The 72,089-nt window shown below is 37.7% G+C and overlaps 2 protein-coding genes across 12 annotated transcripts; one reads left to right on the top strand and one right to left on the bottom strand.

The window, feature by feature from the left end:
* Positions 1–1,881: 1,881 nt before the first annotated feature.
* On the bottom strand, positions 1,882–25,401 carry TGDS (TDP-glucose 4,6-dehydratase). 6 transcript variants are annotated; one of them, XM_086330201.1, is made up of 12 exons: positions 25,036–25,401; positions 19,936–20,002; positions 19,099–19,167; positions 17,849–17,939; positions 13,085–13,227; positions 11,871–11,969; positions 10,453–10,512; positions 9,176–9,219; positions 8,040–8,205; positions 5,726–5,784; positions 5,086–5,183; positions 1,882–3,516 (listed from the first exon to the last, which is right to left on the bottom strand). In XM_086330201.1, the coding sequence occupies exons 2-12, from the start codon at positions 19,990–19,992 to the stop codon at positions 3,431–3,433; spliced, it is 972 nt and encodes a 323-aa protein (XP_086186327.1). In that variant the 5' UTR covers positions 19,993–20,002; positions 25,036–25,401; the 3' UTR covers positions 1,882–3,430. The 6 variants fall into 6 exon arrangements, with proteins under 6 accessions (XP_086186327.1, XP_086186325.1, XP_086186329.1 ...); XM_086330199.1 differs by lacking the exon at positions 25,036–25,401 and adding an exon at positions 22,074–22,336; XM_086330203.1 differs by lacking the exons at positions 19,099–19,167; positions 25,036–25,401 and adding exons at positions 18,844–18,872; positions 22,074–22,300.
* A 98-nt stretch (positions 25,402–25,499) lies between these two features.
* Positions 25,500–53,209, top strand: GPR180 (G protein-coupled receptor 180). 6 transcript variants are annotated; one of them, XM_086330195.1, is made up of 9 exons: positions 25,500–25,793; positions 27,908–28,066; positions 34,688–34,888; positions 40,606–40,786; positions 40,929–40,978; positions 43,725–43,882; positions 47,500–47,691; positions 49,835–49,912; positions 50,925–53,209. In XM_086330195.1, exons 1-9 carry the CDS (start codon positions 25,649–25,651, stop codon positions 51,081–51,083), a joined length of 1,323 nt encoding a protein of 440 aa, XP_086186321.1. In that variant the 5' UTR covers positions 25,500–25,648; the 3' UTR covers positions 51,084–53,209. The 6 variants fall into 6 exon arrangements, 3 of the variants coding, with proteins under 3 accessions (XP_086186321.1, XP_086186323.1, XP_086186324.1); XR_015138354.1 differs by having other exon boundaries at positions 25,507–25,793; positions 43,013–43,882; XM_086330197.1 differs by having other exon boundaries at positions 25,507–25,793; positions 47,500–47,753.
* Positions 53,210–72,089: the final 18,880 nt, after the last annotated feature.

The raw sequence follows: 72,089 nt of genomic DNA on the forward strand, positions 1-72,089 counted from the left end.
CTCCCAGCAATCTTGATTCCAGCTTGTGCCTTATCCAGCCCAGCATTTCTCATGATGTATTCCTCATATAAGTTAAATAAGCAGGGTGACAATATACAGCCTTGACGTACTCCTTTTCCTATTTAGAACCAGTCTGTTGTTCCATGTCCAGTTCTAACTGTTGCTTCCTGACCTGCATACAAATTTCTTAAGAGGCAGGTCAGGTGGTCTGGTATTTCCATTTCTTTCAGAATTTTCCACAGTGTACTGTGATCCACACAGTCAAAGGCTTTGGCATAGTCAATAAAGCAGAAATAGATGTTTTTCTGGAACTCTCTTGCTTTTTCCATGATCCAGCGGATGTTGGCCATTTGATCTCTGGTTCCTCTGCCTTTTCTAAAACCAACTTGAACATTTGGAAGTTCATGGTTCACAGTGAAGCCTGGCTTGGAGAATTTTGAGCATTACTTTACTAGCGTGTGAGATAAGTGCAATTGTGCGGTAGTCTGAGCATTCTTTGGCATTGCCTTTCTTTGGGCTTGGAATGAAAACTGACCTTTTCCAGTTCTGTGGCCACTGCTGAGTGTTCCAAATTTGCTGGCATATTGAGTGCAGCACTTTCACAGCATCATCTTTTAGGATTTGAAATAGCTCAACTGGAATCCCATCACCTCCACTAGCTTTGCTCATAGTGGTGCTTCCTAAGGCCCACTTGATTTCACATTCCAGGATGTCTGGCTGTAGGTGACTGGAGATCAGAAGCTCAGAAGAGATCTTGGGTAGGGATAAGGAACTGGAAAAAAAAAAAAGATAGTAATTAAAGCAGTGAGAGTAGATGCTATTTCCCAGATTTTTAAAAGTATTTCTCAGTTTACTGGCTACATTCATGGCATCTGGGACCTTAGTTCCTCACCCAGGGATTAAACCTGTGCCCCCTTCATTATTGGAAGTGCAGTCTTGACCAGTTGACCACCAGGGAAGCCCCTTTCAGCAAGATTTTCGAGGCTGATGACCCAAAGGAGAATTCCTGCCATGGAGGCAAAATGAAAGTCAGCAGTAAGTTGAATACACAGCAAGGGGAAAAGGGAGGCAGATTTTAAAGGGCTCTTGGAGACAAAAAGTTTTCATGTTGATTCTTTTCTAAAGTTGTTCTTTTTTGTTTGTTTTTAAATATTTTACCTATTTAGGTTGCTGCTGGCTCTTCGTTGCAGTGCACAGGCTTCTATTGTGGTGGCTTCTCTTGTTGCAGAGCACAGGCTGTAGGGCACAGGGGTTTCAGTAGTCGTGGTACACGTGCTTGGTTGCCCCGTGGCATGTGGGATCTTCCCTGATCAGGGATTGAACCCAGGCCTCCTGCATTGGCAGGCAGATTCGTAACCATCGGACCACCAGAGAAGTCCCAAAGTTGTTTTTTTTTAAGATGATTTTTTAGAGCAGTTTTTGGTTTACCACAAAACTGAAAGGGAGGAATAAAGATTTCTCATATACTCCCTGAGCCTACATATGTATAGCTCCCTTATTATCAACATGATTCATCAGAATGGTGCTTCTATTTTTTTTTAACCAAGGATGAATCCAAATAGTTTATCTTAAGGTTCACTCTGGCTCTTACACATTCTCTGGCTTTGAAAGTGAAAGTCGATCTGTCGAGTCCAGCTCTCTGTGACGCCAGGGACTATACAGTCCATGGAATTCTCCTGGCCAGAATACTGGAGCGGGTAGCCTTTCCCTTCTCCAGGGGATCTTCCCAACCCAGGGATCGAACCCAGGTGTCCTGCATGGCAGGCAGATTCTTTACCAACTGAGCTACAAGGGAAGCCCTTGGATAGATATAAATTGACATATGGACATCATACCATCATACAGGGTATTTTCACTGAACGAAAAGATCAGAAACATACGTGCAAGAACAAAGGACACAGAATAAGTGTTTTTATTTTGTCATCCACCCTTAATGACCAAACTCCATCGAAGACAATTTGCTCTCAATTTGTTCCATTTTCTGCCTGTAACTTCCTAGAGCCACTTCCCTGAGCTCTTACCCCAACTCCATTTTCTCCAGAGCTCCAAGAAGCACTCCTTCCCTACACAACTAAGACCAGAGGACCACCATGTCGGTTGTTCTCACTCAACTCTCTGGTCCTTGTGCCTCATACTATGCCCAACTCTGGCTCAGTCTATTCTTACAGCTCTAAGAATTCTGAAATGACAGTGTTTTAACTTCAGGTCATGTTTCGTTCTTGTTTGGCAAGTGAAAGTGAAAAGTGAAAGTGAAAGTCACTCAGTGTGTCTGACTCTTTGCGACCCCATGGGTTTAGTCCATGTAATTCTCCAGGCCAGAATACTGGAGTGGGTAGCCTTTTCCTTCTCCAGGGGATCTTCCCAACCCAGGGATTGAACCCAGGTTTCCCTCATTGCAGGTGGATTCTTTACTTGCTGAGCCACAAGGGGAGCTGTTTGGCAAGTCCCCTAACTAATTTTGGATCTGCTTACTACTCTTTTCCCCAGCTTCATGTTCTACACTCCTATTACCCATCCTCGACCACTTCTGAGTTAATAACCTCACTTTCACTCCACAGAGGAAACAAGCCACCACTCATACACTGAAGCCAGAAAGTTGGGCATAGCCTTTGACTCTTCCTTTTCTCGGTGTGATATCCAATCAGTTACCTTTTCCAATCATCTTAAAGACTTTAGGGGAGAGAGGAATTAAAAATACATGATAATCAAGTACTTTTAAAAATTCTGTACAGCAAAACGAAGACATACTTTTAAAAAAGCCACATGATACATTAAATACATGAAAATATTGATAATTTTATAAATAAAATCATTTTAAACAGTTAATACATGGTAAAATTTCTCTGATACAAGATGACTTATATAATTCCATGATCGATTTTGAAACTATAAAAACTACCTCTTTTATAACTTAATTTTATAAAAATTATCAAAAGTTAAAAAGTGCTAGATATGCTTCCATTTGTTCCATTTTTAAAGCAATTGTAGCACGACATCTGACCTTAAAAAGATAAATTAGGGCATAAGGTTCATCCTGTATTGCCTAAAAGACTTTAGAGACTTTCTAGGCAGTGGGAAAAGCTGGAGAGTTCAATGTCAGCAAAGGCTGTCATCTGCCCAGAGCTACCTGTCCTTGTTCTTAGAAACAGGAGATTCATCGTTCCCGACCCACATCTACCAAGGAGTCTTTCTATGCATACTGGTTCCTAATTTTCAGGATAAAATGTTTCTGAGAGAATTATGATTATTTAAATCCTATGCTGATACTGAACCTCTTCTAAAGATTGAGGCATTTTACATTTGAATTTTATACACAAAGTCATAATCTAATTCCAAATGAAAAAGAAGATGCTTCATTTGGTCACTTGATTTCATATTACTTATCGAGGTAGGTAGGATAATTTCCTTCTTTCTCTGAAAACTGTCCCAGCTATACAAATGGTGGTTGTACCGGAAAGGGTTCTAATGCTTTTTCTGCATTCTTCCAGTTGTGAAAATTCTCTCTGTACCACTCAACTGATAAGACAAAAGACAAAACAAATAAAAAAAACTAAACATCAGTTAACCATATTTACTGAGTTCCTACTAAATAAGAAAAGTCTTGCCCATCAGCTAATGTGTAGGCAAAGATTGCCTAATGATGAAAACAATTCGATTTTGAACCAATGATGTTAATCAGGAGATGTTTCATCACCTGGAAACTTAGATTTAAGAATCAACAATTTTGGGGGGAGAATGGATACATGAATATGTATGGCTGAGTCCCTTCGCTGTTCACCTGAAACTTTCACAACATGGTCAATTGGCTGTACCATATAAAATAAAAAGTTTAAATAAAAGAAAAAAAAAAGAATCAACATTTCTTTTTCTCTTTAACTTCAAAAGTCCTTCAATGCTGAATTTGCTGGTTAAAACATTCTGAATTTAGACAATTCAGGGGAAAAGGTAGCTAAGTCACTTGTGCTGGTTTTAAAGTCACAGGAAAAAAGTGTAGTGTTTTGTTCATGTAAATAAATGTCACAATATTGCATGATAGGCATAGTGAGATGACATGAACTTCCTTCTGTTAATATGCAAAATTACTTTATGCTGCTATCTATAACTTTATTAATAAAGTTTTTCAGTTGAAAAGAATGATAAATTATCTTTGAATTTGCTTTTTAGAACTCAATATAAGTATTTTCTATGTCCAGTTCTGAACCAAGACTTTTTTCCTACACTTGGGTATCTTTTTTCATGAGTTCATTTCTAAACAGAATTTAACAGATATACATACATATACACAGATTTTATATAGACTTATTTTAATATATTTCTGCTGCACACATTAAATTTGTTTCCTATTTGTTTGTTTCAGTATAAAAAGACTCAAGAGACTCAAAGACTGCAACTGTCTCTATTTTACCAAATCTCAGATGCCTGATCTTAAGATGAACCATTACTTTACAGATTAGTAAGAAAGAAAAAAAGTTGAAACAAGAATTATCAGACACTGCTGCTGCTGCTGCTGCTAAGTCACTTCAGTCGTGTCCAACTCTGTGCGACTCCATAGACGGCAGCCCACCAGGCTCCCCCGTCCCTGGGGTTCTCCAGGCAAGAACACTGGAGTGGGTTGCCATTTCCTTCTCCAATGCATGAAACTGAAAAGTGAAAGTGAAGTCGCTCAGTCGTGTCTGACTCTTAGCGACCCCATGGACTGCAGCCCACCAGGCTCCTCCATCCATGGGATTTTCCAGGCAAGAGTACTGGAGTGGGGTGCCATTGCCTTCTCCGTTATCAGACACTAGTGACTGTAAAACACATACCTCTGAAGGAGATGAAAAAAGTGAAAAATGTGCATCTGAGAAGCAATGAAATAGGTATCTGACAAATGCTAATAAGAAGAAGCCTGATCAGAAGTTAGTCTGTGAAGTTCAAGACACTTAATTACTAATGTTAGAAATACATTAAATGCAAAAATTTGAAAAGCGAAAGTGATTTACCATAACATTCTGCCAAATTTGTAGTGTCCTAAAAAACAAATTATTGTGCCTTAAAATTTTTCTGAATCTCCCCCTACCCTCAAAGGATCAATTCATAACATACTTGTTTTTTTTATTCCTTCTTTCCAAGGTACTTTAGGTCTCCATCCCAAGCCATGTATTTTTTCTGACTTCATTGGATATCTCATGTCATTGGTAGGTCTTAGAAAACAAAACAGATTTAAAATGACACTGTGGATATATATTTACAAATCTAAATACTTAAGAGAAATGAGTCCATAATTCAAATTTTTTTCTCAAAAATTTTCCCCTGATGACCCCATTATAGAAAATTTATAAAATAAAGTATATGTTAAAAACCATCTATAATTCAGATGCCTAACCCTCTGTGGCTTATCCTTTACTTATTTCAACCACATATAAACTTGTTAGGACTCTTTATGTTACATGTCCTGGGTCTGGTAGTTTATAGACATTAGAAATTATATTTTAAAATACTGCCATAGCAAGATGTTATTATCCCTATGTCACATTCAAAGAAATCTCAGAGTTGGAAAGGGTCAATAAACTTTGTCATACCAGTAATAACGTTATACTTTATTCTTATTACATTTATAGTTAGGAAAAAATATTTTAGCAGAAAACTGAAGAGGAAAACTTTTCTGGGTAAGGACATACATTTACAATCTTATAAGTACCTAAGACTTGAAAACTTTCCCCCAGTTTTTTAACTTGTTACTCACCTATCATCAACATAATCAACCCAGTTTTCCATTTCAGACTCTGAATTGGTCTCTTTGATCTGTCAAAAAGGAGAAGACGTTTAAGTCAAATTATAAAATGAATAAAAAAAATTAAAATGTGAATAAAAATGGTATTCAACTGATTCAAACTACAAGAAAAACAGCCTCCTCCAAGTGGGGAAGGCAGCTAAGGTGAATAATATTTTTATTAACACTTTCTATACTTTATAATCTAAATTCTAGCTGAAGCTCAGAAAGATTACACTTTATAAAAACTATAGGAAAAAATGAATTTTTTGGCTTTTGATTATTACTGAGTGTGATATTATGATTTAAAATCAGAAACGTCTATTTGATGTTCATCCCTGTTCCTGGCACAGAACTCCTAAAAATACCTAAGTGATGAAAGATAAAGGTGTTGTTTGCTATTTATAACAAGTCCCTTTCAACTACATCCAGTTTATGTTAATGAGTGATTTTTGGAAAGCCCCTAAGAATGAAGACTGGTTGCCAAGGGAACCAACCCAGCAATTAGAGGATGGAACTCAGCCTCCCTGCTCCCACCTCCGGGAAGGAGAGGAGACTAGAAGTTGAACTAATCATCAGTGGCCATGATTTAATCCATCATGCCTACTTAATGAAGCCTGCATAAAGACCCCAAGAGGAAAGCTTCCAGGTGCTGGGAGGGCGGCACACACGGAGAGGGTAGGAAGCTCCATCTCCTTTCCCTCGTATCGTGTGCCCTATCAGATCAGATCAGTCGCTCAGTCGTGTCTGACTCTTTGCGACCCCATGAATCGCAGCACGCCAGGCCTCCCTGTCCATCACCAACTCCCGGAGTTCACTCAGACTCACGTCCATTGAGTCAGTGATGCCATCCAGCCATCTCATCCTCTGTCGTTCCCTTCTCCTCCTGCCCCCAATCCCTCCCAGCATCAGAGTCTTTTCCAATGAGTCAACTCTTCACATGAGGTGGCCAAAGTACTGGAGTTTCAGCTTTAGCATCATTCCTTCCAAAGAAATCCCAGGGCTGATCTCCTTCAGAATGGACTGGTTGGATCTCCTTGCAGTCCAAGGGACTCTCAAGAGTCTTCTCCAACACCACAGTTCAAAAGCATCAATTCTTCGGTGCTCAGCCTTCTTCACAGTCCAACTCTCACATCCATACATGACCACAGGAAAAACCATAGCCTTGACTAGATGAACCTTTGTTGGCAAAGTAATGTCTCTGCTTTTGAATATGCTATCTAGGTTGGTCATAACTTTCCTTCCAAGGAGTAAGCGTCTTTTAATTTCATGGCTGCAGTCACCATCTGCAGTGATCTTGGAGCCCAGAAAAATAAAGTCTGACACTGTTTCCACTGTTTCCCCATCCACTTCCCATGAAGAGATGGGACCGGATGCCATGATCTTCGTTTTCTGAATGTTGGGCTTTAAGCCAACTTTTTCACTCTCCACTTTCACTTTCATCAAGAGGCTTTTTAGTTCCTCTTCACTTTCTGCCATAAGGGTGGTATCATCTGCATATCTGAGGTTATTGATATTTCTCCCGGCAATCTCGATTCCAGCTTGTGTTTCTTCGTGCGCCCTAAGGATCTCCTCTATTCTTTGTAATAAACCGGTAATCCAGTGGGCAGACTCTTTTCCTGAGTTCTGTGACTTCCTCTAACAGATTATCTCAGACTTACACCTGGCTGATCAGAAGCACAGGTGAGTCAGGTCTCGGAACTGACGTGTAAAGTGAGGGCAGTCTTGTGGGACTGAACCCTTAACCTATGGGATCTGACACCATCTACAGGTAGATAATGTCAGAATTGAGTTAAACTGTAGGACCCTACTAAGCTGGTGTCTGAGAATTGCTGGGTGTGGAAAACCCACACATTTGGAGTATAGAAATGTTCTGTGAGTAGTGCAAAGGAAAACACGCTTTTCCATTTGCTCAGTCACTCTTTCTACTGCATCTTGAGATTCATAATTGATGCTCACTAATACATACAGAACTATTATTTATATATCGTTATTTCTTGATTCTAGGGCACACGATTTAACATTTGATTTCTTGAACTTGATTATGTCTTATAATGCATATGTACATTTAATATAGTGGAATTTTTTTTCCTGGAAAGCTGTGATTGAATAAGTGATACACTTTCCAAAAATGACACATCTCAGCACATAATTATGAAGTTCTTTCTCTTACCTGTTCACTTTTCCAGTGAGTAAATGGTAAATTGCTGATTTTGACAAAATTTGTGATTATTGTCACTAATTCAGTGACTTTTGAAAATATTACCCTTTTATAATATATACATACCAGCTGTATTAGTTCTTTGGCAAGCTGGAGAACTGACATTTCAAAATTGGTTCCAATGTTATAAATTTCACCTGGTTTTCCCTTCTTGAGGACAGTGAGAAATGCTTCTACTACATCAGTAGCATAAAGGAAATTTCTTGTTTGAAGCCCTGTCCCATGAATGCAGCTAAAAAGATGAAATGAAAAAGAGAATCATAAAGTGTAAAAAAGTAAGCTCTCCCAAATCCGGGTAATGCAATGACAGTACAATTTCAGAGAAGCCAATTCCCATAAAGATCCTAGATATCTCTTACTGAAAATACAAATTCTCATGACTTCTAAATTTTATCCATGATTCTTTTTTTTTTTTCTAATTTTATTTTATTTTTAAACTTTACATAATTGTATTAGTTTTGCCAAATATCAAAATGAATCCGCCACAGGTATACAAGTGTTCCCCATCCTGAACCCTCCTCCCTCCTCCCTCCCCATACCATCCCTCTGGGTCATCCCAGTGCACTAGCCCCAAGCATCCAGTATCGTGCATCGAACCTGGACTGGCAACTCGTTTCTTACATGATATTTTACATGTTTCAATGCCATTCTCCCAAATCTTCCCACCCTCTCCCTCTCCCACAGAGTCCATAAGACTGTTCTAACATCAGTGTCTCTTTTGCTGTCTCGTACACCGGGTTATTGTTACCTATCCATGATTCTTAACACATCTCCAAATCGTCTGTGGGTACTCATTAGGAAAGTAGCAAACACCTAAGTGACCCCTGCAGAAATAGTTATTCATCAATTCTATACCTTAAGTTCATTTTGAAGACTATCTATAGTTCTAGGAATTAAATACATCTTTTGAAAAAAATAAAATTACATAAAGATAGATGACAAATTGTTTAATGCCATAACTCAAACTTTTAAGGTAGATTATTTAAGGATTAAAATTATTTTAGTAACCAAATTATAAAGATGAATTAACCATTACAATTATTTTAAAAACTATTACTACTAGTTGTAGAAGGCATTGTTAAATTTGTTGTGACACTAAACTCTACGGCCTCCAACTCTACCGCTTTATGATTTTCAAGAAAGACTGACACTAAATACTCTAACATACCAGAAAAACATGCATATAAAGGTAAATAACATACCATTTCCTGTTGTGTTGTAGTAAAGATATAAATTTTGGAATAACCTAAAAGAATATTTAAATATCATTTCAGACTTTGGAAATTCATTCATAATTATAAACTTGAACTCATCATAACATTAAAAGATTATTATTGTTAAGAAACACACGTAAGGATAAATTTTAATTATCAGTTCACAAAATACCTATTGTAATTTTGATAAGTAAAAGAACTCTAAGATCATTTCCTATTTCATAAAACCAGTTATCGCTAGATTAAAATGAAGATAAAATGATATAAATAGTGAAAAAGAGTTCAGGTAAAGTCTTCACGAACAGTTTATTCTCACTGTAAGCTCACTTTTGTGTTGGTTTTCTATCGGCATGAATCATAGCTTACTTTTTACTTTATATACAGTATCTACACAATAAGTTATTGTGAAATTAATATAAAGCAATTCCAGTGCCACTGTATACAAAGAAAATTCATGTTAAACATGGTGAGACAAGAAATTATTAAATTAATAATATGCATGTTAAGAATATTCTAAAAATTAAGCCAACTATATATTAACATCAGCAGATTATGATATGGCCCTTTTCTTTGGGCACACAGATCAATGCAATAGCTAAGAAGTAAGAAAATCCAGCTCAAATGTTTAGCAGTAAGACTAGTAGTTACTTAACATTGAGCTTTATGTTACAGAATCAACCATATATACATTTTCAGCCTTTTAACAACACGTTGTATTTGCTAAACTACTTTCTGGAAGACTCAGGCCTGCATAGTACAGAGGAGTTGGGGAACAGTTTATCAGTGGACTGTAAGACAAATTTATGTACAAGCTTCCTGCATCACTCTCTAACTAGTGTCTACCTTTCTTTACAGCTTGACATATGGCCTGAGTGCAGACTAGGAAGGAGTCTTCACCGGCAAGATGTTAATGATGGGAGTATTCTATAGTGCTTTAGAATCCTGCAACGTACAAGGCATGTTCACATACATCATCTCACTGGATCTTTCAAAATTCTTCCTAAATATTATCATTACCCATCAAGTTAAAGATGATGCTCAAAGGGCCTAACTGAGGCCATTCCAGCTTGTAAGTATCAAGCTGAGACTTAAATCAAGTTGTCAAACTCCAAACCTATTGAGATTTGCATGTGGCCTATATAGCATTTATAATTATGGTTAATTACAACATAAATTATTTTGTACAAATCACTGAAGTGAGATTATTTTAAATCAGGAGAAGTTAAAATCACTAAAACACAACGTGAATTCGAGGTAAAATGTACCTTTTCTGGATATTGATGCGGTCCATAAACGTTACTGCTTCGTGTGATGACAACTGGAAACTTAAAGAGTATTTGACATTAAGGTCACAGAAAGGTCCAATAATTGATTATCTAAAGATAAGTAGTTTTCTCTTTAGATAAAACTAAAAATATGGGCACTTTTGGCTAAATAATTCCACACACCTTTAGGACAGAAGCGAAGGCATTTTTTTCTAATGTAAGGTTCCTGAAAAGACAGGAGAGGATGAGATTCAGAAAAAGACAGAGGCTCCAAGAGAAAGTAGAAGTCTCTTTACTGGGACAAGGGAAGGATGAAAATAGATGGAGGCGGGTTTGTAGGTCTGATTGCAGGAAACTAAAGACATTTCCACCTGATTATTTCAAAGACCACCTGAGATGTTAAACTTCCAAGCTGGCTTTCTCTGTGGGACCAGCCCTTACAAATGAAAAGAGCTACAAGACCAACACTACTGGACCATAGGAGGCTAGAGAACCTGAAGTAATTCCTCGCTTCTCCTGTCTGACCCAGTCCCGAATAACTGGAAGATCAGTGGGAAGTGAAGTGCAGGGATTCGAGCTGTTGATTCATAGTAGGCAAGGCTCCCGCAGGGACACTAACACAGCCAAGGGGACAAATCCAGCTCCATTCATGAGGGGCCGAGAGGAGCAGTGGCAGGTAAGGGAATCTCCTCTGCCTCTGTCTCCCTTCACTCTGAGGACTCCTTGGAATCAGGATTTTCCAACAGGGCTTTTCACTCTAGCTGTCATTAGCGAAGTAGAAACAACATATATACGAATTGCTCCTTTATTTTTTTATTTGCTGTTTTGGCCATACTGTGTGGCTTGCAGGATCTTGGTTCCCAGACCAGGGACTGAACCAAGGCCCATGGCAGTGAAAGCGCCAAGTCCTAACCACTGGACTGCCAGGGAAATCCCTAGAAATTGTTCCTTTAAATGATAGACTGGCTAAGAAGAAAGGTCAATGCTTTGTCCACAAAATGTTGAAAATTAGTTTTTTAGATTCCTTAATATATAACTTTTCTCAGTCTATGTCTTCTCATCTTAATTTTATTTTATTGTACTGGTTTTGCCATATATCAAAATGAATCTGCCACAGGTATACATGTGTTCCCCATCCTGAGCCCTCCTCTCTCCTCCCTCCCCATACCATCCCTCTGGGTCGTCCCAGTGCACCAGTCCCAACCATCCAGTATCGTGCATCGAACCTGGACTGGCGACTCGTTTCATATATGATATTATACATATTTCAATGCCATTCTCCCAAATCATCCCACCCTCTCCCTCTCCTACTATGTCTTCTACTCTAAAAATAAAAGGCTGGCTAATGATAACCTGGAGTTTTAATACCTAAGTCCAAAAAAACAAAAATGATTCCAGTTTCTGAAGCCAATTCTTACCTTATACTGTTCCCAATAAGACTGTACAAAACACTCAGCAGCTGCTTTAGATGATGCATAAGGATTTGTAGGTTGTTTGGGTGAAGATTCATCAAATTCCTAATTTTAAAGATATATTAAAAAAGTAAGTATTATGTACACTTGCTAAGTTGAAAAATCAGAGAACATATTACAAACTTGAAATGTTAACCACTTACATTTAAAAGACATTTATTGAAACCCAGCTATGTGCCTGGCACTTTTCTAAGCACTTTCTTTACATGTAATAACTTCTTTATAGTTCACAACAACCCTACAAGGAGGACAGGACAGCAAGTGCAAAGTCCCTGAGACAGAACTGAGTCCAGTGGAACTACAAGGAGGCTGGTGTTGGGGAAGAGAAATGTGAGATAAGGTTGGAAAGCTAGAGGCCAGAGCATGTGGAACCCTGAAGGCCTCTGTCAAAACACTGACGGGTTTTTGATCAGAATAACATCAAGATCTGACTTAGGTTTTAAAAAACATCCTGGCTACTGTGTCATATCTGATGTAGGTCGATGAGAGTATAAGAAGGAAGAGGCTTGCTGATAAAAATTGCAGAGAGATTTTGCAAATGGTTGATTCTCAGAAGTGGGATGGGGCATTAAAGAGAAACGGTCAGGTCTGCTTTTTCTCACTATAAGTCTTTTCAAGCTACTTTTTTTTTTTCCCTTCTATATGTGTTTTGGTAAATAAATATATTTTAAAAATAAAATGAGGTCACTGTAAACACTATGAAAAATAAAGACTGAACAATGGAGCCACTTTTTGTGTAAAAGTATAATGTTTACAAATGATTAACAGAGAACAGATTCCAGCTTCTATAACAATTTCACACTCACTCCTTGACAGTGCAATGTGCTTTTCTGAGCAGAAGATAAGGGAGACAGGCCTTACGCTGCAGCCTAACTTATACATGCGCTGGCCCATGGGAATGACATTCATGATGTAAGACTGGGTGGGCAGTAAGAGCTCACTTTCAAAACACTGTCAAATTATATAAAATATGTACCAGACTAGGCTGTTGTTTCCTATGTGGGCTGGTATTACTTGATTTAAACAATGGAATAACAGTCTGAAGAGTCCCACAAGTGTGTAAAATCAGAGGATTAAAAAAAAGTCTAGAGTATTTTCATCAGACAAGTTTGTATGGTGGTACAGGGTAAGTAGTTGAAACAGACATCTTCTAAGCTCACCTGATCAAGACTGCCTCCATAGACCTCATCCGTGCTGACGTAAATAAACTTCTCCACTCTGGCTTCATGAGCAGCACTTACCAACACATGAGTACCGTAAACATTAACATAGGTAAACTCAAAGGCACGGACAAATGAAAGGTCTAAAAAAAAGAAGAAAAATCCGGAACAGTTCCTTTCAAAGGACAAAGGAAATAGCAACCAGTAGACTCAGGCGTGGGCTTCCCTGGTGGCTCAGATGGTAAAGAATCCACCTGCAATGTGGGAGACTTGGGTTCAATCCTTGGGTTGGGAAGATCCCCTGGAGGAGGGCATGGCAACACACTCCAGTATTCTTGCCTGGAGAATCCCATAGACAGAGGAGCCTGGGGGGCTATAGTCCATAGGGTCTCAAAGAAGAGCTCTATTTACGTTTTTTCATTTACCATAACTGCAACAGTGGTAAAACTAACATAAAGGTGAAATGCTATTTATGACTTCTTCAAGCTTAAATTACATACTACATGTACATTCTTAGAACCTAGAAAACTATCAGTGCTATTTTTATAGGAAAACCTTTTTGTTTTTAATTCTAAAAAGAAAAAGAAGACATGATACAGCTAAAATCTTAAGTGCTCCTAAATTTTAAAGGTTTTGGACCAACTCAAAGGTAGCAGGGTTTGCTTTGCTGGTATCAAGAATTATTATAAAGTTACAGTAATTAGAGTGTGGTAATGGCATAAGGATAGACAAAGACCAGTGAAACAGAACAGGAGCCCAGAAACAGAACCATGTGTATATGGGTACTTGAAGCTGGTTTTAGAAAAGGCAGAGGAACCAGAGATCAAATTGCCAACATCTGCTGGATCATCAAAAAAGGAAGAGAGTTCCAGAAAAACATCTATTTCTGCTTTCTTGACTATGCCAAAGCCTTTGACTGTGTGGACCACAATAAACTGTGGAAAATTCTGAAAGAGATGTTCATACCAGACCACCTGATCTGTCTCTTGATAAACCTGTATACAGGTCAGGAAACAACAGTTAGAACTGGACATGGAACAACAGACTGGTTCCAAATAGGAAAAGGAGTATGTTAAGGCTGTATATTGTCACCCTGCTTATTTAACTTATATGCAGAGTATAGCATGAGAAACGCTGGGCTGGAAGAAGCACAAGCTGGAATCAAGATTGAGGGGTGAAATATCAATAACCTTGGATAAGCAGATGACACCACCCTTATGGCAGAAAGTGAAGAACTAAAGAGCCTCTTGATGAAAGTGAAAAAGGAGAGTGAAAAATCTGGCTTAAAGCTCAACATTCAGAAAACTAAGATCATGGCATTTGGTCCCATCACTTCATGGGAAATAGATGGGGAAACAGTGGAAACAGTGTCAGACTTTATTTTTGGGGGCTCCAAAATCACTGCAGATGGTGATTGCAGCCATGAAATTAAAAGATGCTTACTCCTTGGAAGGAAAGTTATGACCAACCTAGACATATTAAAAAGCAGAGACATTACTTTGCCAACAAAGGTCCATCTAGTTAAGGCTATGGTTTTTCCAGTGGTCATGTATGGATGTGAGAGTTGGACTATAAAGAAAGCCGAGCGCAGAAGAATTGATGCTTTTGAACTGTGATGTTGGAGGAGACTCTTGAGAGTCCCTTGGACTGCAAGGAGATCCAACCAATCCATCCTAAAGGAGATCAGTCCTGGGTGTTCACTGGAAGGACTGATGTTGAAGCTGAAACTCCAATACTTTGGCCACCTGATACAAAGAGATGACTCATTTGAAAAGACCTGATGCTGGGAAACATTGATGGCAGGAGGAGAAGGGGACGACAGAGGATGAGATGGTTGGATGGCATCACCAACTCAATGGACATGGGTTTGGGTGGACTCCGGGAGTTGGTGATGGACAGGGAGGCCTGGAGTGCTGCAGTTCATGGGGTCGCAAAGAGTCAGACATGATTGAGTGACTGAACTGAACTGATCTCCAATAAAGGGGCAGTGGGAAAAGGCTGAGTCTTTTCAATAAACTGTGTTGGGTCAAACCAATATTGACATGCGGGAAAAAATCTGAATGTAGAAGGCAAAACAATGACTTTTATGAATAGAATATAAGAGAATATCTCCATGACCTTGGAGGTACGAAAAGAATTCTTACACAGATAACAAAGTGAACTAACCCTATAGGAAAAGGTAGACAAATGGACTACATTGAAGTGAAGAATTTCAACTGGTCAAAAGATACCTTTAAGAAAATGAAAAGGCCAATCACAGACTGAAAAACAGTAGTGGCAAAAGGCTTGAATTCAGAGTACATAAAGGACTTATAGAGGAATTCCCTGGTGGTACAGTGGTTAGCAGTAGGTGTTTTCACTGCTGTGGCCCCGGGATTCGATCTCTGGTCAGGGAACTAAGATTCCATAAGCCATGTGGTGAGGTCAAAAGTAAATAAATAAATAAATGACTAATAAAAATCTTTAGTGGAAAAAACTGATAATTCTTTAGAAAATGGTATAGAGACTTACACAGAAACTTTCTAAAGACATATACGAATAGGAAAGGGAGGAGAATATTCCAATAAACAAATGCAAAGGTTTTAACCTCATTCATAATCAAGGAAACATATAATAAAGTCACCAAACGCTGACAAGAGGAAGTAATGGTAAGCATCTCATAAACTGCTGGAAGGAAAACTGCTTTGTCATTAATCAAGTAAAAGAATTTGTTCTAACAGATATGAAAGATTAGTCAATATATTGTGTAATCAGCACAGGCACAGACAAATAGACAAATGGGGAGTTGAGAAACAGTTCCTTATATAAAGATACTTGATATATGACACGGCAGTGAAAACTGATGAACTTTCCCATAAACAGAAGAGGTCCAATTAGTATTCAAAAATAAAACCGGATTCTCATCTTACACTGCATATAAAAATCTATTTCAGATGGATTACAAATCAAAATGTGAAAGGCGAAACTGCAAACCTTTTCAAAAATAATATAGGAGAATATATTCAAGACCTTGGGGTGAAAGAGAATTTCTTAAGACCCCAAAAACATTAACAATAACATAAAAGATACATAAATTAATTAAGAATTTATGTAAGAACATCTGTTCATCAAAACACACTAGCAAAAACATGGAAAGATAAGCCACAGAGTGGGAGAAGATATCTGTAGTACATCCAACAAAGGACTAGCATCCCGTCTATACATATGTGTGTGTGTGTGTGTGTATACATACATATATGTATGAACAAATGTGAACGCGAACGTGAAGTCGCTCAGTTGTGTCTGACTCTTTGCGACCCCATGGACTGTAGCCTCCTACAGTCCAGACTCCTCTGTCCATGGGATTTTCCAGGCAATAGTACTGGAGTGGATTGCCATTTCCTTCTCCAAGGGATCTTCCCAACCCAGGGATTGAACCCGGGTCTTCCGCATCGTAGACAGACGCTTTACCATCTGCGCCACCAGGGAATATATATGTATATACTCCTACAAATCAGTGAGAAAAAGGCAACTAACCCAATTTAAAAATAGGCAAAAGATTTCAATAGGATTTCACAAAACAAGAAATTTAAATTATTAAGAAACCTATAAAAGGTACACAGCTTCATTAGTAATCCGGGAAATACAAATTAAAACCATAATGAGATATCACTCTGCACACTACTCAGATCAACAAAAATGGAAAAAACTAACAAAACTAAGATTTGGTGACATCTGGAATAACAGGAGGTTTCCTATACTCCTGGAGAAGAAGAAATTCGTACAGTTTCTTTGGGAACTAACTGGAAATTATCTCTACGTTGAAGTGTGCAGATCTTATGATGCCAGTGCTATACTGAGAGAAATGTGTATTAATGTGTACCCAGATGCATGTGTAAGAATGTTTTAATGGTAGTACTGTTCAAAGTTCCCCCAAGTGCAAATAATCCAAATGACCAACAAGAGTAAAACAGACACAGGAAGTGTTATATACTTAAAGAGATGAATACTGTATGTCACTGACAGTGAAGAAATTATACCTCCACCTAACTGCAGGGATGAATCTACCAGAATGGAATATCAAGACCAAACACACCTCCATGTTATTTTATGTATGCCTTTTTATAAAATCTAAAAACAGGCAAAACTAACCTAAACTCTGTAGAGATAAATACAGAGATATTTAGAGATAAATAGAGATAGTAAAGCTGCAGAGAACACCAAGGGAGATTGTAACTTAAAAATCAAGTACTAAGGCAGTAGGAATACTACTCCCAAAGAGGGCTCGGCAACATTCTACCTTTTGTTTAGGTGATGGCTACCTGGGTATTTTATGATCATCATTTATTTAACCTTACTTCTAAATTCTTCTGAATATACGTTATATTTCACAATATAAAATACTAGACAAATTATTAGAAGATATCTCAGGACAAAACAGTATGGATAAAAATATAAGGTATCAACCATCCACCTTAAGAAAAACAATATAAAAATACAGCTGAAGGCCCATTTCCCCAGAAGGAATCACTGTTCTGGATTTGGTTAAACTCAGTTTTCAGATAGTGCTCAAGGTTACATTTTACCCTACACTAACACAGGTAATCTGGAAAGCACCAAGTATCCTGATGACAGAGTGACCATGGGCTTTTCTGATAAACACGGTATATGTTCCTTCACGTACGCTGAGTACCTATTTGTTGGACCCCATTACTGGACCTTGATTTTGGCTAGACACTGGAAAAAACTTCGCCTAACATAGCTGCAACATAAAACAGTGCTTACCTACATGTGTTTGTGCGGCAAAATGTAGTACTATGTCTATTTTCTCTGTTTCAAAAAGTAGTTTCACGAAGTGAGAATCACATATGTCACCCTATATTAAAAAGCAAACATGAAAAAACTAAGTTTCATCGAGCACTCTCCATCATAATAACCATTTTATTTCATGAACAAAAAAAATGATAAAAAAAAAAAGGTAATCCCCACCCCAGGCGTAGAAAAGAATATCTTGAAAATTCAATTGAAGGGTGAAGTACAGTCATGGGGTATTTCTCCTGCATTTTAGTATACAAGATATTCAATGCAAAATATGTTTTTGTAAGTAAGCATCTAAAACAGTATTTTTTTGAGCACCAACTACTACTATGGACTGTGGTAGTTTTCTTTCCTTAATATTCTTGCCAACCTGAGGTAACTATGTTAGCAGGAAAAAATGTAAACATATTTTTAAAAGTTTGAGATAACCATTATTGAAGTATATTTAAAGTAAGTGTAACAACTGGAATTATGGATTTCACCATAAGTAAGTAAGTAAGATTTCACCATAACTAAGTAAATATTTTTAATGTTATATGTACATACTAGTTCTTCTAAAAATATGTATTCTTAACAATTCTTCAGTAACTGAAGGAAACAGTTTCACACAGGAGAAAAAAATTATGAAATGTTTGCCTAGTATAATCTTTATGATCTGCTGTTAAAAAGAGAGTTTGTACAATTACTTAAAAAACATAAATCACAAGGCAGTTCCATTTGACATTAAAATTTCCCTTTCTGAATTAGTGACGGGGTTTATTCTTTGGACTCTTCGAAGAGCGGCTAATAAGAATCAGCCTTCCAGGGCCAATTCATCAACTTCATGGGAAAAAACTACCATGGGCTGTAAGCTGGGCTTTTGATGACTCACTGACCTAAGTAACACCCTACTTTGTATCAATCTCTTTAAGTCCTAGCAAGGCCTTATTTAGAAGGCTAGTGAGGACCTAAAAATTACATACCATGGAAGTTCAATCAGCTACTCATAGATCTGCCAAGGCACCAAAAATCAAATGTAACTATAATGCAGAATCAGTCTACAAGTATCAGTAATATTCTCTATAGCACATGTGCTTCTGAAATTAAAAAGGTCATGAATAAGCATGCTTTCCAAGCCTATATCACACAGGTTTATAAAGTATAAAGCTATAGTAATGTCTGAATGACTAAGAGGCACAGTACAAAATAATTATATAATTATAAGAACACTTTCATACCTGTATAAATTTATAATTTTGTTTATTAGAAATGGTTTCAAGATTCTTCAAGCTTGCACAGTAATCCAACTTAAAATAAGTAAGGGGGGCAAAAACAACACAAAAAGTGATAATAAATAGCTTTTCTTATAAAATATCAATTTATTTTAAATACTATAGATCTTCTAACCATAACATTATTAGCAAATCAGTGTATACCAATGGGGGAAAACTTACTGTCTGTGGTAGGCAGGCAAAAATAATTAAGACTTAAAGATTATTTTTTGTCTTTATATTTTTTTACTATTATGCTTTACGAAATTATAGTAACTAATTGTATCTTGTGCTTAAAGTCAACAATGCAATGATTATGAATCGTGGCTTTCAGAATCTCCAGGGAGATTACAATTATTACAGAAATATTCTCAAAACTAAATTAACTACACTTTAGTTTTTAAAATAAATATACAATTTTCAGGAGGTGGCAGTTATAAAACCATATAATAAAATAAAATAATCAGAATACCTTAATGCCAAAAAAGGTTAACAACCACAAGATTACACTAAATATTACACCAAATGTTGAATTTAGAGTGAAGACTTTCTTACAGTAAAAACACCATAGTTAAAACCTTTACATTATGGGCTATGATAACAAATTTAAAAGTATCAAGACTTTATGTAAAATTAAAAACTTGTATGCTCACATGACTAGGTAGGCTAAGTTGATAAAAATGACTAAATACAAAACTAAAGTATCAGCATGACAGGATTCTAATACTTTTTAAAAATATAAATAAGTTTCAGTACACAGAGTTCATTTTCTTTTTACATGGAGCTCATTTTTGTCAAACTTACCTTATCTAGATTTATGATCATATAATTTGGATAATCTTCTACTAAAGAGACAATCATATGTGACGCTCTATAGAAAAAAGCATATCTTGTTAGTAGAAATTTAACCTTTTCCTTAAATTTTCAAATGTTACCCTAAGCTATTGAGTATGAGGAAACTATTCAAAGATGCCATCAAATTATTGCAAGATAACAGAAAGAATAACGATGCTGAATATATGATCCACACTTTTCATTAATCTTCTCAACAGTATTGACATACAAGGTCTTACCTTCCCTTTTACACTATGGTGAAGAGAGAATTCATTGGTCCTGGATATAAAAAAATAATTAGCCAAAAGATGCTACCATGCATGCTTTGAGTATGGGAGTAAAGCACTATCATAAATACAACAGGTGATGGTCAGTTTGTCCATGTTTAATGTAATCTTATTGCAATTTCTGCATGTCTACAGAAATCCTATTTCTTGATATAAGAATTTGATGGTGTAAAGTAGAATCCTGGGGGTGGGGAGAGAGGAAGGTCCTAGAGAAGTTCTAGGGTAAACCTTGGTTTCCAAGGCTAAGAACTGCTGAAACCATCCTGAGGTGAATATCCATAGTGGCATTATGGGTATCAGAGGACCCTGAAGTGGAGACAGAGGCATCTGTGAGATAATCCACCAGATTTTATCATATGCACCAAAACGTTGGGCTCCTAGGAACAAATTATGAATTCAGAGTTTGTACATGACAGCTCTTTCACATAATTTTCTAGGATGTACCTTTCCTGGGCCAGCACTTTACCACCCTTTTATGCCCACGCTTCCCTTTCACTAAAGAAAACTTGCCTAGTACCCTCCTCCAAGTCACTGACCCATTAGAAGAGGTGATCTAATGTACTAATGCAGTGGGAGCATTCTGCCAGGTGTTGAGGGAACCATAGTCTCTGCCTTCACCAGTTTACATCCTAGGATGCGAATGCAGACACTAAGTAAACACAAATATGCAATATTATTTCAGGTAGTGGTAAGTGTGTTAGTTGGGAGAAGGGCTACTTAGATAGGGTGGGCCAGGTGGAGGTGATGTCTGAGCAAATATCTAAACTGAGTTATGCAAAAACAAAGAGCATCAGCAAAGAGGAAGCAAGGACCAACGCCTCAAAAGAGCTAGCCTTCCATGTTTCAGGGGGTAAGGGTGGCAGGCACAGAAAAGCAAGAGGAAGAAAGACAGGAGATCAGGTTCCAGCTTGGGCCCCTGAGAGTCTTCTAGATGTAACTAAGAGTCTGGATATTATTTTAAGCCTGAAATGAACCTTTGGAGTGAAATGAGACACCTGTTTACTTAACAAACACAGACTCTGTGCGTGAGAACAAATTCTAAGGGAAAAGGGTGAAAGTGATATGACTAATCAGGAGGTTACAGTAGTAGTCCAGGCAAAAGCGGACAGTAACAGGGTTTAGGGTCAAATGGGGAGGAAGGTGAGATGTGGTCGCTTAGGAAGTAGAGAGAGGACTTGCTGATTAAATACGGGTGTGAGACGGAAAGAGGCTTTCAGACGACTGCTGCTGCTGCCAAGTCACTTCAGTCGTGTCTGACTCTGTGCGACCCCATAGACGGCAGCCCAGCAGCCTCCCTCGTCCCTGGGATTCTCCAGGCAAGAACACTGGAGTGGGTTGCCATTGACTAGTATAGGTCAAAACACCGGCAGAGGATTTTTAAGTCGGCTGCATAAATGAAACCTCCCTCACAATCCAAAAACCGTTTCATGAAGCCTACACGTACAAGGCCTGTGTTTCGAGGGGATGAAGGTAGGGTGGGAACCGGACCGGGCTTGGAGCAGTTGATGAGAAGCTTTCTGCAAAGCGGGAGTGCTCAAAAGAGAGACAGGTACATCTCCGGCCAGGTAGAAAGGGGGACAGTACCACGGCACTTCTGCTTTGATTGGGAGACATTTAAAAGAAGTCGTAGTTTCAAAGGAGCCACGTCTTCGCAGGCCAGGAAAGGAGGAGAAGGTGGAATGATCCAGGTCGTGCGTTAAGACCCTCCCCCTGTCAATCAGATCCCCAAAGCTGGTCCCAAGTTGCCAAGTGCAAGCAGAGGCGCAGGAAAGGCTGGGGTTTCTGGGGAGCCACTATTCGGCCAGCGGCGCCGTTACCTACATGAAACCAGCACCCCCGGTCACCAGGACCCGCTTCGCAAAGCTGTCGGGAGGACCCAAGGACTCGGCGCGGCCCGCAACCGACATCTCCCAGCTCAGCAGGGATTGGCACCGTAAAGTGCCAGGTCTGTAGATCGTAGGGAAGTTCCACCGCGACTTTTTGCGACGCGTCCCACTCCCCGCGACACGTTAAAGGAGCAGACAGCTGCCGCTTCCGGAGCTTAGACCGACTTGTCCCCGCCCACCGAGGGCTGGGCGGGGCCCTCCTGTGTGCGCGCCCAGGCACAGCGGAGAATCCTAGGACCGAGGAGCCTGGCAGTCTGCAGTCCATAGGGTCGCACAGAGTCAGACAGGACTGAAGCGACTTAGCACGCACGCAAGAAGAATGGGAATACTCAGTATACGTGGAAGGGTCTTTTTGTTACAGCCTTTTGGAGGGAAACAAGTAGTAATATATATGAAAATTTCAAACGCATAGACGACTCTAAGTTCAGTTCAGTAGATCAGTCGTGTCCGACTCTTTGCTGCTGGACTGCCAGGCTTCCCTGTCCATCACCAACTCCCGGAGCTTACTCAAACTCATGTCCATCCAGTCGGTGATGCCATCCAACCATCTCATCCTTCGTCGTCCCCTCCTCCGCCCGCCTTCAATCTTGCCCGGCATCAGGGTCTTTTCCAATGAGTCAGTTCTTCATATCAGGTCGCCAAAGTATTGGAGTTTCAGCTTCAGCATCAGTCCTTCCAATGAATATTCTGGATTGATTTCCTTTAGGAAGGACTGGTTGGATCTCCTTACAGTCCAAGGGACTCTCAAGAGTCTTTTCCAACACCACAGTTCAAAAGCATCAATTCTTCTACACTCAGCCTTCTTTACAGTCCAACTCTCACATCCAAACATGACTACTGGAAAAACCATAGCTTTGACAGACCACTCTATGATCCCCAAATTTCATGATGTATAATATAGATATTGCAAAAAAAATATGTTCACTTCTATATTGCTTACAGTAACAAAAATATGGATACAATGTATATACCTACAAGTATTGTCTCACTTTTTAAATGTAATGGGCTGATACAATTTAATGCAATGGGCTCATAAAATTTAATGTAATGCAATTGAATGACACTGCTGCTGCTGCTAAGTCACTTCAGTCGTGTCCGACTCTGTGCGACCCCATGAACTGCAGCCCACCAGGCTCCTCCGTCCATGGGATTTGCCAGGCAAGAGTACTGGAGTGGGGTGCCATTGCCTTCTCCAAATTGAATGATAATGGCCTTTAAAAAGGATGTTCCAACATGGAATGAATGCCAAAATACATTGCAGTGAACACTTATGGTTTTATCTGACCAGACTTCCCTACCTTTTATCATCTTCCCAAGTTACTCACCCAGGCAGCCCATAGAATGTGCATCTGACTCATCATACGCTAACTGAATCCTCTTCCTGGGATTTGGAATTGGGCTAAGGTTTTAGCATAGTCTGGTTGCTCTTATTGAACTCTGATGACCTATAAAAATTTGCGACTTGTTAGCTATACTCATTCAAATGAAATGAGGAAGCAAGAAGCCTGTCTTCAATGAGAGAAATGAAGTTGATCATGAAGATTAGAAAAAGAAGAAATCTCGCAGTATTCAAGGCCCATGTTCAGATTTTTTTCAGGACCAATTTTATTCCTCTCCTTGGTTTACCAACACCACCAATTTGTAAATGTAAGTCTTAAAGGATCCACCCTGAACTATTAACAAGGAGTTACATTTGGTATCAGTATGAGCAGGGAAATGAGGAAGTGAGAACTTCCATTTTTATCTTATACTTTTTGACTGAATTTTTTCTAAGCTGCATGAATTACTTTTACAATTAAAAATAATGTTATTTTTTAAAACCTCATAATATTAATATCTCCAGTTTATTCCTAGTCGGCCAGAGTTCTAGAAAATGCCGGATACATGACATGAAATTTTCCCTCAAGGTTTCCTTTTCTAAATTATGAGATCTGTTGTGAGAACTTGCTTATATGTAATAAAAGCTTGCTGTCAAATGAAAATAATTTATATATCTTTATTCATGAAATGATTTTGAGCTTCTACTCTAAAGATATAGTCTCTGACCAGCTGGAGCTTACAATATATTAAGGTATTCAGATAAATCAGTAGATATTTACAATATAGTGTGGTTAAGCATCCAGGTAGGGTAGTAAGAGATTCTGGTTCTTGGGGTATCTAACACAGATCTGAAGGCTTGAGAATGGCTTCTTACTTCTTAACGTGCCTTGGGAAAGTAGAGTAGGAAAATGAGATGAAGTGGGGGTTAAATGGTAGAATATGTGAAGTATTGCAGCCAGAGGGATCTGCAAATGCTATAGGCCCAGAGGGGAGTATTTGGAGTGTGCCTGGCAATCTGACAGTGGCTCCGTATAAGGATGGACCTCAAACATTGAGAGGTGGAAATATGAGAGGCTTGAAAGTCATATTCTGAAGAGTTTGAGTTGTGTGCTAAGGAGAGCGCCTCTGAAGCAAGTGATGCAGTCATACAGTGTTTCCCAAAGCTTTCTCTGCTTCTAGGGTAGAGATGGACTGTGTGTAAGCACTTGAAGAAAACTGTTCTCAGATCAGTTGTCATAGACCAAGTAAATGATGGTAAGGTGGTGGCCTGGGTAGTACAGTGGCTAGTACTTCTTAACCTAATCGTCTGGAAGAGGCGCTAATAAACTGTTTCTTTGAACTGATTGGATGCAGGGAGCTTAGGGATGGAGGTTAGGGTTGGGGTGAGGGGTTGTTACAATTCTCAGCTGTCTGGCCTGCTGGATAATGGCATAACACAAGAAGACAGGAAACCTAGGAGGGAAAAGTCGGTTGGAGGTGCCGAGTGGCCAGGCATGAAGCTGTGGACAGGGACAGTTTCCTGCCTTTGAGACATCAAATTGGGCACATAGGACTTTCTTGGGTGAAGCATTCCTCACCTCACCAGAAATGGTGTTGTTGTGTGTTTCTTCTTTCCGAAACCCACACATCACGGGAAAACCTTGCCGGCCGATGCCACGGGCAGGCGCATGCGCAGTGGCACCACGCGCGCGGCGAAGACAATGGCACCCGACTCCAGTACTCTTGCCTGGCAAATCCCAGGGACGGGGGAGCCTGGTGGGCTGCCGTCTATGGGGTCTCACAGAGTCGGACACAACTGAAGCGATGCAGCAGCAGCAGCAGCAGCAGCAGCCAAGCGCAGGCGCATGCGCAGTGGCACCACGCGCGCGGCGGAGAGGAGGGCAATAATTTTTCCGTAACCAGAAGCAACATCCCCCTGAGATTCCATAAAAAAGGCGGGAACTAGCCAACAGGCCAGGGAGTGATGGGACTCCCGTATCTGCAGTCCCGCCCATGTTAGCCTCTGATTGGTGAATATCCTAGGCTCGTGGCGGAAGGGCCCACCTCATTTGCTGCTAGTTTCCTGGGGGCGGGCCCGCGATGCCGGTCCTTCTCCCATCATCCCCCTTCCCCCCATCTCAAGCTGTCGACGTGGGGCCGCGGCCGCGGGCGGTTAGGGGTTGGGGTGTGGGTACCTAGCAGGAGGCAGGGATGCGGGGGCTGCGGCTGCTGGCAGTGGCCCTCACCTGCTGCTGGTGGCCACCAGGCAGCCAGGGTAAGACGCTGCGGGGCAGCTTCAGTAGCGCCGCAGCCCGAGACGCTCAGGGCCAGAGCATCGGCCACTTCGAGTTCCACGGTAGGTTCGGGGCCGGGGAGAGGGATGAAGGCGCGTGGGCCATCCCGCGGGCCCTTCTCTCCCCGCCTCCCTTGGGGAGCCTGGAGCTGGCAGCGGCAAGGCTGGGGACTTTAGCCAGCTTACCTGCTCTTCCCCTGTCGCCGGTTGTCTCCCCTACCGCGGCTTCCCGGAATCGTGGGATGCGTTTATAGCCAACCCCTCTGTTGCAGCTCCCCAGATCCTCGTCAGCTCCCTCCCCCATGAGGGATTGTATCCTGCACCTAAAAGACCGTTTCCCCAATCCTCTCTTGCTGACGAATGTGCTGTTCTCTATCCTGCTGCAAGTTTCGAGATCCATCGTTCAAAGAAGCATCGTTTATTCACTCCTGTCAGTTTGATTGTGTACACTAAGACACCGTAATTACATGTGAACATAAGTTTCAGAACTGAGATTTTCTGGGTTTTGTCCTTTTTGTTTTAGTATAAATTTGCTAAAACCTGCTTGCAGCACAGAAATTTAGGATTCCCCTCCTCAACACGTCTTACAATTGTCACAATTGTGGGAATAGTTTGGTTACTCCCCTAGCTTTACTGTGGACCACGAGGCCTAGAATGAACTTGACAGAAATACGCACAAGTGCGTCCTGGAAGCTTCTTAATTTGTATCCTATGTGACCCTTCTAAAATGAGATTGCATTTGATTCTTCACTAAGGGTCTCCCTCAAAAATCCATAGTTATTAAATGAATGAATCTGCTTTCATTCTAATTTTTGCTTCATTTGCACCCTCAAAGTTTGAGTGTTTTTCTTGATACTTACTCTTAGTACTCTTAATTTGACTACTACTTTATTTTAAAAAATTATTTGCTTTGGTGAGGTTAGGACCCTTGGCTGTGCCGTGTGCAGCATGCTCAAGTGATAGTAATGTCACTACAATAAATGGCACAATCTGGACAGTGTCGGAAAATCTGGCATGAATGGAAGGTATGACATGGCTTATTCATGATTTGCAAATAGGCTTAGACAGCCCAGATATTTCACTGATGGTTACCTGATAGATACAGAGGAGAAACAAATAATAAATCCAGATTTCTGAGAAAAGATTGAGGAATAGAGTGTTCCAAGTATATTAACATACACACTTTCTCTTTTTGTTTGTGTTTTTACTATTATCAGTTTTCAGTGAATTCGAATTCAGTAAAATAATAGTACCAAGACCATACTTAGGAATTGTAATTCAGAACATGATTCAAAATGTTAATAGGGGATAGAATCACTTTTAAGGCTGTTGATAATTTATAATGTGATGAGTTTATGTCAGAGACTTAAATGATTTTTTGATACACACTATACATATAAATTTGTTTAAAATGTTTTGTCAAAGTGATAATAGTATAAAACAATAACAAGAGAATTAAAAGATCTTAAGATGAAAAAATTGTCCCTTGCTTCGCTTTTCCTTACTCAGAGTCCCTTTCCCTAACTCAGAGTCTTTCCTTAGAGGGACCTACTTTTTGCCTTTTTACCTACTTTTTGCCTCTTCTAGGCCTTAAATGTAGTTGCGGTGTGCAACGCAAGGCTCATTGTATAGTTGTCTTACAACATATATTGTTCTGAAAATTCCTATGTAAAAGTGGCAGATGTCAAATGTATCTGAAATTCATTTATTTAAACTTTCTTGCTATATTATATATGTTTGCTTTTTATAGTAAAATAATAATTAAATATTAGCATCCATGTTATATTAAAAACCAAAAGAAACTGGCAGGACATTTCTATAGATAATTTATAAACAAGTGTTACAGATTTGGAGTGGTTGTAAAATGAAGCGAAATTCTATTACAGTGCATGTCTATGTACAGCAGATGTTGCTGTTTATTCAGTGAAATGCAGTCAGTTATCAGCTGAAGTGTAAGGAAACACAACACATTGTTTTGCATAATTAATGTGAATAATCACTTGACTTGTGTCTGAATGGGATGGTCATTCTAATATGAAGTACCTAGTTAAAATGAGATTTAAGAAAAATTGTGCTCTTTCAATTGCCATTTTGATAAATAGAGTTATTGAGTTGTCCTACCATTTCAGTTCCATATAAGATCAAACAAGTTGATAATTTTTGTTTTAATGTCCCAGGTGACCACGCTCTTTTGTGTGTCAGAATCAACAACATAGCAGTAGCTGTTGGAAAGGAAGCTAAACTCTACCTGTTCCAAGCCCAGGAATGGCTGAAGCTGCAGGAAGGAGGTCCTGAGTATAGCTGTAGTGAAAAATTATCCAAAGCTCAGTTGACAAGTGAGTATTTCCCCTTTTCTTTGATCATTTTTTTTTTTTCCTCAATGTTAGGAGTATTTACATATCAAGATGTTTCATGGCACAGTATACACCACACTCTGCCTAATACATTTTAAGCTAAATTTTAAGGAAACTAATCTCTTTGGTCAAAAGATAGAATGCTTTTTTTCCCTCTTACTCAAAATCTTTGAAAAAAATATGCAGATAATTTATAAAGGTATACTTTCATTCATTCAGACTTCTTACAGGCCACATAATTCCTACCAATATGGCAGATGTATTTTGACCCAGTGGCAGCATGGAGTGAATGATTATATTTGTTGAATGCTTATTATCTGGTAGCTCTGAGCTAAAAACTAAGCATGCGTTATCTCAGTTAATTGTATAATTTACCCCAAGTGATGCTGTTTTGCAGTATGCTGTTGGCACACTTGGGACCTAGTCACACGGTGCCACAGTGTGTCATTTTGGACTATCCCAGGACCACATCATTTGTAAACCGCTGGAGAAGGCAATGGCACCCCACTCTAGTACTCTTGCCTGGCAAATCCCATGGATGGAGGAGCCTGGTGGGCTGCAGTCCATGGGGTCGCTGGGAGTCAGACACAACTGAACGACTTTACTTTCACTTTTCACTTTCATGTGTCGGAGAAGGCAATGGCAACCCACTCCAGTGTTCTTGCCTGGAGAATCCCAGGGATGGGGGAGCCTGGTGGGCTGCCGTCTATGGGGCTGCACAGAGTCGGACACGACTGAAGCGACTTAGCAGCAGCAGCAGCAGCAGGTTCACCTCTGGAGAGGCTCTGCTTTTATTGTTCTGGTTACCTGAATCCTTGATCTCTTCTGTTGTCATCAACATTGTCCTGTGGGTTAGGGTGTTTGCCATCCAGAGTGAGTACAGGTATTTTTAATGCAGAAATGAAGAGTCTATGCCATGCTACCCATCCTACCCCTTGGACGTTAACTGGTTATTAATTAGGAATGTGAAATATCCATGAGAAAAACTGGGAATTATCTTTCTCCCCTTTTGCCCTGTATTTCCTCTACCATGTTCTACATATTGATGAGCTTCTTTTAGTCTAGTCAGTCAAGAACTTCTATTTCTAAACATCCGTTCTTTATTAGATAACAAGGTCTTATTACACGTTACTAACAGTGATTCTCAGTTTAGCGGCCAGTCAGCAGATATGTGGTTCCCTCGTAGCCTGAGTAGGGATGAGAGTACAAGTCCCATATCATCGCTGCCTATTGTGGGGATCTCTTGTCTAGGTTTCTGAGACGACATTGATAGTCTGCTGAAGAAGCCTGAATGACTAGATTCAGATATCAAAGACACAGTTACTTATTTACCCCAACCCTGAATTATAGAACTTATCTGGGAAGTTCATACAAAAGGTCATTGTCAGTTTTCTTTGCCTTTCTACACCAATTTGCTCAGCTAAGTGTTCCTCACAAGTATAAGAAGTTCTGACCCTCAGTTCCCAGTTCTCGTAATGTCTGCCACCATGCCATCCAAACCTGGTCCTCTTCCAGTGTTCCCTGTTTGAGACACTGGCATCACCCTCTATCTAGTGAGTAAGCTAGAAACCAAGGAGTCTTCCAACACTCCTCTCTTTAACCTCTCTATCCCCTTCCTGTCTAGTAAGTTTCCTCTAAATATCCCCTTCCTGTCTAGTAAGTTTCCTCTAAATATCTCTTGAATTCATCTACTTTTCTTCATCTTAACCCCATCATATTATTCCAGGAGGCCGTAGTCTCTTGCCTGGCCACTGCAGCTATGTTGCTCCCCCTCTGTAACCAGAGTTACAGAATAGCAGGTTTGATCGTCTCACCTTTACACCCTCACCACACCCTTAAATACTGTAGAAGGTTCCTACTGCTCAAGGAGAGATGACCCTCCTAACCTGATCAGGAAAGCCATCTGAGTCTGGCTGATGATAACCCCACTACCCCCCAGCTTCATCTCACAGTATTGCCCACTTTGGCCTCATTTTCTTTGTAGTGCTGGTTTTGTTTCAGAGCTCCCCTGGGCCTTTGCACCGGCTTTTCCTCTGTTTGCTCTTCTTCTTTGACTCTTCCATCCACTAAGTTAACACTTGAGGTTTTATAGCCTATTTTTTTCCACAGCACTTGTTATAGTTACAAGTTTATATTTATTTGATATAAAATCAATCAGTGAGAGCAGAAGGACTCTTTTGCCTATTCATTCATTCATTCACAATACTTCCCATACTATGCTAGGCACTAGTGATAAATCAAAGGACCAAAATCCTGACACTCTCCACAGCGCTTAAGGCTGCTTAAGGGTATGGATCAGGTCACTGTGAGTAAATGCGAAACTGAGGTTGTGATAAGAAGTATGAGTGTTAGTTACTTTTATGATTGAGAGAGGGTAAGAATTTATAATCACCATAGGCTCAGTTAAGCATTGGCTAAGTATTTGTAGGGTGAATTGTCACGCAGCTTAGTGCTTGAGGGGTTTTTGGTTAGTAGGTCATTTCCTTTGTATTTGGCACCTTAAAGTCTTTTTGCTTGTCTGTTAAAAATTGATCGGACAGTTTAAAGCTTTGAGCTGTAGGAATCGATTTATTTTCTTATATTACGTGGTCAATGTTATACCATATTGTATATACACTTGCAAAAACATAATTTTTATATCAGTCAAATACCTTCAGTCACAGAACTTACGTATATGGAGAGACTTGGTGCACTGGAAAGACCGCTAAACTGAGAATCACTGTTAGTAACTTGTGATAAGATCTGGTTATCTTTCACCTGCACTTTACCTGTCTGGTCAACAAGGAAGTTGGACTAGTTTTCTCCAAGGTTCCTAAAAGTCTAAAATGCTGTGATTCTAATTATGACCCTTTAGGTGGAGTTGCATGTGTAGAGAGCTATAATTTATAAAACCTCTTGCTGTTGTTTCTTTTTCTATTCTCCCTTCCTCTTCCTTCTCTGTTATGTGAACGGTATTCTTTGAAATTGCTGGAACGAAAGATCTCAGGAAACAGGAATTTTTGAAGAATGAAGATTGTTTTGTTAAATTTGAAGGTCTGAAATAAATTAAGTACTGATGGCATATATATTCCTTTCTACATATTTAATCAGTTCTTTTTCCAGTAACGAAAGCCAAGTCTTAACAAAATCTGTATTCTCTTTCGCGTATTATTTTCATATTTATAGTATGTTGTTATCTAGAAGCTTTGATGTATTGAAACAAAAAGCATATCCTTAAATTCATGACAGTGTAGTAGTATCACATATTTGAAGATAATTCCTTGTAAAAAAAATTCTTATTTCCTGACCATTAATGAGACTTTTAAGTATTAATAGCCTTTCACCTGCTTGGTGATGAGCTCATTAACTGTGCCTGATTCCTATGTAAAACCTTATTGCTGCCATGAACTATGAAAAGATTAGTAGATTTGAAAAATCTCAGTGTTGAATGTTGCTTTGATTATACGTTTTCCCCAAATTAATGTTTGAAGAATTATTTTTCAGTCTTCCTTTTTTCTCTTTCAGTAATGACATAAACCATCAGATTTTTTTAAATGGTGAAAAGTATTTTGTAGGGTTTTTTTTTTTTAGAGCAACCAAATAAGATATTTAAAGCACAGAAAATGAGTTTTATGCGAAAGAAATTTGCTGTCAGATAAGAATTAAATGTAATTTTGTATATAAAACATTTTCAGTATTGTCTTTTTATATCATATGCATATATTTCCTTTTGTACATTTGATATATTTTATTAATTGCTTAAAAGTGTTAGTATCTTATTATTTTGAGTAATTTTGTGAACAGTATTCATTTCATTTTATAATTCTATTGGGCAATTAGCCATTCAACACCATTCTCTGCAATTCAAGTTTTGTTAATATTTGAGGTACTAATTGCATCAGCATACAATAAGCGTGCTGTGCTGTAGTCTTTTGTTTCAAAAACAATGAACATGCAGTTTTGTCAAGAGGCTTATTTCCTAGGCTTACTGAAAAAGGCAGCAAGACAAAAACTCAAGCCAGTATCTGTTTATGATGTGATAATTTTAAATGAACACATAATTTAAAATGAAGCATCAAAAAGTATATTGATGAAAATATAATGGTTAAATTCTTATATTATTTTATCTAAGAGAAAAAATGGAAGTGATAAAACCTCAACACAGCAGAGCTTTTATATAATAAGCCCAGATTATATAATGGCAAGCTGCACATTTCAAAAGCCTTATTTCTGAACTGCTTATTGATCGTGTATTGAATTCTTATTAAAGGTCTTCAAATATTTAACAGAAATTTGAGTCCTTGCTACTTTTCCCCAGAAGCTGTGCCTTAAGAAAAACAGTATATATGTCAGCTAAATTAAGACAGCAAAAAAAAAAAAAACAAAACCAATGCTATGGTATTCTTAACAAAATCATCTTGTCCCTTTTAACTACTATTAGTGAAATTCCCAAATGTAAAGTTTTAAGTCCTCCAAATTTGAATCCTGTCTAGATAAGTCCCTGTCTCAGTGATAAAGACAACTTACAAATAATGTTTTTCCAACTTTTTATTAGGAAAATTTTCAGTTATACATACAAATTGAAAACAGTACAACCAGCATCTGAATATTCTTGGCTTAGGTTTAATAATGTTAATATTTTGTTACATTTGCTTTATGTTTGTGTGTGTGTGTGATTTTTGTTTTGAACCGAAATGAAAATAAGCTGTGGGTGTGTTGAGCAATTCACCATATTTCAGCAGACATCTCATAAGAGTAAGGACATTCTTCTCCATAAATATTACCATAACAATACCATCACTGCATCTAAGAAAATGAACGATTTCATAGTATCCTCTAAAATCTTTTCCATATGCAAATTTCCACAGTTATCTCAAGAAATGTCTTTTATTTATTAAGAAGTTTTGTGTTTTCACTTGAGGAAAAGATCAAGACTAGCTGGCATGCAGTGAGGGCAGTCTGGACTTGGGAATTGGGCCCATCATATATTTTCTATATTTTATGAACATACATATGTTCTATATTTTAAGAACACTTTGTGTAGAATCAGACTCTTCACTTAGGATTTTCATATACCATCTCCTTTGCTCCTCCCAAGGATTCTGAGTCAGACAGGGCAAGTGTCTTTAAGTTTTCTACTGAAGAAACACATGTAGAGAGGTTAAGTGTTGTATTTATATGATGAGTCCCAAGGTTATAAGACTGCTCCTCTAACTCTCCTACTGTCTTTATTACACATGGTGTTTGAGACTTCACTCTCCTACCACACTTACGGTGGTACTGAGTTTCTCTTAGGTCAGAATCATAGTTTTAGATCGAGAAGGGATCTCAGACATCATTTAGTGTTTCTCAAAGGGAGTGCTATTGGCATTTTGGGTAGGAACAAGTCTTTATCATGGGAGACTATGTTGGGTTGCATGAGATTTAGCACTGCCCTGCTTCAAGTACGTTCTCAACTGCTATGACAGCGAAACTGTCCCTATACATTTTCAAATGCTCTACAAGAGAGTACAAGAGTTAGGCACTCAGTCGTGTCCGACTCTTTCCGACCCCATGGACTGTAGCCCTCCAGGCTCCTCTGTCCATGGGATTCTCCAGGCAAGAACACTGGAGTGGGTTGTCATTCCCTTCTCCACAAATGCTCTACAGGGGAATAGAATTACCCTGGATTGAGAACCATTGATTAGTGTAATCACTTTATTTTAAAGAAAGGAAAAGGACAACTTGTATTCAGCAACCATGCTAAGTGTATAACTTAGTGCCTGCATTGGCTCTTTGCTCTAAGTATTATCTTCATTTTATGGATGGAGAAAGTGAGTGTCATTGCTTATGTAACTTGCCCAAAGTCATATAGAAGGTAAATATTGGAGGCAAGATTCAAGCACAGGTCTGTGTGAGGCCAACATTATGTAGATCTGACCCAGTGTAACAACTCTTATATTCCTGTAATTTCTATTTTTCTGCTTTGAGTACCTTTTAAAGGAATAACCAAACAGGAAGAGATTTTGGACAATCTTTTGAAGGTGTTTGTTGGCCATAGTTTTTCGATATAATAGTTTGCAAAGTTTAATGCTCCATATTTAAATATAACTCAAGTAATTTTCAGAAATGTCACCATGATGGTTCACACAGCATTGTGAATGTACTTAACACAGAGCCGTACACCTAAAAATGATTAAAATGATAACTTTTGTGTTGTACACATTTTACCACTGCAACAAAAAAATTTTTAGTATTGCTCACTGACTTGAAAACTTTGGAAATATTTAATAGAAATTCAGGATTTCAATGAAAGCTTCCTAGTCAGTTGTGGTATTTCATAGAACGTTTTGCTTTGGAGTATAGCCGATTAACAGTGTTGTGATAGTTTCAGGTGCACAGCAGAGTGACTCAGTGTACATATTTTCATATAACTTTTATAGTGATTCTTTTGGTTGGTTAAATACAATATTTTAACCTGCTTTTTGACTTACAGAATTTATTCCAGTACTACATCAGGGTTTGGATTGCTGAGGCGATCAGAACTAAACAAAAGAATTCTAATTTCAAATTGATTGTGTGACTAAAACAATGAATACATTTGAGAGTTTTGCTTTGAAAGTGCTATTTTTTTTTTCTTTGAAGTGGCCGTGAATCAGACGGAACATAACCTGACAGTGTCCCAGATTCCGTATCCGCAAAAGTGGCACGTGTTCTATGCAGACAAGTACACGTGCAGAGAGGGCGGTGAGGAGTCTCAGATGGAAGATGTCCCATTTGAAATGATGTTACTAAACCCGGATGCTGAAGGGAACCCATTTGATCATTTCAGTGCTGGAGAATCTGGTAAGAATATGTATTTAGATATCCTAAGTGTAGAAAAAGATTTATGCCCAAGAATCTTCATGTTGTGTTATTTGAATACCAAAAAATTAAAAACAACTTGTGTCCAACAGTAGAGAAATGGTTAAATAAACCTTCTTATGGAATTGTAACAGCTGTACTATTAAGTTTAAAAGCAGAACTGGAAATTTTATGTTGTATGATTTCAATTATGTTACAAAATGCAGAGAACAACAGAAAGAAGTACAAAAATATGAACAGATTGTTTCCATACTTTGGCTGGTAGGATTATGGATAGTTTATAGGTTCTGCATTCTAAAATCTGTTTTTATGATAAGCTAGCTTAATTTTTATAAACAGAAGAATGTTGATAAACTGAGCAGTCTAAATTGGCAACCCAGTGATTAAGTAGGATAGAAACTCCATCACTTCATATAGCTGTCCTTCACTAAGGTATTTGAATATTTTTAGGAGTTGCCTTCATTGGAGCTTGCATTCATTTTAGGAATGATCAAAATTGATGGAGTTTTCTGAAGTAAAATCTACTCCCATAAAATATTTCGTCAGAATTTTAGGTTGACAGAATTTGAAGTTCTGACTCAGTCCTTACTTAGTCCTGACTCCTTCTGATCTATCTTCTCCTGTGACTGATTTTGATTTGATACTTACAGTGTGTTTAAAATCTGTCTTTCTTTTGCTCAAGTGGGGAATGTTACTTTGGTCATGTCACCAAGACTATTTAAATGAAGGGGAAAAAAATCTCACTGTAATACGGATTTCCATTAAGCATGGGATTCTTTGCAAGGCTATTATGTGGGGATTGATTTTTAAAAAGTGCCGTAAGTACTCAAAAGTATTCATTGCTAGGTAGCTGGTGTAACTTCCAAGGATCTCATCATTTCTTTCTTTAAATACCTAGATACCTTAAAATCTGAATAATTCTACATTGAGGGATTAATTCATTAATTCTCAACCCACCGCTTGGGTTGTATCTGGAGAGCTTAAGGAAAAATATAGATGTCCGCCCCCAGAGACTGAGATAGACTTGATTTTGGAGTGGAAGTGAGGCATTTAGCTAATTCTACTGTGTAGACCCACTTATCTAGAAGTCCATAGTCCGTGTTGTTTTAGAAATGTGTTGGTTTTAACATAAAGCCTGCAGAAGGATTCTTCCTAGTCTGTAGCCTCAGGTATGGAATTTGTTTCCAGGGAATAATTCCCAATTAGTTCGGTTTAGAAACTTTTCCTCATTTGACTAATTTTCTGCCCTGAGTAGAGAAAATTGATTTGCTATGCTTTTTACTCAGAATAGACTGTTAAACCATGTATCTTAGAGGTTCAAATTAGAATACCCTGGTGCAAAAAGCGACAATTAATGTTACATGTTACTCTGATTAAATTTTATAGTTTCCTTTCAAATCAATTAGGTATTTTATATATCTACCAGACTTCAGTTACTCCTATATTTTACAGACATAGGAACTTAGGGGTTTTTTTTTAATATTGACTGAGGCAAGTTTGATGCTATTTGACAAAACACTACGTAGGAATATCATGCCTCAAGGTAGAATAGAATAAAATCGCCTCTTAAAAAATTAGAATCCTTGTTAATTACTTGTAGTTGGTAGAGACCAAAAGAAGTGCACAGAGTCCTGAGAGTTAAATCATCATTGTCTAAAGTAGACTTGATTTTTCTTGGAATAATATTATAGGCTCTTCCACATCTGCCATCTCACTGTCTTTAAGACTTCAGATATGTTTATTTTCTCTTGTTCCTTTTTTTCTCTCTGTTATCGATCTTACTTTTAGCTCTGTAACTTTAATGGAAAACTCTACTGCAAGTAGTATAGACAGTGCTGCTAAGTCGCTTCAGACTCTGTGTGACCCCATAGACGGCAGCCCACCAGGCTCCCCCGTCCCTGGGATTCTCTAGGCAAGAACACTGGAGTGGGTTGCCATTTCCTTTTCCAGTGCATGAAAGTGAAAAGTGAAAGTGAAGTCGCTCAGTCGTGTTTGACTGTTCGTGACCCCATGGACTGCAGCCCACCAGACTCCTCCGTCCATGGGATTTTCCAGGCAAGAGTACTGGAGTGGGGTGTCATTGCCTTCTCCAAGTATAGACAGTAAGGAAATTAATTCTCTTACATAACAATAACATCTGAGATTTCTTCAAAGCAGTTTATATAGCATTTCTCTACCCTCATATCCCCTGACTGTCAGCTTTGTTAGCTCCCTCATATTCACGGTTAACTGCAGTTATCTGGTCCTTGTATCTAGACAATGGCCAAATTTAGTGTCTCTTTGTTAAGAGCAAGGAAACTTTTCCCAGAAGGTCCCTCATCACATTTCATTGGCCAGAACTCTACACATGACCTTGTTATAACATGGTAAGAGAAATGTTAAGTGAAGGTATCAGAAAGGAGATAAAGGTAAACCAACAAGTCAAAGTAAAGGGTTAGGGTTAGGCGTACATATTTGGGCAAAGAGAGTATTGAAATTTCTCTAATTGGTTTACACTCATCAGGAGGTATCTTGAGACCCTGCGGGTGGGATGGACCTTGGGTTCTGAGACCGCAGACATCACTGGTAGGCCAGACTGTTCCAGGGGCTGCCCCGTGACCCACTGACTCTCTCCTTCTCTTACCCTCTTTTTTCCCATCTCCCATCATTTAGCCGGAGGTGAATTTTTTTAAAGCTGTCCTAAAAGTTTTCTTCCCACTGAATTTTACTAATGCTTCTTCCCATTCAGTTTGCCTTAAAATCTACTCATTCTCTTATAAGTCTTTGTCACCCATTGCATGGTGATTTAAGAGTATTTTTCTTCTTTTGTGTATAGGCAAGACTTAATACCTAGTATCCACCTGTTTTAAAATTAGATTTTAGTTTCAAGGTGAACATAAATTGCTCTCCTCTGAGGGATGTTGGCAGAACAAAGTAAAGTTGAAGAGGAAAGAAACAGACTTTTTTCCTCGAGGTGGTTTGTTTAAAAGAAGCCTGAGTGCAAAAGCAGAGTTTTGTCTTTAAAGAATTAAAGTCAAGGTAAATAATTTATGCAAAATGCAATGAGCAAAGTATAGGACAAATGTCCTTGTTCAAGTTACTTAATATATTATCTCAATGAAGTAATTTGTTGGTTACAGTGTTAGCTTTTTATGGAAAATACATTTAGTCTTGAATAATCTGAAAACATTTTTTGCTAGTGACATGTCTTATTTTTAAAAGTCCTTTCCTCTATTATTCTGGTCGCAGTTGTTGTTTAGTCTCTGAGTCGTGTCCAACTCTTTTGTGACCCCATGGACTGTAGCCCACCAGTCCATGTTTCTCAGGCAAGATTTCCCATTCTTGCCTGGGAAACCCCATCGGATTCTCCAGGCAAGACTGCTGGAGTGGGTTGCCATTTCCTTCTCCAGGGATCTTCCCGACCCAGGGATTGAACTTGTGTCTCCTGCTTGGCAGGCAGAGTCTTTGCCACAGAGCCACCTGGGAGGCTCACTGTTCTGGTTACTCAATAAATAGTCTGAGAATGTTCTTTTTCTAGTGCATTTCTAACCTAACAGAGCCTGGAACCTTAACTTGTAATGAACATTCTGTAAAGTATTATAAATAAATAAAAATTTAAGTAGAATACCATATTTAATTCTTTATACTAAGAAGGAAAGACAAAAGCAGATTCAGAACACAGGATAGCATCAAGACTTTTACTGACCCACAGTTATAATGCTGTGCTTAGTTGCTCAGTCGTGTCTGACTATTTGCAACCCCATTGACTGTAGCCCACCAGGCTCCTCTGTCCATGGGGATTCTCCAGGCAAGAACACTGGATGGGTTGCCATGCCCTCCAGGGGATCGTCCCAACCCAGGGATCGAATCCAGGTCTCCCTCATTGCAAGTGGATTCTTTACCAACTGAGCTACCAGGGAAGCCCACAGTTATATGTTTAGCTTATTTTCTGCCTTGTTCTATCTATTAGTCTAACAATCGCAGGCTTATGGTCCTATTATTTCTAAAACTAGAATACTCTACTTCTCTATGTCAGGAATCTTAAAAGAACATACACCCATTCTGTTATTTGATATTCTCTTGCTGAAGTCTGAATGTGCTTTCTCACCTGGACTAGCGACGTGGACGATCAGCATTTATGTACGAAGAGCAGGAGAGACACCCAGTGGCTGAAAGACTTTCTGTTTTCTCCTAACCATGCCTAAAACATGATTGAGATTGAACTGTTTATTGAGTATTTTTCCTACTATTTGTATCTCCTGAATTACTTTTCCAAAATGATTTTCCATATAATGGAAACATTTCCTTCTGTTGTTTCAAGTTTATCCCACATGGGAAATTGGAGCATGTTCAGGGGTCATAGCTGGGTAAAAGTGAGTGCAGTTTAGACTGTTCATTCACAGATTCAATAGAGACAGCTGTCTTCATAGCCACTGTCACGGTGTCCAGTGTTATTTAGATAGAATATAAAAGCCCTAATGTTAGGGACTAACTTTCAGTGTAACCGAGTAAATGTAAACTGTTAAACTCAGAGCTTGCCCTGGTTTGGTATAGAAATTTTCTGAAAGTTCTGAAAAACGAAGACACAGTCAAAAGATTCCACGTAACGCAGAAAAGGGGGTGTTTATCTTGAGAATGTGTGAAGACCGTCCTGAAAAGTTGCTGGTAGAAACTAGAGGTCGCTAAATGCCTAGCACCTGTAAAAAATTCTGCACATTTACTTTGTTCTTGTCTTTACCAGCCAACTCCCTTTGCTCATTCAAAATTTCTGCTCACTGAGAATTTTTATTTCAGTGTGGCCTGGCTTGACTCCTGTGACCTGCCCTAGCATCAGTTCTTTCCAACTTCAGTTTTTCTTGCTTCATCCTTTCTGTGTTTTGTGGTTTGATGTCCCAGGAGAACGTGCTTAGCCTCTTTGAGAACCAAGTGGTGCTGTTGGCCAGTGACCAGTCTTTGGACCGGTAGCCCTTTGGTCAGGTGCTTTAGTCTCAGTCGCCTGTGGAGTGGAATCACGTGGTCTCCACAGGTTTTTCTCTTTGACAGAACGAAAGCTCTTTGCTTCAGAAGGAGGCTCTGGTCATGACACATATTGTGACACTTTGTCCTAGTAGGAATTTAAGGCTTCCATCCATACCAGAGCTGTGGCTCTCAGGCTTTAGCTGCATCAGAGTCACTGAAGGACTTTTTCAAACCCAGAGTGCTGGTCCCCACTCTCAGGGTCTCTGAGACCTAGATACAGGATGAGTCCCAAATGTGCATTTCTAACTAGGTCCCTAGCGCTGGTGCTGCTCCTGGCCCAGGGCTCACACTTCGAGAGGCATTGTCAGGGAATGTAAACTATTATTGACTGACTAAGTCTATTTTTAAACGTCTTATAGAAGAAACCCATTTTGGGGGTAAGAAACATATGTAACTGAATGTTGAAATCATTGTTTTTTCGAACAAAACTATTATTTTGTGGTTAGCCTGTGGGCTTATTTCCTGACCAATATTTTTTTTTTTTAATAGATTGACCTTAGTTTAAGCTGTGCTCTTACAGTTAAGGCTTTATTCCAGAGTAGAAGATTATTTGAGTTTCAATGGGTTTTTCTTTTTTTCTCTTGCAAAAGTAAATAAAGGCTATGACTCCAATTAAAAGACAAGTTCTGCAAATATATTGATGGGAAGATTTGAAAGCAACCCAACACTGTAACTGGCTTGTTCCTTTCTTCTCTTCACAGGGTTACATGAGTTCTTTTTCCTCCTAGTCCTAGTGTACTTTGTGATTGCTTGCATTTATGCTCAATCATTGTGGCAGGCTATTAAGAAAGGAGGACCCATGCACATGGTTTTAAAGGTTCTGACAACTGCATTGCTGTTACAAGCTGGTTCAGCTTTCGCTAATTACATTCATTTCTCCAGGTAACTCAAAACCATTAAAACTGTGTTCATCATTATGTCTAATTAATCCTAATTAATCCACCAAAGTTATGTTTGCTTTGATTATGAATAATTTTGTTCACATTTGTAATTTATGCTAATATTCTCCTCTTCAATTCCTCAGTTACTCCAAAGATGGAATAGGGGTACCTTTTATGGGAAGTTTGGCAGAATGTGAGTATCTTACTAAGCATTTCTTTAAAACATAAACTTACTATCTGCTTCTTGTATGTTTTCCTTTTTCATCACTTATTTTCTGTCATAATACAGTTTTTTTAATCTGAGGTTGATTAGATTTGGCTCAACTAAAAATAAGATTACAGATTTAGTTTCCACATATCCTGTTTAGTTTCTGTAGGGATAGATAATGTGTTTAGCTATTCATTGTCTTTAGAGCATATTTATGCCCTTTCTGTCATTTTTATCCTCAATAAAGACTCAGTGAAGTAGATATGCTTATCCCTATTTTGCAGATAAAGAATCTGGGCTCAGTGACAGGAAATACATTTCCAAATGTCAGTCGTCTGGTAGATGGTAGAGCCAAGACTTAGACCTAATTTTCTGACCACAAAGCTAAAGATTTTTTTTTTTCCCTTTTATCATCCCCTTTTTGACTTTTTCTCTATGTTTCTAACCTGGAGCCATAGAATAAACCTATAATTGAGCTGACTTCTCAGCTTTGTTCTTTGATTTATAAGAGGAACTCTTATGAGGTAATTATTCAATTAAACATGATGGTGAAAAAATAAAATTTCCTATAATCATAACTTTTAAAAGAGAACTTAAGAGGTACATCAGGTCATATGCCATTCTCAGTTCTGAAAAACAAGTTAAGATTTGCTCTAAAAAAGCAGGTCCTGAATACACAGCCATTCTAGGATTTACTTTCCTTATATTTTCCGTGTTTCTCTTCTAGTCTCCTCACTCTTTAATAGGGGGTCTTACAGTAATCTCTGTAATCATCTCAGGACCCGCTTATCCTGATGCTGCCTATTTTAAGATTCTAAAACTTCTGTAGCCTCTCCTTTTCCTTGTGAAGAGGATGTGTATACTGTTCACCTCTTGGGCATGAGCAAAAGTTGACTCTCTTTCTTTTGACACTACCAGAACCCTTCTTTGTCCCTCTGTTTTCTCTTAGATGACTCAGGATGTTTATAATAGAGTCCTAGAGTTTTAAAGCTGGACAGAACATAGAAATAATTTAGCTCATGCATTTTAGATGAGGAAATTGTGGTCCAGAGAGGCAAAGCATACAGAGGCCCATCAGTAGCAAAGCTATTACTAAAATCAAGGACTTTTGAAGTTTTGTGAGTATCTACTGTATACAAAACAGTTTCAGGTTGTCTGGCATCTTCATGGTAGGTTAAAAGCAAAAGTCTTTTTTAAAAAAACTACAGTAAATCAACATTGATCATTTTTGGTAGTTCTGACAACAGGTTTATTAAATGATAAAATTTCTTTTTAAAAAAAATTTTGGCTGCCTTACATGGCATGTGGGATCTAATTAACAGTTCCCAGACCAGGGATCAAACCTCTGCCCTTTGCAGTGGAAGTGCGGAGTCTTAACCACAGGACCACCAGAGAAGCCCCTAAAATTTCAAGATTTTTAATTAAATTCCACAGGATGGGGTTTTTGTGTGATCTGTGTACTTTGTCTATAATTAGTTACTTTTCCAAGAACAGATAAGCTGTGTTCTGCCTGTCGTCACAGTTACAGTATATTATATCAATATGTGCATTAGTTAGTACACATATAAATGAACCAGAAAATCTATGTACCCCCCCACACCCTATATTTGTAAAAACAAATAGCAAAAGCTAAGTAGCAACTTATGTAGGTATATTCCTTTGGCTGACTTCTTTAAGTAACTGAATATGTATTTGTAAAATGTTTAATAAAAATAATTAGCATCACAGTCTAAATCTCTGGTGAAAGTAAAAAAGTTTATACTTTGTATAAAAACAGTAAAAGAAGACATAAAAGTCATACATGGCAATTGAAAGGAAGTTTTATTTTGTTAAATTGTGATCAAACGTTTATTCCAAAATCCACATAGAAATATACTTTGATGAAAGGTTATATTTTTTAAAATCAAAAAATAGGACTTCCGAAAAAAATACACGTGTAAGTGGAGGTAAACGACTGATGGTTGTTTACCAGTAGCGCTGAACTAGACGCCGGGCGGTTTTGTTGTGTCCTTTCCACAGCAGCGGACCTCCCTGAAGTGTGAGTGATGGCCGCCTGGTGGCGCTTCACACCAATGCATGGAGCACTTCATCTGACTTCAGGACTCACACTAAGGCCAGCATAATTGGATGCTACAGTAGCTCTGTGTTTCTTTATTGTCATGCTATTTCTTACTAATAGTTTCAGCAACTTTTCTTCACATTGTGATTCAGCCATCAAAAAAACATTAACAACCCAGAAATATGTAGTGTTCTCCACACTGCAGAAGTTATATTTAAAATGGTTTTCGTAAGTGGTGAGTTATAGATTGTAGTTAGAAAAACTAAGAAAAATAAGGAACACAGATTTAAAGCTGGCCTTAAAAATATGTACAGGTATATATATATTTTTAAAAATAGGAGTTTTGCCATTATGTTAGCTATTTTCAGAAATGTTTACAAATTTAATGGCAGAATTCTTTAGATTTATTATTGAATTTCTGTAGTTTCTTTTTGAAAGTGCCTGTCTTTTGTGCTTAATAAGATAATTATGTTCTCAATGCAAAAAGGATAAAATTTGGGAATTCCCTGGTGGTCCTGTGGTTAGGACTCTGAGCTTTCACTGCCCAGAGCGCGGGTTCATTCTTCAGTTGGGGAACTAAGATCCCACAAACTGTGTGGCATGGCCACAAAAAAAAAGGAGATTTGTTGTATTGCAAAAGCTCAGCTGACTTTGGTTTTCATTTCCCATTAGTTTTTGACATCGCTTCCCAAATTCAAATGCTATATCTACTTCTGAGTCTGTGCATGGGTTGGACAATAGTCAGAATGAAGAAGTCTCAGAGCAGACCTCTCCAGTGGGACTCTACTCCTGCATCTACTGGTATTGCTGTATTCATGGTCATAACACAGGTGTGTAGTGAAACCAAATATTTCTGTTCTATACTGTTCGAAAATGCAGACTTGACAACATCTCCTGTCAAAATTGAACCCCAGGACCCATGAGAAATTTGTGTCGTTTTAAACTATGAGTTTAAAGTGTGATAGATCATAAATGAAGTAAATCAGAAAGAGAAAGACAGATACTATACGGTATCACTTACATGTGGAACCTAAAATATGACACAAGTGAAATTATCTATGAAGCAGAGTTTATTCTCAGACATAGAAAACAAATTTATGGTTACCAAAGGGAAAAGAGGGTGGAGGAGGGATAAATTAGGAGCTTGGGATTAGCAGATACACACTGCTATGTATTAAATAAACAGCAAGGTCCTACTGTATAGCACTGGGAACTATATTCACAATCCTGTAATAAACCACAATGGAAAAGAATATGAGAAAGAGTATGTATATATGTGTAACTGAATCACTTTGTTGTACATCAGAAACTAAGACAACATTGTAAATCACTTATAGTTCAATTTTTTAAAAACACAGAAAAAAAGAGTGATGGATCAAATAACCTGTTAATTTTCTGAGTGCTAGTATATGTAAATTGTAAAATTTCATTGTAATTTACCTGAATCTGAGCTTCCTATCAGCTTATTTAAGCACAGTATGTTTAATATTCAGTTAGATTCTCATTTTCTAATTAAGAGCTTTCTTTCATATTTTCTAACACTTTGTAAGTACTCAGTATTAAATCAGTCAATGAATGAAGATTCATTCATTGGCAGGAATCTACTTTATACATGAAAGAATTCAAGTGAATATCAGATTAAAGAAAAAAACAAAATGTAAAATAAAAAAGAAGGGGATCTTGTTTTTGAAATCAAATACACCCATGGCAACCCACTCCAGTGTTCTTGCCTGGAGAATCCCAGGGACAGGGGAGCCTGGTGGGCTGCCGTCTGTGGGGTCACACAGTCGGACACGACTGAAGCGACTTAGCAGCAGCAGCAGCAGCACACCCAAAACAAATTTGGTCTTTTAGAAGGGTCCTCTCTGCTCTTGTTTTGTTTTCCTCTGTTGTAATATGTAGACATTCTAGACTCTCTGTGTACTTATATGCAATGGATTTATAAAAATTTAGATGAAAGATATAAACATAAAAATCTGTACTGAATTTGTGACCAGTATAAGTTACAGATGAAAATGAAATATACACTTGGGTTCTATGTAGGACATCATAATTTGTTTTAATGCATTAAATAAATGGAAAAACTCAGTAGTGGAGGGTAAAGCCTGTGCTTTATTCATCTCTGTACCTCTAGTACTTATTTAGGACTGTAAGTGCCGAGTGACGGTCTATTGAATTTACATGATTGATTTAGAAAGGGGCCATATCATAGGTATTTATATTTAAAAAGAAAATAATGCCAGGAAGGGAGAGCTAATGAGAAAGAACTGAATTGGAGGTGATTAAAATAAGGACAAGATCCTACCAACTTAACATTTCTGATCCAGGGTTTAGGGAGAATAATGTTGCATCAAGTTCAAGTCTCATTTCTCAGTAGCCTTTTTTAAAAACTGAATTTTCATTATTTCACTATAATTTAAATTCATTATCATAAACATACAAATTGAGATTATAACTACATTAGACTTTCTGTGAACATTTGTGACGACTGTGTTAGACATGGCACTGATCCTCAGCAACAACCAGACTAGGAGGACGAGACAGGCAAACAGAGATCATGTAAATATGTACACTGTATTCCACAGGTCACACATTAGCATATGTATGTGAAAATATGGGAGTGCTGTGCTTAGTTGCTTCAGTTGTGTCTGACTCTTTGCTACCCCATGGACTGTAGCCCAGCAGGCTTCTCTGTCCATGGGGATTCCAGGCAAGAATTCTGGAGTGGGTTGCCATGCCCTCCTCCAGGGCATCTTCGCAACCCAGAGATTGAACTCAGGTCTCCCACATTGCAGGCGGATTCTTTACTACCTAAGCCACCAGGAAAGCATTTGTGAACAATGTGTTAGACATGGCACTGATCCTCAACAACAACCAGACGAGGTGGATGAGACAGGCAAAGAGAGATCATGTAAATATGTACACTGTATTCCACAGATCACGCCTTAGCATACATATGTGAAAATATGGGCGTATGAATATGTAAAAATGTGAATCATGGGAAATGGTTATTTTTTTCTGCTTTGTTGGATTATAATTGAAAACCAGAAATTGTATAGATTCAAGCTACATAAGTTGATGTTTTGGTATATATACATTTTGAAATGATCACCAAAACCTAGCCAGTTAATATCTATCACCTCATGTAGCAGGAGATAATAGTTCTATGATAGCACTTTTTTGTGGTAAAAAGTCAAGTTTAGAAATGCATGTTGAGGAATCAGATGGGTATAATTTGGTGGGGTAGAAGAATAACTTTAAGTGAAAAAAAGATCGAATATTTGGTCCAAGAAGGAAATTCATCTGTGCAAGAGGAGAACAGAGTTCACCTAGCAAGAATGTAGCAGGAGTAAAATTAGGGTGGAAGATTCAAGAATGAGGAAAGGAGGTGGTTGCTGGTAAACCCCATAAAGCCTAAAATTAGATTTAGTAATGGAGTTTTCATCTAAATCTTTTGGAAGCCACTGAAGACTCAATTCTGAGGGCTGAGTTGGTAAATGAAGGGAGAACAGAGGACCAATGACTTGTGTGATGGTAAAAATTATCATAATTTAAGTGATTGATGTTTAGTAAAGATGGAGAGTATGTGGGCACTGATTTCTACTGAATAGCAATAAACAACAGCTTAATCAGGAACTTGCTGAGCTTTTCACTGGTGTAGTAATCATGGGGGAGAAAAGGTGAACAAACACATAAGGAAAGTAACTCTGCCCTGGGTGCCATAATGAAGATTAAAAATCCACTCTCCTTGGAACTTCCTTGGTGGTCCAGTGGTTAGCACTTACCTTCCAATGCAAGGAGTAGGCCTTCAATCCCTGGTCAGAGAGCTAAGATCCCACCAGAAGCAATATTGTAACAAATTGAGTAAAGACTTTAAAAATGGTCAACATCAAAAAAAAAAAAAAAAGAAAATCTTAAAAAAATCTACTCTCCTTTAACCAGAGAGGTTAACGTGGGAAAAAAGAGTGAAATCAACAATTCAGACTTGCTAGTTTGTGGATTATAAAAGATACTGAGATATTTGAAACTTTATCCTGAGATAACAGGCTTGAATACAGAACAGTTTGATTCATAGTAAGGTGTTGAAGTAAGAAAGAGATTGATTTAGAAGAAACTTTGTGCTTATTCTGTGCCTCTTTTCAACTTATTTTCATCATAAGAGATGTGTTACTTGAATTGTGGTAGCAGTAGTATTTTTTATCTCTGATACATAGTCTCATTTGATAGCAAGCCCCTTCCTCCAGCTTCTGGGTGTCAGTGAGGGGAAAAACTGCCCATATTTTATCAACACCTTATATAGTTTGATAAATCTTAGAACCTCTTAGGAATGAATGTACTGTTTAGGGGGATATATAAAAGAGTTGAATAAAGTACTTTATTGTAAGTAGATAAGACTTTTTTCTCTAAAAATATGTATTTATTATTATTATTAATTTTTTTTTTGCAGAGTATTTTGCTACTTTGGGAACAGTTTGAAGAAACCAGTTCTCACAGCCACCATTCGCACCACAGCTTAGCAGGGATCCTTCTTATCGTTTTAAGAATTTGCCTAGCGTTGTCCTTAGGCTGTGGACTCTACCAAATCATCACAGTGGAGAGAAGTACACTCAAAAGGGAGTTCTACATCACCTTTGCCAAAGTATGGGTTTGCTTAGAAAATGACTTCTTTGCATTGTCAACTTCATTCTGCATTACTGGGAAGTTAGTATGCAACCCTACGCTTATACTTCATAAACTTTTATTATGTGCCAGGCACCACTCTTAAGCCCATTATGTGCTTCAGCTCATTTAATCTTCACAATTTATGAGCTGCAGATGATACTATCCCCATGTTACAAAGCCCATGGAACAGTAGTTTCCATGTAATCTTTGGCAGGACAGAATTGTAATTTCTCGATCAATAGGGATTTTACATTCTTTTCTATAGTATCAGAACTTTTTAATAAAAAAATAGATTACTGTTTGCATTTCTCAAAAAAGCAGTTTGTAATTGACTATGAACTGTTTACTCCCAGAATTATGCAATGTTTTATAACGAATCATGAAGAGCCATCCTTCAGCGTAAGCAGAGGGAGCCAGGAGACTGAGTACACGCCACACTTCAGCCATTTCATGGCATCCATACGAGATCGCGTTGACTTCATTCCCCCTTTCCATGTCCTTCCTATGCCAGTGAGAGCCAAAGGCAGATGGATTTTTTTTTTTTCTGTACCCATTTAATAAAGGAAAAGATCAGGAGAGAGGTTGGGGCAGTCACATTACAGAAGCCTCCCTCCCTGGAAGGTAATACTTTTGGTATACAGGTGGAGAGAATCCATAACCTATCCTCTTGGCAACTCTAAACCGCATTCTGACAAGCTGTGTGGTCACTCACCCTAGTCCACAGTCTCAGAAGAGTGAGGCTGCCATGGACAGAGGGCCATGATTCCTTCTTTATTCCTGAGGTGGAGCTTTGTCAAGCTGCTGCCACAGGCCTCTCGTGTATCAAACAGGCAAGGATATGCCTTTCACTTTGGAATTCTTCACAGATACAGTAGTGCCTGTTGTCTGAAACGTTAGTGTATACTTCAGTTGTATGAAAACTAAATTTTTTCTTTTCAATGTTATAAACAGTACCAAAATTTTTCTTAAAGTGAAATTTTTATATGTTTTCCTATAACTATTTGAATAGGTTCAGACATCCAGAAGCATTTAAAGAGTAGCAAACACATTCTCACCTCTCTCCCATCTATGCAGTTATCACCTCCTTACATATTCACAACTATTAATTCCTAATTTATTTTTCAGAGAATTAAAAATATATATTATTAAATATTTTATATTTCCTTTTGCATTTATACAGATAGTAACATACTAAACACGTATTTATACATCTTGTTTATTTTTCTTACAACATCAAGGTACTAACCCTGTCAAGAGCTAGTAGTATTAACTTATTATTTTATTTCAAATTTAATTTTGGAAAAGGATATTTTGCCATGTTCTAGGAAAAATAGAAAATATATATTTGAAAATATAAGTGTTAAAAAGTTTCCCATTCCTACTTAACTAATTCCAGTGTCTTTTGTACTAAATCTCAAACAAGTAGCCACTGTTAATCAGTTTTTTGTGTTATTCTTATAGAATTTCTTTGTGTATCTGTATGAAACTATAAATGAATATTCTTATGTCTTTTACAGAAATATTGCACATTTGTACCTCGATTTTCTCAATTATCAATTTGTTACTTGTTTAAACGTGTTCTGCTGCTGCTGCCAAGTCGCTTCAGTCATGTCCGACTCTGTGCGACCCATAGACAGCAGCCACCAGGCTTCCCGTCCCTGGGATTCTCCAGGCAAGAACACTGGAGTGGGTTGCCATTTCCTTCTCCAATGCATGAAAGTGAAAAGTGAAAGTGAAGTCGCTCAGTCGTGTCCGACTCTAGCGACCCCATGGACTGCAGCCTACAAGGCTCCTCCATCCATGGGATTTTCTAGGCAAAAGTACTGGAGTGGGGTGCCATTGCCTTCTCCGTTAAACATGTTCATAGTGTATCAAAATGTGTATATGTGAAAGATGAAAGATTTTAAATACTCCTAAAAAACCCATTTGATTAGAAACGAAGTATCATTGTCACAACAATAGCAAACTTATTTCTATTTTTTATTGCAGTTTCTACTGTACAGGCCAATTGAGATCAATCAAGACCTCCTAAATAGGCTAGTAATGTTTTCTCTCTGGTACATTATGAAAACAGAGCTTTCACAACTGCGCTTATTCAACGTATTTTTCATTTGTTTCAGGGCTGCATCTTGTGGTTTTTGTGCCATCCAGGTCTTGCGTGCATTTCTGTCATTTTTGATGACTACCAAAGAGATAAGGTAAATAATATATGTGATCAAATAGTTTTATTTGTAGTCTTTATTGGGAAATTAAGTAGGAAAAACCTATTTATCCACTCAGTAGTTTCTTTGGATTCTGTGAAATAAAACTTGGAAACAAAATATTAAACCAGTGAGTATTTCAATTTAGTTTATAAGCAAAATGATGGAAAAATAGCTTTTGTTATTCCTATTTTAACCTATCTTATAGTACTATTTTATAAATTAACTTTTAGAATGTATAAACACAGCTTTGTTAAGAAAAAATGATTAAAAATGTTCACTACATAATGTTAAATATCAAGATTGCTTTAAAAAAAAATCAGTCTGGTTGCTTTAACACCCTGCAGACTGGAGTGCCATGCTCACGTATGTCACATTTTGGTTGCATTGATACCTACCATCTTAGGTGAATGACTCCATCATTTCAAAGTGCAGTTCTGCCAGGAGCTGTTTACAAGCAATGCCATATGTGCTTGAACACAGAAGTGTGTCTTGAACCTGAGGTATTTACAGAGGGTAAATAGATAGGAAGGTAGTCTACAAAGACAGAGAAGCGACCTGAGAATTTCTGAAAGGGCTTTTAGAGTACTCGTCAAGATTCAGGTAGGGGCACTCTTTATTCCTATTACTAGATTAGCCAGGAGCCTGATTTTTCTTATTACTTTCTTATCACTTATAACTTTTGTCAGTACATGCACCCTGAGGAGAGAATGGTTTCGTAAATTATTCTTTTGTGTCTTGTGGCATCTATAAACTGCTAAAAGAATTTTACTTTTGAACAATTACAGTCCTGAACATTAGTTGTATTTTTCTATTGAAAATTTCTTTTTAAAAATTTACCCTCAGTAAAGATGGGGAAGATATAATTTTTTATTTATATATATTAAAGTATATATAAGTTTATGTATGATGTTTATGTATGTATAAAGCATATATAGGTTCATGATAAATTGAATACAATTTCTCTGTTTTTGCATGCAGTAAAGCATTCCCTTTCTTTTGTTTTCAGGTCATTACAATAGGTGTTATCCTTTGCCAGTCTGTTGCCATGGTCATTCTCTACAGACTCTTTCTATCCCACAGTCTGTACTGGGAAGTTTCTTCACTTTCCTCAGTAACACTACCACTGACCATATCATCTGGACACAAAACTCGGCCTCACTTCTGATACTTGCTTTTCTCTAAGGAAAAGTGAATTGATTCACCAGAGTGCAATAAGGATCCAAATACAGTGACTTTTTTTTCATACTTGTGGTATGAAAAATTGAACAGAGAAGGCAGAGCATGTTATATATATATAACTGCATTTAAGCAGTACCAAACTGAAAACTGAAAAAAAGGTAACAAATGTTTTGAAATATACTTAATAAACTTTCAAGAAAGAGCATTGTTATAAGGTGATTTATACAATTTCCATATGGAAATAAAGCTGAAAAGAATTGTATAATATTTTTATAAGAGACTCACCACTTACAATGCCTCATCCTACATCAGTAGTTAACTCAGGTTTGATAGTCCAAAAAAAGTGATCAGTTAAATGATTACTTACTTATATGTATCTAAACTAAGTCCAGTTATGAAATCAGTATAATACACTGGTTAAAAACTGCTTCTTTTTATGCTTTAAGGAAAATGCATTTCATATTGGAGTTTAAAGATATTGAAAATTAAGTTACTTAAGAAAATTAATATAAAATATATTTGTAGTTAAGTGAATAAGCTTTTGTTTATTTGTGGATGGGGTTATTCTCCATTTTCTTCTATTACTTTTCGCTCTCTAGTTAGGATTTAGCTTGATTAGCAAAGGGTTTTTGGCAGATAATTTATGAAAACTTAGATACATTGCAGCGGTTATACAAAGGATTTTAAAATCTGAGCACTTAGGTGAAGGGACAAGCAGGTTAACATGTTTAAAAAGAAAGAAGGAAAAAGTACTCTATGATATGGTTACTAAAATTTTAATCCTGATATAATTCATTTCTCTTACATTGAATCCCCAATCATAATTAAGCTGTATACACAGATTAAATTAACAGAAGCATTTCACATAAATGTTGGTTTCAGTCATCAACTACCCATGAATTCCTGCCCAAGGATACTTAATCAGGATTAAATTTTCTATGAATAATTGGAAAACAAAATACTCACTGGATTTGTTATAATCCGTGTTGGCACTGGATTCTAAGTGGTTGCCATCTTGAATCCTTTGTAATAAAGCCATATTTTTTGCGAATGATGCCCTGGTATTGAGTATTCAAATACTCTATCAAGTGCCTGTTAAAAAAATTGCTACATTGTTGTTGGTACTTGCAGTCTAAAATGACTATTCCCATTAAGAGTCACTGATCACAGATTATTCTGTCTTGCAAGTCCTTCAGGCCTTTTCATTTTTACCTCTGGCTTATTTTAAAGATTTTTCTTTTTTAATCTACTTTCAAAGGTGTTATGTTTTTAAGCAAGAAATAGTGCACTGATCTGGTAATTTACCTTTTTTAATTAAATGTAGTTAAAGTAACATAGCAGAACTTTAAAAATATCTATTTTGTCTTTGTTTTTCCTTTGCATCTAGTCTCATTGAAAGTGAATAGTATTCTGCTTCATTTTAAAGGCAAAACACATGTGTTCGTGACTAGCAAAATGGCAGAATGACAAAGTTCAACCTGCTCATTAAATCATCAACAGCTCTTTGTAAATTATTTAATAAATGAGAGCTACAGGTTGAGACTAGAAAGTCGACAGTATGTTTTAGATTTATGTGATCTTCTGAGTGGTCATGACCTTTTATTTTACTACATCTCACATCTAATAACCCCAGTTATTGTCTGTTGTATTCAACTGAAGTGCAGTTAATTGAGCTGAAAAAAAAGACTGAAGCCTTTTCAAAAGTTTTGTTAACTTGCAACAATGGGAAGAGAATAATCTTTGTGTTACCTACACAAAGAACATGGAAACTGTAATCAACATGTATGAAATATATTACTGTGCTTGCATTTATGAGGCTTGAGCAATTTATTTTTTACTTTTATTTTTTAATTTATGGTTGAATTTACTGATAATTTATTTTGTTATTCAAGAGCCATTGTTAAATGAAGGAAGACAGTTTGTTAATAAATGTATAAAACAGCTGTGAATAATTAGTAATCCAAGTTCAGAATTCATAGTTTGTAAGTCATGACATGGTATCCTCTGTTTTTTCTCTTCCTGAGTGTTTACATGGAGATTTGTTACCACAGATTACAGAAAGATAACTGTATACTGCAAACTCTAATTAAAGATCAGAACTTTGCTACTTTCTTTATTTGTCAGATAATGCGTTTTGTTTTTTTTTTTAATCTATTTTACATTTTTTCTTGGAGAAGTTGAATGGTCTTTCCACAGCTTTTTTTTTTTTTCCAGAAGCATTTTCTTTCTTCATGTACTAAGGTATGTGTGCTCAGATGCTCAGTTGTACCTGACTCTTTGTGACCCCATGGACTGTAGCCCGCCAGGCTCCTCTGTCCATGGGGATTCTCCAGGCAAGAATAGTGGAGTGGGTTGCCATTTCCTTCTCCTGGGGCTCTTCCTAACTTACAGATCGAAACTGTGTCTCCAGTCTCCTGCATTGGCAGGCAGATTCTTTTCCTCTAGCACCACTTGGGAAGCGCTATATAGGAAGGTATATGAAGGTGTTTTTATTTATATGTATAATCAGTACATATCACTCTAAGTGCTAGTGTGATAATCATGCTCCCCTGTAACTTGAGTATGAAACAGAGAATAAATGATTCCCCATAGTCACCTGACTTCTCTTTCACTTTTCTACTTTACCCTCATGATTTAATGAGCACCTATTATGTATTGTGTTAAATTTTAGTGAGAAAGAATGGCTAGCCATAGTTAACTTTCACTGTTGGTTTTTAACAGTAAACCTGAAATTGTGCTGAAAGTTAGAAATGAGCTTGAATATCTCTGTGTACCTCAGCTCACTTCAATATTTGAACCTTGGCTTTCAGCCAGATAGTGTTGCTAGCAGGGAGAGATAATCCAGGCAGAAGAACTTGCTTTAGGAAAAAAAATTTTCATGATCTCAAGTAAAGTAAGCCATGTCTGATGAAAATGGGAGATATACGAGTCTAAGGCCGATTCTAACATAAGGAAACTAGAATCTATATATCAGCATGAACATTGGCCCCTTCAACGTTTCCCTCAGGAGGCTGTGCATGTTCTCTGAAAATTCTTTGGAAATCTGGAATTATTTGTGAAACATTCATTTTAAATAGCTTCAGTGGTGTCAAATCTTTGAGGTTCTTTGTTTTTGAGAAGTGAAATGATACAGCCAATCAGTTTGAGACTAGATCTGAAGGGGTAGCAACTGATTTTTGTTTCAACGTGTATTTATAAATTGAGACTAAAATAATGACATTGGTTTTCCCATGAGATCTGAAAATTAGTGCATGAACTCATGCAGTGGTTTTCTAATAGTGCTGCTTCCACACTTGGGCACCTTCTCTGCACAACTCCAAGGGCATTGTGCTATAGGAGTGATATGAGTCCCTTCAGTTGTGTTTGGCTCTGTGCGACCTTATGGACCATAGCCCGCCAGGCTCCTCTGTCCATGGGATTCTCCAGGCAAGAATACTGGAGTGGGTTGCTATGCCCTCCAGGGGATCTTTTCAACCCAGGAATCAAACCTGCATCTCTTACGACTCCTGCATTGGCAGGCGGGTTCTTTTCCACTATAGCCACCTGGAAAGTACCCTAGGGATGACAGTTACATAAGAATAGCAGGAAGCCTGGAGTTGCAGAAGGAGTGATCCTGCTCTCTACAGCCCGGTCTCCACATAGCAAAGGGAAATCAGCTGGATGATGGAATTCTTCATGCTAACTGTATGCCTTTTGTATATTTGAAATTATTTTAAAATTTAGAAATGTAAATGAGCTCAAAGTGACTGTCTTATTAAAACTCTATTTGCTTCCCATTGCACTTGGGAAAAAGTGACTCATGCTCATGACTATGTTTTACAAGGCCCCACGTAATCAGGGCCTTTTCTTTATGTCTAATCTCATTTCTAATCTCTTCTCACCATGCCCCGGCCTTATCCTCCCAAAATACCTCATTTACGTCACTGCCTCAGAGCCTTTGCATTAGCTATTTCTTCTGCCTGCAATATTCTCTTCCAAATCTTGATGTGGTTCATGGTTGAATTCTCATCATTCAAGTTCTCAGAGAAAATATCTTTCAGAGACCTCTGACCATCTGTGGTGAATTTATACGGGGCCAATATAGCTAAGCTGCTCATAGGTTCCTCTGAATTACATCTGCATAATTCCAGAATAGTGTGGGTCAAAGAGATGTTTGGCATGAGACTTAGAGGACTAAGGGAAAGTAACCAGATCCAGATTCTTTTGATAATTGAAAGGTGCAAGCAAGGCATGCACTGTTGTTGCCCACCTGGTTTTTTGCTTATGTGCTGGTTCACCTTCTTGGTTTGAGGACCAACAGGCAGGCCCACAGAACACCAGCTCCAGGTGGGTCACCTCCTTCAGCTTCTTTAACTCCTGGGCCAGATGTGTGTATTGTTCTGTGACAAAGGGTGCTGGGTTCTGCAGGACAACCCCGTCATCGAGGTTGGAGACTTGAAGGCAATGAGACTGGCCTGGGTTCCGGTGCACCCTCATGAGTTCCACTCACTTCTTGTGGGTCTCCTCATCCTGGCAGGTCCCAGTGCATCATTGCTTTCCCCACTTCACATCCATCTTCCCTTCTCAATTCAGTTCAGTCGCTCAGTTGTGTCCGACTTTTTGTGACCCCATGTACTGCAGCATACCAGGCTTCCCTTTCCTTTACTATCTCCCAGTTTGCTCAAACTCATGTCCATTGAGTCAGTGATGCCATCCAAACATCTCATCCTCTGTCGTCCCCTTCCCCTCCCACCTTCAATCTTTCCAAGCATCAGGGTCTTTTCGAATGAGTCAGTTCTTCGCATCAGGTTGCCAAAGTATTGGAGTTTCAGTTTCAGCATCAGTCCTTCCAGTGAATATTCTGGACTGATTTCCTTTAGAATGGACTGATTGGATCTCCTTGCAGTCCAAGGGACTCTGAAGAGTCTTCTCCAACACCACAGTTCAAAAGCATCAATTCTTCTCCGCTGAGCTTTCTTTATAGTCCAACTCTCACATCCATACATGACTACTGGAAAAACCACAGCCTCGACTAGACGGACATTTGTTGGCAGACTAATGTCTCTACTTTTTAATAGGCTGTCTAGGTTGGTCATAACTTTTCTTCCAAGGAGTAAGTATCTTTTAATTTCATGGCTTCAGTCACCATCTGCAGTGATTTTGAAGCCCCCCAAAATAAAGTCTCTCACTGTTTCCACTGTTTCCCCATCTATTTGCCATGCAGTGATGGGACCAGGTGCCATGATCTTCGTTTTCTGAATGTTGGGTTTTAAGCCAACTTTTTCACTCTCTTCTTTCACTTTCATTAAGAGGCTCCTTAGTTCTTTGTCGCTTTCGGGCCATAAAGGTGGTGTCATCTGCATATTTGAGGTTATTGATATTTCTCCCAGCAATCTGCATTCCAGCTTGTGCTTCATCCAGCCCAGCGTTTCTCATGATGTACTCTGCATATAAGTTAAATAAGCAGGGTGACAATATACAGCCTTGACATACTCCTTTTCCTATTTGGAACCAGTCTGTTGTTCTATGTCCAGTTCTAACTTGCTTCCTGACCTGCATACAGATTTCTCAAGAAGCCAGTCAGGTGGTCTAGTATTCCCATCTCTTCCAGAATTTTTCACAGTTTATTGTGATCCACACAGTCAAAGGCTTTGGCATAGTCAGTAAAGCAGAAATAGATGTTTTTCTGGAACTTTCTTGCCTTTTCCATGATCCAGTGGATGTTGGCAATTTGATCTCTGGTTCCTCTACCTTTTCTAAAACCAGTTTGAACATCTGAAAGTTCACAGTTCACATACTGTTGAAGCCTGGCTTGGGGAATTTTGAGCATTACTTTACTAGCATGTGAGATGAGTGCAATTGTGCGGTAGTTTGAGCATTCTTTGGCATTGCCTTTCTTTGGGATTGGGATGGCCTCCTATAAGAAAATCCCTATAATAAATACCTTATTTTGTATATTAAAAATGGAATGTGTGTGTTGGGGGGGGATGTCCTAGTGGTATTCGTTTTGTGACTAGACCCTACAGATACACCATCCTATTTAATGCTGTTCCCCATCCTAATATCTATTACATTATTTTCTTTTTATAGTACTGCTTTCTCTTTGCCATCGCCTCTCTCCTCAATTAGATTGTAAATTCTGAGGGAGTTTGGCCCATTGTATTGTTTATTGCTGTATCCCTAGGACCTAGAACATTCTTTGATTGGTGTACTCTAGATGCTCAAAAATACTTTTGAATCAATGGATAAAAGAAATTCTGAAAAAGTTTTAAACATATATTTAGCAATTGTGCTATTCTTTGAAAGTGAAAGTAAAAGCCCCTCAGTTGTGTCCAACTCTGTGACCCCATGGACTATACAGTCTATGGGCTTCTTCAGGCCAGAATACTGGAGTGGGTAGCCTATCCCTTCTCCAGCAGATCTTCCTGACCCAGGAATCGAACCAGGGTCTTCTGCATTGCAGGCAGATTCTTTACCAGCTGAGCTACCAGGGAAGCCAACATGCTATTCTTTAATAAGTTACTAAAATATGGAACTGAGAATGTGTAAAAATCTTGAGTAGTCAAGTAGTTATTAATAAAGTCTAATCTCTAAAATTCATCAATTGTAAAAGGATTTTTCAAGTTATCAGAAAACCAGTTTCTCCCTCTTTTAAATAGAGAGACCATGTGACCCGCATCTTAGTCCACCACAACTAAAAGCATCGATTTAAAAGATGTTTAAGTTAACTAGGGGAAGGAATGTTGACAGTAGTCTGAAGCATCTGGGAGAAGACAGAAAAAGTATAAATGACCCTAACACTCAAATTCCAGCAGCCTGGGGTCATTTAGTGTGGGTGAAAACAGCCCTGCATGCCTTGACAGACACTTAGAGCTTTGTTGTTCAATATAGCTCATGACAGGAATTCCCTGGTGGTCCAGTGGTTAGGACTCTGTGTTGTCACTGCCAAGGGCCTTCTCTTGATCCCTGGTCAAGGAGCTAAGATGCCACGAGTTGTGCAGCCTGGCCTATATATAAATATATATATATACATACACACATATATCATGGTAATAATCCTTAATATTCAAAGATTAAATAATGTTCAGTATTCTCATAGAAATGTTCAAGTACACTGTTAATGTTTTATCCTTGTTAAATTGGTAATACATGTACACTTATTGTACAAAAATTAAAAGTTTGAAAAGAGTAAAAAATTAAGAAATTAAGTCCCTATGGCCACTTATTTCCCTCCCCTGGATTCAGCCTCTACTACCAGTTTCTTGTGTATTTTTCTAGAGATGGCCCCATGTATATGTAAACATATGTGAAACGTAAATTGGAGCATCCCATACAGATTGTTACGCACATTCAGCAGTTTGTTTTATATCCCTACTTACTGCATCACCCCATCTTTTCACTGATTGCTTAGAATTTCATTATATGAATGAATCTTTTTTAAATTAGTGATTCAATTAGTGATTTTGAATTAAATGAATTTTTAAAAATAATCCTCCGTTACTGGAATCTGTTGGTTTCAAGCCTTTTGCTATTACAGGTAGCCCCCTAAACTTTTGGAATAAAAAATTTGCCTGGCACTCTTCCCCTATTCCCAGACCCTCCCTGCCCTCCCTGTCTCACTTTCCAGGATCTAAATCATTGAAATTTCCAGAGTGATAGAAGTGTTTTTGTTATTCATGGTGGAAACTGATATTTTGTGCTAATGAGATGACTCAGTATGAGGGTTGACCACACCAGAAAGGCCAAACATGTGATTAGAGGGCTGGGGCTTTGAGTCACGAAAACTTCAGCCTGATCTCCAAGGAGGGAAGAGGCAATGAGGATTAAGTTCAGCCTTGTGGCCAGTGAGCCAATCTATCATGCCCATGTAGTGAAATCCCAACAAAAACTTTGCACACTGAAGTTCAGATGAGCTTATAGATTTTTTAAAATACAGGTAGAATTAAAAGCATTTGATTAATGGTCACTGTGTTCTACCTGTGTCATAGGTAGAAAAGCCTTACCTTTTGGAGATTATGTTTAAACCCCCATATTTTCCTCTAGCAGTCTTATTTTTTTATGTTTAAAGTTTTGATCCACTTGAAATTAATTTTGCTGTGAAATATGAACTAGGGATACAACTTAGTTTTTTTCAGATGGTTGCCCACTTATTACAACATCATTTATTGTGTAATCCACCTTTTATTTATTGATTTGTAGCTAGTCTATTTTGAAACTTTTAGGCCTTTCAGTAAACTCTATTCATGGTCTAATACCACACTGTTTTAATTATTGTAGCTTTAAAATATGCCTTACTGGTTGGGATAATTTCTTGCTAGTACACTTGTTTTTCATCATTTTTTATTATTCTTGCCATTTTTTCCATATGAGCTTTAGAATCAATTTTTTTTCTGATTTTTTTCAAAAGAAAAACAAATCTGCTTTCAGTTTTTAGTGGAGTGAATTAAATTTCCATATTAATTTAGGGAGATTTGACTTACTTAACATGTTGGATGTTGATTTCACAGATGGTAGCTCGTCCTTGTGGCTCCTTAGCCAAGCATGTCATCAACTCTGAATTGTGGTTGCTTCCATAGTGATCCAAGAAACTGGTATGAAATACCTTTCTATTTCTTTCTAATGTGAGCATTATTTGTCATCACTTTTTAAAGCCTTTTTTATATAGAACTTGAACGTTCCTTGATAATCCCTAGATATTTTAATGTTTTCTTTCACTTTATGTTGCATATGACTGTTGTTTTATATGTGAAGACTGTTGGTTTCTATATTTTAATTTTGCTCCAATCACCCAACTGAAATCTCCTAACAGTTGTAATAACTTTTTAGTTGGCTCTCTGGTACTTTCTAGATAAACAATCATGATATATGCAAAGAATGATCATTTAAATTCTCTTTTCCCTTTGTACCCCTCATTTTCACTCCTTATTACTAGTATCTCCAGAACAAGAATAATTAGTTTTGGTAATGTGGTGTTACTGTTCCTACATGCCACATTAGGTGGTTCCAAGAGACTTTGAAAAATTAAATATGTATACTGTAATGCCTAGAATAACAACTAAGAAAAAAACCAAGTTATATATTTTGTCAAAATGCATAGGAAAATTGAAGTAAAATAATAAAAAATGTTCCAAAAAAAAGAGAGGAAAGAGGAAACAAAGAAATTAAAGACAGAGAAAAAGAGAAAAGCAGAAAACAACAAAATGATAGACCTAAATACAGACACATCAATAATTACATTAAATGTAAATGTTTAGAATACACCAATTAAAAGAGAATAGGCTTTTTAAAAATGTCCCAACTATATGCTATCTATAAGAAATACTTCAAGTATGATACAGGTGTGTGTGTGTGCATGCTCAGTCACTTCAGTCATGTCCGACTCTTTGCAACCCCATGGATGTCACCCACCAGTCTCCTCTCTCCATGAACTTTTTCAGGCAAGAATACTGGAGTGGGTTGCCATGCCCAATAATGGGAAAGATATATACATGCAAACAACAATCAACTGAAGATTGTTACTACTGTTGTTGTTTAGTCACTGAGTTGTGTCTGATTCTTTGTGATTCCATGGACTACAGCATGTCAAGCTCCCCTGAGCGTGGAGTTTTCCAGGCAAGAATACTGGAGTGGGTTGCCATGCACAATAATAGAAAAGTTACACACGTGCAAGCAGCAATCAATTGAAAACTGGAATTACTATTGTTGTTGTTGTTCAGTCGCTAAGTTGTCTCTTTGCGACCCTGTAGACTGTATTGGACTTCCCTGGTGTCCCAGACGGTAAAGCGTCTGCCTACAATGCGGGAGACCTGGCTTCAATCCCTGCGTCGGGAAGATCTCCTGGAGAAGGAAAGGGCAACCCATTCCAGTATTCTTGCCTGGAAAATCCCATGGACGGAGGAACCTGGTAGGCTACAGTCCATGGGGTCACAAAGAGTCAGGCACGACTAAGCGACTTCATTTCAGACTGAATGCAGCTTGTCTGGCTCCCCTGTCCTCCACTATCTTCCCAAGTTTGCTCAAATTCATTCAAGTCCATTGAATTACTATATTAAGATCAAAGTAGACTTCAGAGTAATGAAAATTGCCAGGGATAAAGAAAGGATGAAAAAATAAAAGGGTCAATTCACTAAGACAACATTGCAGTCTTAAGTGTATATATCAAACAATAGATCTTCAAAATACATATTTCAAAAACTGGCAGAACTGAAAGGAGAAATAGTCAAAGCTCAATTTGGAGACTTCAACACTCTTCTCTCAGTGATCAACAGAACTAGTAAAAAAAAAAAATAATCAGCTAGAATATAGAAATGAACACCACCACCAATCAAGCAGATCTAGTTGATATTTATAGATCACTCAACCCAACAGCAGAAAAATATACATTCTTTTCAGGTGCACATGGACCATTCATTAAGAGACTATATCCTGGTTCATAAACCATAACAAATCTAAAAGAATTGAATTTATACAAAATATACTCTCTGATCATAATCAGGAACAGACAGATAACTGGAAAATCTACAAACACTTGAAAACTAAATACTTTTTAAATGAACCATGGCTTACCAAATATATTTTGAATTGACAGAAAATGAAAATACAGCATATGAAAATTTGCGGGAAGAAGCAAGTGTGTTTCTTAGAAGAAAGTTTATAAAAGCTTGTGCATAAAAGAAGAAAAGTCCCAAATTAATAACTTCCGCTTCCAACTGAAGAAAATAAAAAAGAAGTGAAAAATAACCCCTCTTTTTGACCCTATGGACTGTAGCCCGCCAGGCTCCTCTATCTAAGGGATTCTCCAGGCAAGAATACTGGAGTGAGCTGCCATGCCCTCCTCCAGGGGATCTTCCTGACCCAGGGATCTAATTCACGGTCTCCTAGGTCTCCTGCATTGGCAGGCGGGTTCTTTACCCCTAGCGCCACCTGGGAATCCCATTTAGCCATTTGGGAAATATAAAGGGCACAGTGATAAAAGAATCTGCCTGCCAATGCAGGAGACGTGAGTTTGATCCCTGGGTCAGGAAGATCCCCTGTCCATGGGCATGGACAGAGGAGCCTGGAAGGCTGCAGCCCATGGGGTAACAAAGAGTCGGACACAGCTGTGCATGAGCATGCACACCAGATATGCAAATTGAAATTGTGGTGAGAAATACCACTAGATACCTATTAGAATGCTAAAATAAAAATAATGAAAATAACAAGTCCTACCAGGGATGTGGAGTGTCTGTTACTCTCCTATATTGCTGATGGAATTGCAAAATGGCACAGCCGTTCTATTGCAGTTGCTTATAATGTTGAATACATTACTGTATCACACAGCAATCCTACCTCTGAGTATTAACCCTAGAGAAGGGAAAACATACTTGCATAAAAATCTGTACACAGACTTCCCTGGGAGTCCAGTGGTTACAACTCCACCCTTCCACTGCAGGGAGCACAGGTTCTATCCCTGGTGAGGGAGCTAAGATCCCACATGCTATATAGCACAGCCACAAACAAACAAAAAGTCTGTACACAAATGTTGGTAGTAGCTCTATTCACAGTCACAAAAAACTGGAAACAACCCACATGCCCTGGATTTACAAAGTAGGATATATCCATGCAAAGGAATACTGTTGGTAATAAAAAGAAACAAGCTGTTGATTCACACAACTTGGATGAGTCACAAAAGCATTCCAGTCTTAAAAGGTTATATACTATATGATCCCATTTAGATGGCATTTTCAAATAGGGATTCCCTAGTGGCTCAGTTGGCCAAGAATCTGCTTGTAGTCACGGAGAAAAGATCAGTGGTTGCCAGGAGTTACAGGTGGGAGAAGGGTATGACTGTGAAGGGGTAACACGACGGAGTTAATTTGGACGTGATGGAACCTTTCTGTATCCCAGTTGTGGTTGTGGCTACATCAGTCTGTACACGTGTTAAGATTCAAAGAGCTGCACACTGAAAAGGTCAATTTTACTGGGTCATAATTTAGAGACAAAAATAAATTTTACAAAGTGGATGTTGGATGTTGTCTAATGCCTTTCAGCATTTAAGAATATGATATGATTTTCTCTTTTGTTCTATTAAATAGTGAGTAGTATTAACAGATTTCCTGAAGAAGAACCGTCATTCAGTACATTTTTTAAAGTTTTACTATCCCAAACCAATGAGATTTTTAAAACTGGGATAATTAACAGGGTATAAACTTGAGCAGTTTGAAGAATGAAAATATTCAGATTCTCTTATTCTTTGAGGATGTCTTAGAAAGACAAGACTCATATGTGTTTGTTCTGAAAAGTGCATTTAAAATCAGTTGATTTATTTTGATTTTTTGCTTTATGCATCACTTATATTTCAGGGGTTTTGCCACTAGATGCTTTATAGAGCTGGTTAGTTGTAAAAGATGCCAAAATCTGTCATATTTAGAAAGTATTATTATCTACTAGAAAGAGCAGAGACTTTTTGACAAGACAGTCTGATTTCAAATCTTGGCTCTGCCAGTTTTCAATCATTTTCTTGTATGTAATCTTGTTTTGGAATGAACAGTGATTCCTTTAGTGTGGCAAAGGGGTCATACTGAACAAAGTGAGGAGTGTTCAGATGTGAGAGATGGGTTCTGATGTTACTGACTCATGGGACTGGTGTAAAGATTACGTATTGTGCCCGCACGGTGCATTGTTCTTTATTTATAGGCTTGAAGGTTGTGTGCAAAACTTTCAGTGAACCAGAGGTTCTTCCTAATCTATTCACTCACAAAGATAATATTTAAATGTCCATGAGATGAAAGTGTGTGTTTTAAATAATGGTACATATGTGGTTAGAACAGAAAGTAGGTGTGATTGGAATATATTCAAGATTCTATCTAATTCACACACGACTACATTCCAACATACACCCACACAAAATAAACTTTTAAATCTCTTGCCTAGCCTGTGAGCCTTAAAGATCTTTCAGAAGATTAGCTTTTAAGACTTACCCAGAAGTTAAAGCATTTGTGAAAGATTTGGTGGTGGAGGGGGGTAGGCAGAGAGGTGTTGAAGTGCAAAGTGGTTTATTCTCAGATATACCAATTTCTGTGACCAAAGTTCCTTATCAATTTAGTAAATTATATTATTCTTTTGTTCCTTTGTGAAGACATCAGGTTCTGTAGAAGTAAATGACATTCCATAGTTTGTTAAAGTTTACTATTTCCAAACTAACAATCTTGTTAAACCCCTGTAAATTCTATCTTTGTTCCCAAATGCATAGAGAGTGGTTCATACGCTTCATTTAAGAATTCAGGATGGAAGGCCTTCTAGATGTAGTAGAGTTAGGTTTTACGAACAGTATCAAAAGTCACGAATTACGGCTGCTATGTAGATTTCAAGGTCATAGGTATCTCACCTTTTAAAATATGAATTCCTTTCCAGAGAGCAACATTTCACTGCCTGCCCTTCAGCTTCCAAGATCCTGTCTCTCTCACTTTATCCAGTAGGACCCCTTCCTTGTGCTGAAAGAATCCCTTTGCTCTGAACCAGATGTTTTCCCCCAGGGCTCGGCTTTAAGTCGGTAAGGCAATATTTCCTGCCCTTTGTCTTCTCATTTCTTGTGCTTCTACTCTTTATCATAATGTTGTTTTGGTGTTTCTAGTTCTTGATGATACACCACTGTCAGCCCAAGCGCACGCTATGAGTTTCAACAGCTGTGACATGTCTAAACTGCATTATCTTGAAAGTGTTGGCACCAGTGAAAAATAGAAAGGAGCCAAATTAATAAAACAAAACATTTCAAAGGGTTCCTATGGATACACCCTGAAACCGGGAAGTACCCATTGGGCTGAGTTGACTCATTCCTCCTGTAATCGCCTCTCCTAGCCTTGCTGCATCATTTATGTCCACACCGTATAATGCATGCTTGAGGAAAGTCGGAGCATCTGATGATTGCAATCACATCACCAAAGGTGTGCCTCTTTGCCTATAAAATCCATTCTTAAATGGGTTATTGTGTTTGAAGTGATTGATTACAGTCTTTAGAGATAAAATATGAATACTGTACAAGGGGTGTGGAAACCAAGGTACAAAAATGGTATGCTTTATGTAAAGGAGTAATCAGAAAATAATGAGTATGCATTCTAATGAAGGTAAAGTCACCGCAGCAGATTGAAAAGACTTCCTTTTATTGCAAGTAGAACCTGTGCAGAGCCCGGCTCAGGCAGTAATAACGCGGTGTTACGTTCCTTTATATCTGATTTTATGAGACCTTTAAGTGTCGGTGCTACTCTCCTCTTTATGTATTCGTATTTTAGTTTTAATATATTTGCTTAGAGTTTGATTTTTTTTAATGAGTTGAAGCTTCAGGGTATAAATGTGAACGCCTCTGTGTTATGAGTGGCAGGAGAGGAGTCAGGAAAGGAAGAATATAGTCTGAAGTAAAGATCAGTTTATTTTTCATTTAAAAAGGAAATGCTTTTTATCTCCATATGTGTAGTGACTTTTTTTTTTTCTGAGTGATTTACCTATACCTGACCTTTTCTATTTAGTTTTTCATCATTCCCTTTATACTTTCTAAGAGCTTTGCCTATAATGCATATTGAAAATTTTTCCTTGTTTGTGATTTGCTTTTCCATTTAGTTTGTGATTTTTTTGGCATTTGAAAATGCAGTTTTCACATAGTTAAATATGTGAATATTTCCCTTTGATGTTTCTACCTTTAGTGTTCTTTAGTACCCTAAAGATTATATATACAGTTATTTTTTTATTCACTAATTCCATGGTTTGTTTTGTTTCGTTGCAATCAATTTCTTATCTACTTGGAATTTATCTTGATGTAAAACAATACTTCTCATCCGGGGCTGTGCATTAGAATTACGTGAGAAAAACATTTGTGTGTCTAGCTAGATGCCGTCCAGACTAATTCATTTAGACTTTCTGAGGGTGGGGTCTGGCCATTGTATTTTTCTTAGAATTTCTGCAAGTGATTTGTAATTTATAACCAGGGTCAAGAAACACTGTTTAAAGAATCAGGTATGGATGCAACGTTTTGTTTTCCATATTGTTTCAATACACATTACAAAGATGTTTTTGAAGACTATTTGCGAATATGAAAATAGTGATGATAAAATGTGCGTAAGTGAAAAAAATTGACATAAACTTTATACATGTGTGTCGAATATACCAATACCCCCTTATTCCAACTTTACACTAATGTATATAACATTATACAAAAAACTGAGAAAATACATTTAAATCTTTAAATACATCTAAATCAGAGATTTAAATCTCTGATGATTGTCTCAGAGTGGTGGAATTCAAATGTTCTTATTATTCTTTTCTGCATTTTCCAAATTCTCTACAAGGAGAATTATCATAAGAAAAATCAGTTGCAGAAGGACTTTACTTTTTTAAAAGATTAATTTCTAGTCATTCTTTTTAAACAGTACATCGAAGAGTATGGGAGATGTTTCGGCTGTGACAGTTTACATTAGATTAGATCTGTGGCTTGTGAGATAAGGACATTGCACTTGCATACCTAGGTTTTACTGTTTGCTGCTTTTATTTTATAAACAAAAACATGTTTATTTTATAGACATATACTGATTTAAATTATAAGCGATTTTAAGTTTATGAAATGTTTGCTTTTTAGCATTAATTTATCTCTGAGAATAAAACACAATTTTGGAAAGACTGATAAAAATAATCTGTAGAGTTCAGCATCTGATTTCTTTGGCCAGTAAGGAAATCACAGTGGCCAGTATGGTTTTATCTTAGCTTGTGTTAGCACATTTCCTCATTCTACAGAAGAGATTCAATTTAACTAAGATCTTGCATTCATGTAGGACTTCTGTAGATATTAGAAACTAAGAACTTTAGACCATATTCAGAATATTTAGAATATTCATCATTTAGAATATTCATCATTTAGAATATTCAACATTTAGAATATTCATCCATTCTCCTGATGACAAAAACAATATCTTTAAAATTGAAGTGTAGTTGATTTGCAATATTATGTTAGCTGCAAGTATACAGCAAAGTGATTCAGCTTTTCAGAATCTTTTCCATTATAGGTTATGTCAAGGTATGGAATAGAGTTCCCTGTGCTATACAGAGGTCCTTGTTGTTTATGTTGACAATTGAGAAGACTGTTTGAAGGCCATTTATTTCACTGGAGCCTTACAAAAGTTCTTGTATTTGGTTGGTGGGATTTGATGGCGTGTAATTGAATCTAGGGTTTCATTGCTTTTAAGATTTACCATTAATTTTACCAAGAAGCAAATTATAACAAAATGTTTTCCAATCACATTGACTATTAAATACATTCAATTTCAGGATCTTAAAATCTGAAACACATATGCATCTTAGAATCAAAACACAAGCATTTTTCTCTTTAAATGAGAATACAGGAAGATGAGGAGACTTTCTTTTCCAATAAATCCAGGATTTAAACTTTAACATTTCTATGTTCTATACCATACATACAATTAATCTGTAGATGTTATAACAGATTAGTGAACAAAGGATGTGTATGATCATTTTTTGAGGAGATGTATTTAGTCCAAGTGATAACAGTATTATTGTGGGAGGTCAACCTAAGAAGGATCAGAAGCCACGTCTTCCTACCAATCCAAGGGACACTGGATTTCTGCCATATGAAGTGTGATATCTTATGGCTAGTGAGAGTTCTTCTACACAAGTTTTCTAATTAGCTAAATGACTCAGGCCCTACTTTGCTATAGCTTTGGCATCTTCCCTAAGTGCTAGAGGGGAATGAGGGGATGCATAAGTATTTAACTAGTTAGATCTGAGCAGAGTAGCAATTACATGACTCAGTCAAATTTTACAGTTATAGTTTTGAAAAGAAATCTTAAAGATTCTCCTAAAACAGTCCCCTCATTTTGAAGAAAGGAATCTAGAGGCTCTGGACAGAGGCGAGGGGGTGTAAATAATTTGCTCAAGATCACATGGTCACATAGAGGCAGACCCAAGCCTGGAATCCAGGCCCCAGGCTCCCAGTCTTATACGCCCTTTCCACTGTTACACATTCCCCACATTCAAGGATATGAAGATGGTGTGTTTTAAGTAATTTTAAGCACACTGAATTTATAAACTATGTGCTGATTTTGGCATATTTGTTTTGTAAGTGTTTGCTTCATCTGCTTTGGGAAAATCCAAAAAGGAAACTGGCAGTGATGACTTATTTATCACTCACAGAGTTCAAGGCAGGGCCAAGTACTTTTTCTAATATAATCCTCTCAACAACCTTGAGAGGGAATGAGTTCAAACAGATAAAGTAATTTACCCAAAGTTACACTGTTAAGTGACAGAACTGAGAGTGTATCAGGCTCTAAAGAGTATTAACTGCTACACTCAACTCCCTTCTTTTGATAAAGTCAAACTTCAAGTGAAGTATTTTATACTGCACAGAAGGTGGACACCCTGAGCCTCTCATATTTGCAGAGGATACTTTGACAGACTTGCCAGAACATTCATAGCCCCAGCTGGGAGAGGAGTAGGAAAGGCAGCTTCTGTTGGGAGAAAACTTTCACTGATGCGTTGTGTTATATTTGCGGGGATGGGAAAGAAAAGGCCTTCAGATCTCCCAGATCAATCAAACTGATAAGCTGATTTTTTGTTGGTAGCATAGCATCTTTCTCATCAACCAGATTATCACTCATTTTTATTAAATAATATGGATTTGCTGAAGTGTATTAAAGAAAATAAAAATCTTTATATTTTTATTACAAGTTGTAAATTTGCTTATCCCATTATTAAGTGTAATTTTTAAGCATTTTTTATCCCTTTGCAAATATATGCCATAAAAAAGTATTAAGCATGACCTCAAAAATAGGTGTGTCCTTGGTAAGAGCTGTAAAATGCTTTCTTCAGGAATAGTAGTAGCATTAACACATTGCTCTCTCATCACAACTTTTTCTTTAAAAATTTTTTTTAATGAAATTCTAAAATTTGAGTCCAAGTTTGTTCTCTTCACGCACATTCCTGAATGATTTTTTTTTCTTGGTTTATTGAGATATAATTGACATGTAGTACTGTATAAGCTTAAGGCGTACAGCATAATAATTTGACTTACATATACTGTGAAATGATTACCATTACCATAATAAGTTTAATTAACCTCCATAGATACAAAAGAAAAAAGCAAGATGGCAAATGAAAAAAATCATTTTTTGCTAATGAAAACAGCAAAATGTTGAAGAGAGCTCTTAGGAGGTACTCTCTTAACAGTTTTCAAATATAGCATAGAGCAGTGTTAACAGTGGTCATCATGTTGTATGTTATGTCTTCAGTACTTACCTATCTTAAAACTGCAGGTTTGTATCTTTTGACATCCAATTCCCTGTCTCTCCATCCTCCACCTCTGATAACCACAAATCGGATCTCTTTTTCTGTGACTTTGGTTTTATTGTCATGTTATTGTTTTAGATTTCACATATAAATAAAATCATACAGTGTTGGTCTTTCTCTGATTTATTTCACTTAGCATAATGCCCTCAAGGTCAATCCTTGTTTTCTGCAAATAGCAAGATTTCCTTCTTTTTTATAGCTGAATAATATATATATAGGTAGATAGATAGATGTAGAGATATATATAGATATATATATATAATCGCCATTCATCTATTGATGAACACTTAGGCTGTCTCCATGTCTTGGCTGTTATAAATTAAGCTGCTGTGAACATGGAGGCATAGAAATCTCTCCTTGAATGATTTTATGTACACTTGTCAACATAGGGTATAAGACTACTAATCTATTTAAGGGGCTTCCCAGGTGATGGTAGTGGTAAAGAATCCACCTGCCAATGCAGGAGATGTAAGAGATGCAGATTCGATTCCTGGGTCAGGCAGATCCCCTGGAGGAGGGCATGGAAATCCACTCCGGTGTTCTTGCCTAGAGAATCCCATGGACAGAGGAGCTTGGTGGGCTATAATCCATGGAGTTGCAAAGAGTCAGACATGACTGAAGTGACTTAGCTCACAATCTAAACAGACTTCTCAAGACCCTCATGACAAAGAGGGATTGTGTTGGCTATTGTTTTGTTGGCCAAAAGCTGTGTCTTGAAATGTTTTGTTTTAGAAAAATTGACTTTTTCCAAAAGTTACATTTATTAATATTAAACAATATATAATTTTAAAGGTACTGGGAGTTAGCATCCCACATGCCTCATGGCCAAAAAACCAAAACATAAAACAGAAGCAATATTGTAACAAATTTCAATGAAGATTTTAAAAATGGTACACATCAAAAATCTTAAAAAAAAAAAAGGCAGAGGGGACTTCCCTTGTGCTTCAGGGGGCTAAGACTCCACAGTCCCAGTGCAGGGGACCTGGGTTAGATCCCTGGTCAGGAAACTAGATGCCACAACTAAAAAGTTCACCTGCCTCAACTGCTCAACTCAAGATCCCTTGTACTGAAAGGAAAGGCTTCCCAGGTGGCGCTGGTTGTAAAGAACTCGCCTAAAGAATGCAGGAGACTCCAGATACACAGCTTCGATCCCTAAGCCAGGAAGATCCCCTGGAGAAGGAAATGGCAACCCGCTCCAGTATTCTTGCCTGGGAAATCCCATGAACAGAGGAACCTGGTGGGCTATATTCCATGGGGTCATAAAGAGTCAGACACAACTGAGCGTCTGAATACATACATACTGAGACTAGAAAGATCCTGTGTGCTGCAACTAAGACCCAGAGCAGCCAAATAAATAAATAAATAAAATAAAAAAATTTTTTTAAATCACAGACAAAAAGGATGTAGTCAAAATATTCTTGAAAAATAAGAATAAAATTAGACTCACATGACTTGATTTTAAGACCTATATAGTTACAGTAATCAAGATGAGATGGTTTTGGTGTGAAGATACAGATCAATGGAACAGAATATAGAACCCAAAATTGACCCACACTTACATAATCAATGTTTTACATTGATTATTTTGATTTGATTATTTGATTAATACATTTGATTATTACATTGATTATTACAATGTTTTACAACAATCATGTCAGGCAATTAAATGAGGAAAGGAAAGTCTTTGCAACAAATGATACCAAAATGACTGGATAGATATATGTAAATAATAATGAACTAATGAAACTTGAACCCCCTACCTCATACCAAACCTCAAAAATTAATTTGAGAGGAATAATAGGTCTAAGATATAAAAACTAAAATTACAAAACTTCTAGAAGAAAACATTGTGACTTTGGGGCAGGAAAAAAATTTCTTAAGACACAAAAAGCACTAAGCATCAGAGAGAGTGACTTCATCAAAATCAAAACTTTTGCTTTTCAAAAGATATCATGAAAAAATGAGTGGCAAGACATAGATCAGTAGAAAATATTCACAATGCATGCAGCCAAAAAAGGACTTTATCCAGACTAAAGAAGCCTTATAATCAAATAAGAAAAGCACAACCTAATTTGTAAAAATGGGCAAGAATCTTGAACACAAAAAAGATAAATGAATGATTAATAAGCCCATGGAAATATGTCCAACATCATTATCATCAGAGAAATAGTAATGCAAATCAAAGCTGAATACCACTTCACACCCACTAGAATGTCTGAAATTAATAAGGCTGTTTCCAAACAATGAGGCTGTGGAGCAGTTCAAATTCATATACATTAAATTACTATTAGGAGTATAAACTAATACACTCCCTTTGGAACATTTATTGCCAGTTTCTTATATGGTTAAACAAACATACATTGATCCTAGAACCCAGCAATTCCACTCCTAGGTCTTTATCTTGAAGAAAAAATATATGTCCACAAGACATTTGGTTTAAGTAAGAATGTTCAGAATGGCCAAATCCTGGGAACAACCCAAATATCTGTAAATAGGGGAATGAATTAATAAACAGTGCTAGCTTCGTGTAATCAAATATCACGCAGCAATAAAAGAGAATGAACTATGACATATGCAACAACATGAATGAATCACTAAAGCATTATGTTAAACAAAAGAAGCCATACATGAAGGAGTATGCCCAAATTCATACGAAGTTTTAGAGCAGGCAAAGCTAATGTACAGTGAT

The sequence above is a fragment of the Bos grunniens genome, chromosome 12, assembly GCF_055505025.1.
Source record: "Bos grunniens cultivar Pamir isolate PY7600 chromosome 12, Bosgru_T2T1.0, whole genome shotgun sequence".
Classification (NCBI taxonomy): Eukaryota; Metazoa; Chordata; class Mammalia; order Artiodactyla; family Bovidae; genus Bos; species Bos grunniens.

Excerpts from the sequence above, each read along its gene's own strand:
- GPR180 (XM_086330195.1), top strand. The coding sequence starts at position 25,649 with ATGCGGGGGCTGCGGCTGCTGGCAGTGGCCCTCACCTGCTGCTGGTGG. Across the intron at positions 40,787-40,928 it reads AATTACATTCATTTCTCCAG|TTACTCCAAAGATGGAATAG; the intron begins GTAACTCAAAAC and ends TCAATTCCTCAG. Across the intron at positions 40,979-43,724 it reads TATGGGAAGTTTGGCAGAAT|TTTTTGACATCGCTTCCCAA; the intron begins GTGAGTATCTTA and ends ATTTCCCATTAG.
- TGDS (XM_086330199.1), bottom strand. The coding sequence starts at position 22,159 with ATGTCGGTTGCGGGCCGCGCCGAGTCCTTGGGTCCTCCCGACAGCTTT. Across the intron at positions 19,168-19,935 it reads TGATCATAAATCTAGATAAG|TTGGATTACTGTGCAAGCTT; the intron begins GTAAGTTTGACA and ends ACTTATTTTAAG. Across the intron at positions 10,513-11,870 it reads CTTATTGGGAACAGTATAAG|TTTCCAGTTGTCATCACACG; the intron begins GTAAGAATTGGC and ends ATACTCTTTAAG.